Below are 72,089 nucleotides of genomic sequence, written 5' to 3'. Positions count from 1 at the left end.
TCGCGCACCCACACATGGCCCTGCGAAACATAATCTACATGTACCTTCAAACCAATTACAAAGACTTGTTTTGATGGACAAGCACCCGTCCTCTTGGCATTAAAATGGGCCTAACTTCATTTTTTGCAAGTGTAAGCAACTATGTTTGAATTGGTCTTTCACAGTCGTGTGAAGTGTATGTCATTTACAAATTTGACACCAGCATGGGACAATCCCTCAAAACCATTTTGGAATGCAAGTCATTGAACAATTCCTCATCATTATCATCTATTAATCAAATGTTTTAAAAGCACCCCATTCACTATTGGGATATAGTGTGGTGTCACACTTAGACGCACGTTTGGGGTTACATGGCGATCTCCAATTGCCCATGTTACATGCATGGCTGACAATTTCATCCACAAGAGCAGATCTAGCAGCTAACAGTAACTACAATTTCATGCAGAGTTTCTTTTTTGTTCTCGAAAGTCACAACAATGACATACTCGGCCATACTTAGTCTTAGTGAGGTCAGACCCACTCGATTTTGATGGAATTGAGGGATGCTCATAGGATTTTTATGGGAACAACTCTTAACCATCCCACAACACAATACAGACAGCACTTACTTTTCTCATATTTTGGCATAGCACTGTCAATTGCATCTAGGATGGCCCCTTTTGTGATAACCACAAGCAAATATTATCAGACAACATTTTCATGACATATACCAAGAAATCTTGAGCACAGCAACGCTACAGTCCCATATTGGAATAAGCAAAGTGAAGGACATTATGACATACTTTCTCCTTCGAAATGTATCATTCAGCAAAAAGTCATAGGAATAAGACAGACTTATCGAATCAACCCACCACCTCCATAGACTGTATTCCTCTATAATTTTTGTTCATACGTGATAAGAACACACTGCTTGATACAATTCTTGTGAAGAAAAGAAGTCTGTGCTAAGATGTGTAGAATAGCTGAAGTACTGGTAGGTGTAAAATGACACCACCAGTTGCAAGTTGCAGGTTCCTCTTCTGAGAGGTTCAACCCCGCTGAGAGGGAGCGTGAGACCATGACCGTCGGGCTCAAAGTGATGTTTGCACACCACAGGGAGAATTCGGAGCAAATTTGGATGACGTGAATCTTCATTGGACCCAACCTGTGATTACTATCAGCACTTTATGTAAGTACTTCTGTTTAACTCTAAAATTTCTGTCAGTAGTGGTGGTGTTATTGAAAAAAATACAATAAAATACAATCCATCCTGATTTAAATAGCACTTTCACAACATCTGTAGCAAAGCGCTTAACTAAACAGTTAACATAAAGTAAAATAATAAACACAACATGAAAACAACAACAAAACAAATTGAAAAGATATATAACATGATTACAAATTTGGAGGATCTGGGAACATTATTTTTTATGTCATAGAAATGCAATAGCATTCATTGTACTTAGCTTACAAAATTTAATTCTACTGTAACATGTGAGAAGTTTTCAATAAATATAACATTTGCACTATACGTTTTATATATATATGAGTCAAAAGTACATATTTTTACACAGTTACCTATGTAGAAACGCGTGTTTCAAGAAGAATTATTTTTGATGCTCCACATTTAATTTGTATTCGGTGGGAATGTACTGTCTGTACATGTTCTGTGTTTTTGACCCAGTTAGTTGTACCTCCTGCTTGATGGAGATGAATAGTTGCATACAGAACAGACTGTTCTGATGCACTGTTTATGCGAGGCTTTATCTTTCAGTCAAAGGAGCAAAGGAAGAAGTTCACTTTTCCACCGTTTTGTTCCTCTGATGTTGCATACTAAAACCCACATATGGAACAGTCATAGGCCAAAGGCCTTGACCATCGACCATCGAGTGTTGATAACAGTTTGACTCCCTGCTGGTAGATCAGAATCAGAAAGTCTTTAATCGTCCCACAATGGGGAAAGTGAACGTCAACGTAAGACTAATGCAATGTGACATAAGGCTGTTAGACAACATATTGAAAGGCTTCTCACAATTTCTTCAACCGGCTGAAATGTAAAATTTTGGTTTGCTATTGTAACCCTTTCAGTGACAGCGGTTACTACAGTGGACGGGTAATCTTGGTAGCAGGTTATAGGGTGCATGAAAGGTTTAAGACACTTTTGCCGACATATTTCACTTAATAATAATAATAATAATACATTTCATTTCTAAGCGCCTTTCAAAACTCTCAAGGACACTTTACAGTCAAGATGGTATGTAATTGCATCTCTTTCCATTGAACGGCTGGGGTGCTTTTACACAATGTATCTATAAAGGTGTGTGTCACTTGAGCTCTAAGCATGCATAGCGAAAAGTAAACGTCAACAAAATCACTCGTATGTGTATGGACATAATTCATGTGTTTGTGTGCCAGTGTTGGCTTTCCAGACATGCACTTTGAGTTTTGCTGGAGCATAAAGACTGCTAGTGTCTCAAACACAGGCCAGCCAATGACCTTTGCCATCCCTTCCCAGCACAGCCATCCTGGAGGACAAGTGCGATTTTCTCACCTGGATGTTTTGCTCGAGACAGATGTTCTCATGGCTCGCTGATCAACCAATACACCGGCATCTCTTTTGACACGACGCACCTTCCCACAAACCGCGTCTGTCCCAAGTCTGGACACTATGTTTACAAAAAGGCTCCTTTCACTAAGTTTATGCAACACAGCGCCAACCCACATCTTCACATTTTATGTTTTGCTCCTGTTCAGTTCAAATTTCTTGACACTATTCTCATGTGCATTGTTGATCCCTAATTTCGTCATGGTGGTAGTGCCGTTGAACCGCACAAATCAACCAGGTTCTTAATGACAAAATACCTGAGGCGTGTGAAATACAGTGAGACCTCAACTTACGAACTTAATTGGTTCTCAGAGTATGTAAGGCGAAAAGTGTGTATCTAAAAAAAATAAAAAATTCCCATAGGAAACCATTAAATTGGGAATAATCCGTTCCGGGGTTTCCATAAAATATACTTTTCAACCAAATAAGCCTTAAAACCACACACAACATACCTTATTCTATGTATAATATATGTGCTACTGTATTGTAATGAAAGAAATACACTGCATTGTATCATCAAGTCACTTTATTTACATCATTTATGGCTTGATGGAATGGCGTTGGAGGTCGAAGGTCAAAGGGAATTGCCGTTTGGAAAGAGAGGCACATTACATGAGGACTGTAATTAAAGAAATAAACTGTGCTGTGAAATAAAGTTTTATTTACCTTTTTGATGGTCGTTGATGGCTTATGGAAGGAGAGTCACCTTCCATAAGGACTGTTGGTAACTGAACCTCTTGTGCTGTTCGGTCGTGTGCTTCCGCCGAAGATCAGTCCGCCAGCCGTGGTAGGTGTGTATTATGAAAACAGTGCTTATTATAAGGTTTAATTTTCATAAATTTGACGTTTGTAAGACGAAAAGTTTGTAAGATAAGGTGTTTGTAAGTTGAGGTCTCACTGTAAAAGTAAAAAAAAGCAAATGTGATGCTGCTTGTATGAGTTCCAAACATTAGCATGCCAGCTATGCTTCAAATCTGATAATTCTACTTTAGATATACATCTAAAGTGATATTGAATTTTTACTTAAAAGAGAGACACGCACAGACGTGGGACCCGGATGTCCTTTGATGATCATCTGTCAACAAACGCAGAGTGTGTTTGTCCTGATTCCATGTGATTAGGAGTGAGAGTTCCCGGCAGACAGAGCTTGTCTCTGCACGGTTCAAGCTTTATGATGTAGGGTTCTCTGGGGTCATGACGAAAGAGCAATGCATTAGCACTTACATAATGGCTAACCATTGCAGCTGAAACCTTTATTCTTACGTCGTATTTCAACCAGCTGTAATAATTAATCTGTGCAATAGGTCGCAACATTAAAATTCACACATGTAAACATGGCTGGAAATGAGCAAGGCATTAAACTTTCCAAATTGTCATCATGCGCACCAGCATCAGTCAATGAACAAATAAAACGTTTCCTTCTAGGAATTGTCAAAGCAGAAGTATGGATGATGAAGTGGAACAAAGTTACCAGATGTCTGAGAGTCCTCTGAGTCAGATGACAGGGTTGGGAATGAGCTGTCTCCTCAGCCCCAAGTATCGGCATTGCGGACCTGGCCTTGCTAGTCCGCAAGAATACAACCAGTGGCTACCGTACCGTCATGATGCCAGCCTACTGCCTATGAAAGAAGACCTGTCTCTTTGGCTCAACACTATCATGGGTGAGACTAACCTTTGATCAGAGACCCGGTGAAGCCAAAGGCCAGGTCAAATATGGACCTGGACAACTATTTCTGTAATTATCATCTACACTTGACCACTTCTCACATGTGGATTCTTTTTCTGAGGTCATCATTATTTAATTGCCAATATTTCAAAGTCAAAGTCAGCTTTATTGTCAAATATCCTAATATGCATGATGACTGACTTCACAAACTGTTTTAGCATGGCTGAGAACGCAAATATAGGTGTTCTCTCAAATACCTTAATTATAATCTTATAATCTCTAAAAGGACTGAACTGTGACTGAGAATTTAGAACAAACAAACTGATAAGACAACCAGGATACCTGGAGTAGATGAAAAGGATGGACTGAGATGACTTGTCAACACAAGAAACCAGCTTGATGCGCATAGGTGGACGCACTAACTGAAAGAGTGTCATTGACAAAAAGACATCAAGTAGAAGACAAAACAAAAATTGGAATCAAAATAAAATAATATACCAGATGTCAGTGGAAAAACAGTTGAAATAAAAGGATTCTGGGAATGAAGTCCCATGGAATTATTAGAAAAATCGATCAAGAACTGACTAAGGAAAGAACCGGGAAAGTCTAAGTGTCAAAAACTACATGAGATTTCGAAAGAAAATTACATTAATTGGGTCCGCCCTCAAAGTCTGACAAATCTGAATAAATAAAAAAACATGGAGGAGTTAAATTTTGAAGGTCAGGTTGGGAAAACTAAGACAAGTCAAGGGCATGAGTGAAAGAGTCTTAGAGGAAAAGTCAGAGTGGAGTAATTGGCAGATTGAAGGCATTGGGAAGCAGATCTTCAGGTGGCACTTGATGCTTTCAAGTTAAGATCACGGAAACGAGTGAGTTTACCAATTATTGGTTTCTGGAACATGAAAGGAAACCAGAGGACCCAGAGGAGACCCACACAGGGAGAACATGCAAACTCCACATAGAGAGGTCAGACCGGGTCTTGAATTTGCGACCTCTGCACTGTGAAGTCAGCATGCTAACCACTCGACTACCGGGCCGCACTGTGGATATATTTTTTTTATATTTATGAGACATAAATTTTAAGTCTAGGATGAATAAACTATTTAGCTGATGGAGGATTGTTTCCTTTTACCGGTACATTATTATTTTTACGAGTTAATCACTTGATAAGAATACACATTTTATTGGTAAATCTTGCATTAATATTTCTGTACAGAAATAACTATAAATGTTGGGGTAAAAATAAACCCATTAATAAGGTTGTTCTCTTTATCCATTTGTTTATTTATTTATTTATTTAGTTTTTAGTCAAGTAGTTAGCACACCGGCTCCACAGTGCAGAGGTTTGCGTCCCGCTCCGGCCTCCCTGTGTGGAGTTTGAATGTTCTCCCTGGGGCGTGTGGGTTTTCTCTGGGTCTTTCTATTTCCTCCCACATTCCAAAAACATGCATGGCAGGCAGATTGAACACTCCAAATTGTCCCCAGGTGTTAGTGTGAGAGTGACTGCGATTGGATGGCACCCAATTCAGGGTGTGCCCTGCCTCGTGCCCCAAGACAGCTGAGATAGGCTCCAGCACGCCTCGCGACCTTAATGAGGAATAAGTGTTACGGAAAATGGATGGATGGATTTATGGATTTATTTAGATATTTATTTATTTATTATCTGTTTTGTGCATTTGTTTTATTTATTTATTATTTTATTTGTTTTGTTTGTATAACTATTTTGAGTTTGTGTTGTGTGTAGGTGTGGACATCACCGCTGACACTTTAATGGACAGACTGGACAATGGCGTAGTTCTTTGTCAACTGGCCCAGTTTCTCCAGGAAAAAATGAGCCACAGCAATAATGGAAAGGTGCTGAAACAGACATTATTTTTGGGGTTGGTCGCTTTTACGCCTCTTTTTTCATCAGTTGTTTACCAAACCTATCGGTAATACCAATCTACAAAAAAAAGCATGCTGTATGGGACCTAAAATGACTCAATCTATGATGCACAATTCTCTGATATACAATAATTTCCCCCCCACAATAATACAAACATTCACTCAGATATGCACACGCAAGAATGCCTGATAATGTCTACAAAACTCAAAGCGACATATCCAAAAGTTTCAAGGTGACAAAACAACAAACAGAAAATGAGTACAGCTGCAGTAAAAACTAGATGTAATCCATCGACACCAAAACTGCTTAGTTGTATGTGGGTGTTCTCCTTACGTCATTTTGTGTGTGTGCCTCGTGCAGCCCTTCACCAGAAGAGTGATCCATTGGCGAGCTGATGCAACTTCAGGATCATTTTTTGCCAGAGACAACACGGCGAACTTCCTCTACTGGTGCCGCAAGATTGGCATTGACAGGGCCCATCTTTTTGAATCTGAGGATTTAGGTGAGCTTGTGGTCTATAATAATAATAATAATAATAATAATAATAATAATAATAATAATAATAATACATTTTATTTCAAGCGCCTTTCAAAACACCCAAGGACACTTTACAATAAAAACAATAGAACACAGCACATAACAATAAGACCATAAGTAAAATGATAAATAATAAAATAGCAGAGAGAATTAGACATTGAAAGCAATTTTAAACAAATGGGTTTTGAGAAATTTGAAAATAGGGAGGGAGTCAATATTACGGATGTTGGGTGGGAGTGAATTCCAGAGTTTGGGAGCAGAGCGGCTGAAAGCTCTGCATCCCATCGTGGTGAGACGGGCAGAGGGCACATAGAGGTGAAGGGAGGATGAGGATCTGAGGGACCGAGAGGGAACAGAGATTTGAAGCAGGTCAGAAAGATAGGGAGGAGCAAGGTTATGGATGGCTTTGAAAGTAAACAGAAGTACTTTGAATTCGATACGATGTTTAACCGGTAGCCAGTGGAGTTGCTGGAGTACAGGGGTGATGTGGTGAAAGGAGGGGGTTTTAGTGATGATCCGGGCTGAAGAATTTTGGACGAGTTGGAGTTTATGGAGAAATTTCTGATTGACACCGAAGAGAAGTGCGTTGCAATAATCGATGCGGGAGGTGACAAGACTGTGGATGAGGATAGCAGCGGAGTGAGGGGTGAGCGAGGGACGGAGACGGTTAATATTACGGAGGTGGAAATAAGCAGACCGAGTAATGTTATTAATATGGGAGTGAAAGGATAGTGAGCTATCGAGGATGACACCCAGACTCTTGACCTGAGGGGAGGGGGACACGGTAGAACTGTCAATGGTGAGGGAGAAACTGTTAGTTTTGTGGAGGGTGGATTTGGTACCGACAAGAAGAAGTTCAGTTTTTTCACTGTTGAGCTTGAGAAAGTTATGGGAAAGCCAGGATTTAATTTCTGAGAGGCAACATGAGAGGGATGAAGGTGGAAGAGAAGCGTCGGGTTTGCTGGAGAGGTAGAGTTGGGTGTCATCCGCGAAGCAGTGAAAGTGAATGCCAAACTTACGGAAAATATTGCCAAGAGGAAGTAGGTAGATAATAAAGAGAAGTGGCCCCAGGACAGACCCTTGAGGCACACCAGAGGACACCGGAGAGGACCGTGAGGTGAACGAGTTGATTTGGATGAATTGTGCGCGATCAGAGAGATAGGAATGAAACCAGCGGAGTGGGGTGTGGGTGATGCCTAGGGTGGAAAGTCTGTCGAGAAGGATAGGGTGGGAAATGGTGTCAAAAGCTGAGGTCAGGTCGAGAAGAATGAGGATGGAGAGTGAACCGGCATCGGCTGCCATAAAAAGATCATTTGTGATTTTTATGAGAGCCGATTCATTACTGTGTGTGTGTACTTTGTATTTGACAAGACTTTACAATATTCCAGGTTTGATTATTGCTCTTATGCCACAAATATCCTTCAGCAAGGCATTGAATCCATGTAGTCTGCAAATAAGAAACAATTCTAAATTTGGTTAATATTTTTGGAGCTATTCATAAAATGTTATTGACACTCACTTTCAAAGTTCAAGGGTCAGAAGAAAATAATGTAACATTCATAGGAAAGGTCAGTAGTGCCGGTACGGCTCAGGGTTAACATTTCTGACTTTGGAGAACCACTGTCAAAGTTGTGCCAAACGTTTCAATGACTTGGTGTGGCAAACCCTGAGAGGGGAAAGTCGCTCATTCTTCATAAAATCACGGCGTGCAAATGAATATTATTTTCAACCAGTTATACTGATTGCCTTGCAACCAATTTCATGGTAACTCTAGCCTTGAGTGTTTGGGTAGTTTTGACAGTGCTTGTTGGATTGAAACATGCAGGGTCAAATCTTCCACCCCATGGACCAGTTGTTGTAATCTAGATAAAAATAATGTGGATTTGTTTAATGTTATGTTTTGTGCACTTCAGGATCATTTTTTGCCAGAGACAACACGGCGAACTTCCTCTACTGGTGCCGCAAGATTGGCATTGACAGGGCCCATCTTTTTGAATCTGAGGATTTAGGTGAGCTTGTGGGGTCTATAATAATAATAATAATAATAATAATAATAATAATAATAATAATAATAATAATAATAATACATTTTATTTCAAGCGCCTTTCAAAACACCCAAGGACACTTTACAATAAAAACAATAGAACACAGCACATAACAATAAGACCATAAGTAAAATGATAAATAATAAAATAGCAAAGAGAATTAGACATTGAAAGCAATTTTAAACAAATGGGTTTTGAGAAATTTGAAAATAGGGAGGGAGTCAATATTACGGATGTTGGGTGGGAGTGAATTCCAGAGTTTGGGAGCAGAGCGGCTCTGCATCCCATCGTGGTGAGACGGGCAGAGGGCACATAGAGGTGAAGGGAGGATGAGGATCTGAGGGACCGAGAGGGAACAGAGATTTGAAGCAGGTCAGAAAGATAGGGAGGAGCAAGGTTATGGATGGCTTTGAAAGTAAACAGAAGTACTTTGAATTCGATACGATGTTTAACCGGTAGCCAGTGGAGTTGCTGGAGTACAGGGGTGATGTGGTGAAAGGAGGGGGTTTTAGTGATGATCCGGGCTGAAGAATTTTGGACGAGTTGGAGTTTATGGAGAAATTTCTGATTGACACCGAAGAGAAGTGCGTTGCAATAATCGATGCGGGAGGTGACAAGACTGTGGATGAGGATAGCAGCGGAGTGAGGGGTGAGCGAGGGACGGAGACGGTTAATATTACGGAGGTGGAAATAAGCAGAGTAATGTTATTAATATGGGAGTGAAAGGATAGTGAGCTATCGAGGATGACACCCAGACTCTTGATCTGAGGGAGGGGGACACGGTAGAACTGTCAATGGTGAGGGAGAAACTGTTAGTTTTGTGGAGGGTGGATTTGGTACCGACAAGAAGAAGTTCAGTTTTTTTCACTGTTGAGCTTGAGAAAGTTATGGGAAAGCCAGGATTTAATTTCTGAGAGGCAACATGAGAGGGATGAAGGTGGAAGAGAAGCGTCGGGTTTGCTGGAGAGGTAGAGTTGGGTGTCATCCGCGAAGCAGTGAAAGTGAATGCCAAACTTACGGAAAATATTGCCAAGAAGAGGAAGGTAGATATTAATGAGAAGTGGCCCCGGGCCAGACCCCTTGAGGCACACCAGAGGACACCTGAGAGGACCACAGTGAGGTGAACGAGTTGATGTGGATAAAACAAAGTTGCGATCAGAGAGATAGAAATGAACACCAGGGGAGTGGGGTGATGGTGATGCCTAGGGTGGAAAGTCTGTCAAGAAGGATAGGGTGGGAAATGAAAAACAAAAGCTGAGGTCAGGTCGAGAAGAAATGAGGATGGTGAACCGGCAATGCCATCAAAATGAAAGATCCAACAACTCATTCGTGATTTTATATGAGAGCCGATTCAGTACTGTGTGTGTGTACTTTGTATTTGACAAGACTTTACAATTACCAACAAATTGAGGTTTATTATTCCTCACCATATCCACAAATAAGCTTCAGCAACACAATCAATCCATGTACCCTGCAAATAAGAAACAATTCTAAATTTGGTTAATATTTTTGGAGCTATTTTTTAAATGTTATTGTTATGGACCACCAAAGTTCACAAAGTTCAAGGGTCAACAGAAAATAATGTAACATTCCTTGGAAGGGTCAGTAGTGCCGGTACGGCGGGAGGGGTTAACATTTCTGACTTTGGAGAACCACTGTCAAAGTTGTGCCAAACGTTTCAATGACTTGGTGTGGCAAACCCTGAGAGGGGAAAGTCGCTCATTCTTCATAAAATCACGGCGTGCAAATGAATATTATTTTCAACCAGTTATACTGATTGCCTTGCAACCAATTTCATGGTAACTCTAGCCTTGAGTGTTTGGGTAGTTTTGACAGTGCTTGTTGGATTGAAACATGCAGGGTCAAATCTTCCACCCCATGGACCAGTTGTTGTAATCTAGATAAAAATAATGTGGATTTGTTTAATGTTATGTTTTGTGCTTATTCTTTCTACTTTATTTTAACTGTTTTGTTAAATTTACAGCTTCAGTTATTGTTAAAGCGGTATATAAATCAATATACTGTATATTGTATTGTATTTGGGAATCCCCATAATTGCTATCCGGGTGCTTTTTTTCTCTCATTTCATTTTTGCAAAGCAACATTGAAATAGATCACCCTGCTCTACATACACCACTTTGAAAATGACCAAAACTGTATGCGCCGTGCTCTAACCAGGACAACACATCAAAACGTGAATTACCAGCAATGTAAACAACAGATGAGTCAGCGAAGACAAATTACAAAACACAAAAACATAAAAAAACAACAACAAAAATATCCATTTTTATTTAGGAATGTATTTATGAACACTCATTTGAGAAACAACTAATAAAAATATACATTAAGAATTAATTTGATATTTTCCAGAACTCTTAAATTCCAAAAAAATAGTACCTAGTTTTTCTACTTCTTTCTTTCCATTACCCTTCCTTTCAAAACTTTGCTGCTGTGTTACCTCCGGGTAGAGTGAATGCTGGCGTGACTGGCTGCCGCTGCTCACCCGCACACACAAAAAAAAGTTCCTATCCCGTAACTCTAAAGTCTCCTTTAGAGTTTTGAAAGGCGCTTTGAAATTAAATGTATTATTATTGTTGTTCCATAGTTAACAATATCCCCATTTTGCTGCTGTGAGTTGGAAATTTCTCCAATGTGAGACGAATAAAGGATAACTCATGTCCTGATCAAGGAAGGTTGTTTCTTTCATGTTATTAATATAAAACCTTATTTGGTAGACTATGTCTGCTTCATTACTGTAACATGTGAAGAAATTAAGAAATCAAGTGCATAATACAAATAAACACAAAACATATACACAAAAGACTACAAATTAATGACTTGACCATTTTTGTCTGCAATTTTTCCCCTGAAGTTTGACCCAACCCAATTACTAAAAAACTTGTTATACTACTTTTAAGCAACTGGTCTCATGCACAGGGTGTAAATAACTCAGCATTGAGACACTTCCTGTTTGTATTCAGCGCTGCTATTTCACCCAATGTGGCATACTTTCTCCTCAACAATTTCTGTACATGTCTTGTGCTGCTCTCTGACTTAATTGAATGTGTTTCTTTTCTCACATTGACATGTCCATCCATTGCGGCAAGTTGGCAATGACGGCAGTGTGATCATGACCCTCCTAAAACTTTGAAAAGTGGTTAGGAAAAGTATAGTGATAAACTGAGAGGCAACACTTTGCTCACTTACTGATCCCCATTTTATCACAACTCATATGATGATTGCTTTGCCTTCACCCCTGTGTCCGATTCCTGCTCTAGATGTTCTGCTATAGTATCAAAAAAAGGTGATGCCAGGGTTTTGACCTGACACATCATTCTTTTCTTGGAACAAAGATCAATGAGATTGTTTTCGACAGTAGAATTGGTAGTGAGTAACAGGGTATTGTGGCTTCAGACGGGCACTTTGTTTGATGTGAAAATAGTATCCCGGTGGAAAGAGATGAAACATTCATGCCCTCATGCCCTCAGATGCACATTCAAAGGCCACAGGAATTCCAGGTCTGCCTCAAAGATAGAGATGAATAATAGGGACAGACAGAACACCTCCCAAAATGTCCCCTCATATATATATATATATATATATATATATATATATATATATATATTATCTGGACTAACCTGCCACTGAACATTCGACAAGCCCCCTCGCTGCCCATCTTTAAAACCCGTCTCAATACTCACTTGTACTCTTTGGCATTTGACTAAGCAAAATTCCGACTTGATCTTACTTTACCTCTTTCGAGTATCTTTGTGACTGCTTCAGCTGTTGTTAATGTTAGGGTTAAACCCAAAACATTTTCACCAATTGTGAAAGAAAAACACAAAGACGTGAGATGGACTTGCAAGGAGAGTGTTCAGAGACTGTTCCATAACATTCATCCGACCCACTCTGAAAACAATCTGTGGTCCCCTTGCTTTTATTGAAAGTTTGGGAGTTCCTGGTTACAAAGGTCTCAACCATCTAAAGGGAGGGGGAGCACACCGGTTGAGACTGGCGCAAAACACAAGCATATTTTGATAAAAGCAGAAGACTGTTCAAGGAGACATTCTGTTATTGTGTCTGCACATTCTGTTATTGAGAGTCAGCATGGCTAGAGTCAAAACAAAAAGCTATGTGCGTGTGCAAGTAACTTGGATAATACTAAGCAAACTAATTTACGAATATAATGTGACTACATGATATACAGTTTTACTCCAACAGTTAAAGTGCTATATCAATATATCCCCTCTTTTTTGTGTCTGTAAATGTGTGTAGTTCTCCATAAGCAACCCCGGGAAGTGTTTCTGTGCCTGATGACGCTGGGACGCTTGGCCGCCAGGTAACTAACTACGGCAATGACAACGATGAAAAGGTTTCTTCAGCCGTCATCTGCACTTTTTTGAAGGTGTCAGACGTTTCGCATCTTATCCAAGAAACTTCATCAGCAAACTAAAGTCTTACTGGTAGTTTCGGCCTATATATATATATATATATATATATATATATATATATATATATATATATTTATATATATATATATATATATATATATATATATATATATTATATATATATATATACCCCTACTGTGCAGACGTGGCGGTGCCGGACTCGACTATGATTGGTCCCTGCTCTCAGGTTGGGGGGAGCAGAGGATTAATTTGTGCGGCTCCACTGGTGGCTGAAGAAACCTTTTCATCGATGGACCATTCCTGTACGACTGAGAGCTTACACAGACGTACGGCAATGACATGAAGTGCTCGAGCCAAAATCGGACTTGTGCAAAGTCACATCATACGACAATGAATGAAAGAGGCAGCGTGGCCAGTGAATAAACAACGCAGGCAAACAAAAGGCCAAATCTTTTTATTTCGAAAATTGCTTTCTAGCTTCCTGTTGTAACAATTCATTCACGGTTGTTTTAATGACTATCTAAGTTTGATGACATAGCTGTAAAAAAAATCAACATCCTCTTGCTCAATCTCTAATTTCTATTTGGAATGACCTCATAATTGTGGCCATATTTTCACCTTTTCAGGTATGGCGTTGAGGCTCCAGGCCTGGTGAAGTTAGAGCATGAAATAGAGAGGGAAGAAGGAGAGAGTACCTCTCCATTGTCCACGCTGCCCTTCTCCTTTTTTCCAACCCCAGAGATTTGCTCACAATCAGATCCAAACAATTCCTCGACTCCACCCCCTCCCGCTCAACCAGTGCCCTTCACACCAAGCTCCATCTGTCTCTCTGAAGCACACATCTCACCTGCCGCGTCTGATCTTCCATCAGCCACTGCAGACCCAATACCCGCGTGTTTTCTGCAGTCTTTCCTCTCAGCTCCCAAAGTCCACACAACCACAGCTTCAACACAAACACCTTTGTGCTACGCTGACACACCTGCAGTCTCCAAAGGCCAAACGCAATTGACCATTGCGGAAAGACCGCCAACACCTGCCCGACCGCAAAACCCGAACCGTCACTCCAGCACATCCAACATCCTAAAGAGCACTGGCACCAGCAACATTTTAGATGACACTGTACGCCTCATTTGTGGAATATATTATTTGAGATTGCAAACATTGTGTACGTTGCATTAGTGCAGTGCATTAACACTCTGTCTGTTTAATCCCTATCAGGTGAGAAACATGATTGAAAATCCACCCTGCAGCTGTCCAAACAGGTTCCCTGTTGAAAAGCAACCAAGAAGCTGTTATCGTGTGGGGGAAAAAGTTCTTTACATACGGGTAAGCATTGCATGCATGATGACACTTCCATTTTTTGGGGTGGGGGCCTCTGGTTTATCTTTACCTACGTATTCGCCACTAACAAGTCAGGGTCAGTGCTGATCTAATTAGTAGTTCTTTGTGTTTCCTAATGTTCATTATATGGCATTTTGAAGATGGATATTTAATGGCTTATCCCAAAGTGTTTCTTGATACTTTGTGTGGGCATAATGTGATTGTGAAAAGATAATTAATCCGTCGCTGCGTCAGCAAGTTGAATCAACCTTTTTTTGCCATTATGTGGGATGGAGATTTTAGTGCCTTTCAGCCACCCTGAGTCATTCACCACCAGTATGTTTCAATACAAAGGCTCAAGGAAAGGCCTTCTGGGAGTCAGGGTTGCTTAGCAACGAATGGTCTGGCTAAGTCTCGGCTGACAACGATTTTATTCAGTACACAGACCTTCAACTAAGAGTTCAAATCTGAGGGGAAAACAAACGTGCCTCTTTCAGGTAGATCTGACAAAGATAAGGCTGTTGTGTGCTGTTGAAATGGCAGCTCCTTTGGGACTCGGCAGCCTTCCATGTGGGAAGCAGTCTTATTGTATACTGCATGATTTCTTTCATTCGTGTTCAGATCCATCAACCGACAAAAATATGATGGCCTCCAACCTCGCATGTAAATGACAAAGACGGGATGGGGGAGGGTGTTTTATTTTGTAAAATCCCGGTAGGAGGAAAATACATGTAGAGAGGCTGATGTTTATGCACTGCCTACATTTGTACGTGAGATACAGTAAAGTCTCGTTATATCGATATTCAAGGGAATCCGAAAAAATATCGATATAACCGGGACTATCGATATATCCGACCCTGTTTGCATGTAATTTTCTCCGTGCGTGCATAGAAATAGTATCGATATAACCGGGACTATCGATATATCCGATATCGATATAACGAGACTTTACTGTAGTTGTTTTTTCATTCTGGCCAATGTTTTACCATAGTGATTGAGTGTTTTTAATCAGATTTCAAAATTCCTGTTTTATGAAGGATGAAGGGAGGCCCAATAATTGAGTGGTTTGCATGCTGGCTACACAATGTAGAGGTTGCGAGTTCGAGTCCCGCTCCTGCCTCCCTGTATAGAGTTTGCATGTTCTCCTGGGCTTGTGTGGGTTTTCTCCGAGTCCTCTGATTTCCTTGCACAAAAACATGCATGGCAGGCTGATTTGAACACTCCAAATTGCTCCTCGGTGTGAGTTTGAATGGTTGTTTATCTCAGTGTTCCCTGTGATTGGCTGACAACCTATTCAGGGTGCGACCCTAATGAGGATAAAGCGGTCTGGAAAATGGATGGCTGGATGGATGGATGGCTGAAGGGTGAAATAGGAGATGTCTACATGCAACCCATTTTCATTAATGCATCTGTTTTATATACTGCACATCATGACATGAAACCATTTAAACTCACATTCACATCTTTGGGTAATTACCGGTTTTCAATGATGCACACATGCATATTTTTTGAAACGTGGCAGGTAGCTGTAATACATATAGAAACCTCAAGAAAGTAAGGGGACTACACGCAAACTCCACGCAGGAAGCCCAAATTAGAAGAACGGCTTTATAGTTATCGCTACATGTTTGATACCCTGCACAAGTTAATGCAACATCAAGCAAAAGTCAATCTTCATTATCACGGAAACTGAGCATCTGACTTCTTTATTATGGTTGTTTTACTAAATGTGGCGTTTGCTACCCACAATACATTGCAATCATTGATGATGTTTTCAGAATGCAAGAGAGCTTGACAAACTTGTAAAAGGCATTGAGTAACACATTAATTATCAGTTGTTGAGTGTGCGTCTGTAAATGTGTGTGTGAGGCAAAGACATGATTGGGGAAATTTCACTGATTGATGTCACCTGCGAAACGAGCTGATCATGTGATACACGGAAATTGTAAGGCGTTTTTAAGAGCATGCGCGGAATAAAATGTTTGTCGAGTTCCCAGACCAATGATTGACATGGCTGTGCGTCAGTATTCATTCGTGAGTATTTGCAATCGCTACAAAAACCTACCATTTTGGTTACTGCTAAAACGCTGGGACTGCTGCCAGAATGACTAGCGCAACAGGTTATGGGCCCAGTACCACAGGCCAAAGATGGTTTAGACTTTTGTTCGATGGAGGTGAGAAAAACTACGAGCTCTGGGAGACGAGGTTCGTGGCGCACATGGAGTTGCGAGGCCTCAGAGATGTTATTTTGGGTGTCCCGAACATTAAGGAAGACAGCGAATATGTGGAGCAACCTGAAGGTTTTCAGACTAGTTCACATACAGGAGAACGTTTGGTATGTAAGCTCAACAAACCACTATATGGCTTAAAGCAGTCAGGGCGTAACAGGAACATGTTACTAAATAATCACCTCATAAAGAATGGTTTTATACAAAATGATGCAGTCTATTGCAGAGAATCCGAAAATGAGAAAGTCATTTTGTTAGTGTGGGTGGATGACTTAATCATAGTGGCGAGTAACGATGCCCTACTCAGTGAAGTAAAAGAAATGCTAAAAATAAGGTTCAAAATGAAAGATATGGGTCCACTTAGACACTTCTTAAGTCTCGATTTTAAACAAAGTAAAGGAGAGATCAAGATAACTCAAAAGAAACACATTGAGAGAATGTTGAGAAAATTTGGAATCTCTGATTGCAAAGTAAAAAGCACTTTAACAGTGAGGGTGAAGTTGTCAACTCATCAGGGTACACAGAGATAGTGAGCAGCTTAATATACACAATGACATGTACCAGACCTGATTTAAGTTGGGTTGTTAGCAAACTCTCACAACAGCTGAACAACGAGCTGAACAAAAACAGCAGCATTGGACTGCAGTTAAAGAGCTTAATTTCAGAAAATGTGAAGAAAAATTAAAATTAAAAGGATATAGTGATGCTTATTGGGCTGCCGATATAAATGACAGGAGGAGCACAACCGGATATTGTTTTAGCCTAACTAACAGTGGTGGGCCGTCAGAGCCAGCAAGGCCTTCTCTGCTGGCCTAACATAATCAGACATCATTATCATAATTATAATAAAAGTCAATTTCATTAAAAAAGTATTTTTTCTAAATATATATATATAATTATTCTACATACTGTTTTCTTGATGTTATATTCTATCCATTTGGTTATGCTCCTTTCAGTGTTGTAGTTTTAGGTCAGAGTTTTTAATCCAATCAGAATTCAGCTAGCTTGTGTCGCCAGGCTGTATGAAATCTGCCAGACGCCTTCAGAATCAACAGTGAGGGCGGCTGTACATGAACGGGCACATGTAGTTGATATATAGTTGCGATAGCCAATCAGATCACGAGTTGGCACAGTAAGGCCAGCTAGAGGGCCTCGCGTTGAACATGACATGTACGCGTCCTGTGATTGGATACTCACTTTACCTCAGCCCTCAGCGGAGGCAGCGCTATGCAAATCAACCAAGCTACAACAGATCAGACCCGGAAAGTTTAGCAGAAAAACCAAGGATATCTACTCGCTTTTTTAACCCACAATGGCTGAAGGAGAGGACAACTCGCTGTCGCATGTAGGCCTATTCTCAAGAACAAATGAAAAAGATTTGTTTATTTTTATTTTCAACAAATAGTTCGTTTTGTGAACGTCTTGTTGTTTTTCTTATATTAAACTGACATTTTGTAATTTAGCGTAAAATCTTGTTAAAGATTGCATATTCTTGGTGGACTTCATAAAACTTTGTGGACAAATGATTTTAAATTTCCTTTTATTTTTAAGTGTTTGCAGTATCACGTATAGTGACAAGTTCTAATTGCTGATGCAGATTTATTGATGTGTAATTGCTCTGGAAAATAGCCTATGTTGTAGACGATTAAGGTGATGCCACGCCCAGTACTGCGTGCGTGTGCTTTTGTAAATGATATCTCCAGCCGTTGTGTCATAAATTATGGTATTACGAGGGATATTTGTTCAAGTCGGACTTAGTAGGACTTCACTGATGGCCTAGGTGTGAAATGCACGGACCGCCACTGCTAACTAATGAAGGTCCAACTATATCGTGGAAGAGTAGAAAACAGCCAACTGTGGCGTTATCAACCTGTGAAGCTGAGTATATGGCACTGGTGGCCACAACTCAAGAAAGCATGTACCTTGTCCAATTATTAAAAGGGATAGACAGCAGTAACCGCCACGTACCAGTAAAAATATATGAGGACAATCAGGGGGCAATAGCTCTGTCCAAAAACCCAGTGGGTAGGCAGAGAAGCAAACACATAGATATTAAATATCATTTTGTACGGTCTGCGCACACTGAAGGGAAAATATCTGTAAAATACTGTCCGACAGAAAACATGGTTACGGATGTTTTTACGAAGGCGGTGACAAAAGTGAAACTTGAAAGATTCAAGAGATATATGTTTGGAGAAATGTGAATATTTTGAAGCTTGCAGAGTGTTGCAAATATGTAGGATGTTTTTATTTTTACAACAATGTATTTCTTGTTTAAATGTTTTTCGTGTTTTTCTTTTTTTTTTTTTTTTTTTTTCTGCATGAAATTGTGAACATGTCTTTGAGTGAGAGTGTTGAGTGTGTCTGTGTAAATGTGTTTGTAGGCAAAGACATGATAGGGGAAAATTCAGTGAATGATGTCACCTGCGAAACGAGCTGATCATGTGATACCCGGAAATTGTAAAGCCTTTTTAAGAGCATGCGCAGAATAAAATGTTTGTCGAGTTCCCAGACCAATGATTGACACGGCTGTGCATCATTATTCTCTCGTGAGTATTTGCAATTGCTACGAAAACCTACCATTTTGGTTACTGTTAAAACGCTAAGACTGCTGCCATAATCTCGCGCAACATGAATTTTTAAATCAAGAAATGTTACAAAACAATGCTTAACCTTTATGAAACATATCTGAACATTATTTTTTTGGGCAGAAAAAAACCTCCATCCAAAAACCATATGGCAAATGTGTGAAACACTCATCCGGTTATCATCACATTAAAAATATAAAATTAGACATCAATAAGAATTTAAACATATGACATAAACACAGTTGGCCTTTTCGACTCACAGTGAACGCGTAGACGTAAGTGAAGTCAGTAAAGCAGAGTGTCAATCAATTACGATCATTAAATAGCACTGTCATTTGTGCATGATCACAGATAGCACAGCTTTTATTTTTATATATTTTTTTGCAATATAGTTTTTATCGTGATTTGTGGCAGTTCATGCACACGAAATATACCCATGCATATTTTTAGTGGGGCACAGTTCCACCATTTAGAATATCCATGTTTGCTGAATTAATTCAGCTGGAGTTCTGTCCTTGTCTTGTATTGCCTTCACATTTTTGTCATTTCAAAATATCCAATATTCAAAGTTGTTTAAACAATTGTTCATCAAGTAAAATGAAATATATGAGGTCTTTTGAAGTTAGTTCTTCTTTCCACTAGTCATGTACAGTCGTACCTCAACTTTGTGCCCTCAATTGCCGTTCAATCACAATTTATCAACTGTTGACTAGATTTGCACGAACTTTTCCTCATCTTTTGACAACACAAACTGAGAGGCTGGAATGCAGCGGCCCATTGACCCGACTACCATCTCTCAACCTTGTGTCACACAGCTGTCATCATTTGTGGAAAGAAACGTACCATAAACCTAAATGTCGATCCTCCATTATGACCCTGTGGGTCTGGACACACCCTAGAAACGCGCGCAAATTATTGATTTGCAAGACAACATCATTAGCAAAGTGTTTAATCAAACAGCTTGTTAATGAGCAACTGAGCATGACGGCCCCTCCTCATGTGTAAACGTTCACCCCCCCCCCCGTCTTCCCCATCCAGCCCATTTCTTTGGAGGGGACTATTCAATCATGGCGGCCATGAAGTCCTCAGCCATTCTCTGGTAATGAAAAATACGAAAGCTTGCCTTTTTTTTTGCACGCCCAATTAGGCTCTGTGTAACGAGGACACGATCAGACTGTGTCAGTGACAGGAAAGCAATGCACAAGATCATGCCACATCCATTCTTTGTTCAACATACTTGCTAATAAGATAAACCTTAGGACAGAGAAACGATTTTTGAGCTGTATCATAATATACATTTTTGCCTGAGCATAAACTATGTATACTTGAGTATCCTTTTGGCATATATATATATATATATATATATATATATATATATATATATATATATATATATATAAAGTCTCGTTATATCGATATTCAAGGGAGTCCGAAAAAATATCGATATAACCGGGACTATCGATATATCCGACCCTGTTTGCATGTAATTTTCTCCGTGCGTGCATTGAAATAGTATCGATATAACCGGGACTATCGATATATCCGATATCGATATAACGAGACTTTACTGTATATATATATAATACAAGTGTTACCATCGAGCTGACATTGAAGGAAAACTTAATCATTCTAAGTTCGTTTTCATGTGATGATTTGTCCAATTGTAATGAGATGCCCACCAATGGATCATTTCTATGACTGCAAATGTAGTTAGGGACCTCGAGTTTCCCCTTGGCCTCAAAAGCTGCGGGTTTGGCTGAAGTCTGACTCCTACTGGTAGTTGTTCAAAAATCCTATTTCTGTCACGTGAGCCCGCATTAATTTTTCAGCAGGATAAAATGAGTCAGTGGGCGAACGGGGAGGACTGGGGAATGCAGAAGATGCTTTATATGACGCAGTCGTAGGGGGAGATCTGTAGGGGGAAGGGGTTTTATTGCTGACTCACAAGTAATTCTGCCTGTCTGAAAATTCGAATGTTATACGTCCTCCCGAACTTTTTCCCCCTACATTGGTAACATATGTTAAAAAATTAGTTGAGTTAAAAAATGTCAGCATTACCGATAAGTATAGATTCAGAGGAACATTACTTGGTCACAAACATTACAAACGCAGAGCTGGCTTGCCCATGAGGCAACAGAGCCGAATGAGCATCACGACCTCTAGGGGTCGCCACATTTTCAAGGGAAAATATACAGTACTGTAACAGGGCCTCCAGATGAAGTCAAATTGTTTTAGATTATAGAGCACCTTTCGCGGACCTCGGTGGAAAACGACATCTGGTCAATGAGAAATCTGGAACAAAATAATTATAAAAAAAATGGGTTTCAGTCCTACCTCCGTAACTGATCCCCATTGTCACGATTTACAAGTTGGTGGTGGTGGACCCCAAAAAAGGTATAAGCAGGAGGGAGGAGCAGTGTGTATTTGACAAATTGTATTAAATAAAGTCAGCAGGAACACAACCTCAAACAACAAAGATATCAGAACGAAAAGGTCCAAAGTAGCCAACAAAACCATGACTAAAACATGACAAGATGAAAGAAACCTGACAGGGTGAAACAAACAATGACCCGACACTGAATTGTCGTTCCGGGAGAACTTTTAGCTGCCACAGATCAAAACGACCCACACATGTGCAGCTGCAGGCAGGGCCCTAAAGTGCCACTCGCTGGTCGCAAACCGAAACGTGACATCCACTAAGTAATGGTATTGTTGATGAAGTCTTGAGCATGAATCAACAATTAATAACCTGTACCTGGTGTATTTCAAACTCTATTTTTGAAGCTAATAATTAAAACAGCCTTTCATCGGATGTCTTGGATTATCTCAGTCAGAAAAGAGAGAAAAGGAAAGATACTCGCTTTAGAGGACAACCGACGTCTCCGGACAAGTTGTGTCCATAATTTGTAAAATGGCTTCAAATGACTTCTACTGGGCGTATTTTACAAAGATTTCACTGCATATAGCTATATTTTACGTTTTAAGACTCGTGCTGAATATTCCGGAAGTCTTGTTTTTGAGTTGGTGATGAGTCCGTACGTGACGTCACTGAAGAAACGCCCCTGACCGATAAAAAGGACACATTGTCGCAGTCCTTCCATCACGTCAATGCTCGTTTCGTCTGAAAATCTCGTGTTGCGCCAGAAGAGGGCGTCCAAGCTCCATATAAGGAATTTATCAGCCTGTGGAAACGCAATACACTGTCATGTCTACAAGAGGTCGTCATTGTCTTCTGTCTCTTTTTGGATGAGACATTTCCCCCCAATGTTGCCTCAAAATGGCACGGAATAAATTATTTAATCGATTGCAAACATGTATGCTTTCCTCTTCAGAACTATTTGAATCATATTCATAACTGGATGTGTAACAAAAAAGCATATTCTCCTAATCTGAAGCCATCGTTTTGATTCTCCAGCAATGCAAGACGTCTTGGCGTGATGTCACGAACTGGGGGCGGGACTTTCTGAAAATGCCCAATTCACTGCTCAATTTTTTTGCAGATTTTGGACACTTTAAGTATTTTTTATTGGGATTTTGCATTTGAATGAAAATATCATACTGTGTGTTTTGGGTATTTTAGATGCTATAAAACGTTTTTCTGATGTCAGTCAGGAAACAAAAATGTGACGTCGGTTGTCCTTTAAACCTGAAAGTTAAGACTTGAAATTCATTTGCGACTTGCACATTGTGACACACTTCAAATTCAGTAATTCACATGAGTTTGTTCAGATAAACAAGATTCGACAACTGCACACACAAATCACCGCCAGGGTATCCCAAATTATATCGCACAACAAAGTGGAAGTAGGCAGCCCAGTAGAGGAGTAGTTAGTAAGTCGACTTCACGGTGCAGAGGTTTTGGGTTCAATCCCTGCTCTGGACACTGTGCGGAGTGTACATGTCCTCCTCAGGCCGGTGTGGGTTTTCTGCCGCATTCCAAATACAACTGCTTGTGTTTGCTCCCACATTCCAAAAGCATGTTGATTGAACTCTAAATTGTCCCTCGTGTGAGTTTGAGTGCAAATGGTTGTTTGTTTCTGTGTGCCCTGCAATTGGCTGGCAACCGTTCCTACTTCCCAATGACGGCTGGGATAGGCTCCAGCGCCCCCCACGACCCTAGTGAGGATAATGTGGTAATGGAGAATGAATGAATGAATGAATGCATGCATGAAGTGAAAATGCTGTTCACATAAACCACTCTGGGAAACGAAAGCCAATGTAGCAAATGGCTCACTGCAACCATTGCTGTCTCATAGAAAGTCACACACATAATTGCTTTGATATTAGAGCCCCAAGAACAAAGTGGATATGTAATATGATGATGAGGCCATTCAAATTTTTAAAATGTAATATTATTTTAAATGGTTTTAATCAAAGAACACCAATATACAGTAGATGACATCCTGTGGCCGCAAGTCTTGAAAACGGTTCACAGAGAATGGCAGGCTTGACCCCTGTCAACCTTAACATTATAATCTGGAGGATGACAGATGAGATACAGCGCGTCTTGGCTTGCCTTCACGCTGCTTAAGTCTGAGCATGTGCCATTGATTTATCCCATACATTTGTCACGCGTCTCGAAACATGAGGGAAGGTAGTGTTGGGGTAGGTGGCTGCACATATCTGCTTGTTTGATCACATTCTTAATGCTTCCTTAATGAAGGGTTTATTGGCGATAAACCAAGAAGGGGGATGGACCAGTGCTGACAGGACAATAGCCCGCTTTGCGAGGCCTCTTGGGAATGTCAACGTCTCCTGGGAGTTGCGGGTTTGCAATGGATTCATCTCAATCACGCTTTAATTTTTGCCCTGGTTTCATATTATGCAATCCAACACGTAACTGCAGGGTGTAAAATGCTGGCAGGGAAAGCCTACATGGAGCGCCATAACCAGGTGGCTGGCATAGTCTACCGAAACATCTGTGCGGAGTATGGACTGGAAACCCCAAGGTCAAAATGGGAAACACCTCCCAAGGTGGTGGAGAATGACCGAGCAAAAATCCTGTGGGACTTCCAGATACAGACTGACAAGATGGTAATGGCCAACCAACCAGATATCGTGGTCATAGATAAAGAGGAAAGGAAAGCCGTTGTCGTGGATGTAGCGGTCCCGAGTGATGGGAACATCAGAAAGAAGGAACATGAGAAAATCGAGAAATACCAAGGGCTCAGAGAGGAGCTGGAGAGAGCCTGGAAGGTAAAGGTGACAGTCGTGCCTGTGGTGGTCGGAGCACTTGGGGCAGTGACCCCCAAACTCGATGAGTGGTTGCAACAGATCCCGGGAACAACATCGGATATCTCGGTCCAGAAAAGCGCAGTGCTGGGAACAGCACGGATACTGCGCAGAACCCTCAAGCTTCCTGGCCTCTGGTAGAGGACCCGAGCTGAAATGGGGACAGACACCACCCATGGTGGGTGAGACGAGGATTTTTTTTTTTTTTTTTTTTTTTTTTTATATATATATATAGTAAAGTCTCGTTATATCGATATTCAAGGGAGTCCGAAAAAATATCGATATAACCGGGACTATCGATATATCCGACCCTGTTTGCATGTAATTTTCTCCGTGCGTGCATTGAAATAGTATCGATATAACCGGGACTATCGATATATCCGATATCGATATACCGAGACTTTACTGTATATATATAATACAAGTGTTACCACCGAGCTGACATTGAAGGAAAACTTAATCATTCTAAGTTCGTTTTCATGTGATGATTTGTCCAATTGTAATGAGATGCCCACCAATGGATCATTTCTATGACTGCAAATGTAGTTAGGGACCTCGAGTTTCCCCTTGGCCTCAAAAGCTGCGGGTTTGGCTGAAGTCTGACTCCTACTGGTAGTTGTTCAAAAATCCTATTTCTGTCACGTGAGCCCGCATTATTTTTTCAGCAGGATAAAATGAGTCAGTGGGCGAACGGGGAGGACTGGGGAATGCAGAAGATGCTTTATATGACGCAGTCGTAGGGGAAGATCTGTAGGGGGAAGGGGTTTTATTGCTGACTCACAAGTAATTCTGCCTGTCTGAAAATTCGAATGTTATACGTCCTCCCGAACTTTTTCCCCCTACATTGGTAACATATGTTAAAAAATTAGTTGAGTTAAAAAATGTCAGCATTACCGATAAGTATAGATTCAGAGGAACATTACTTGGTCACAAACATTACAAACGCAGAACTGGCTTGCCCATGAGGCAACAGAGCCGAATGAGCATCACGACCTCTAGGGGTCGCCACATTTTCAAGGGAAAATATACAGTACTGTAACAGGGCCTCCAGATGAAGTCAAATTGTTTTAGATTATAGAGCACCTTTCGTGGACCTCGGTGGAAAACGACATCTGGTCAATGAGAAATCTGGAACAAAATAATTATAAAAAAAATGGGTTTCAGTCCTACCTCCGTAACTGATCCCCATTGTCACGATTTACAAGTTGGTGGTGGTGGACCCCAAAAAAGGTATAAGCAGGAGGGAGGAGCAGTGTGTATTTGACAAATTGTATTAAATAAAGTCAGCAGGAACACAACCTCAAACAACAAAGATATCAGAACGAAAAGGTCCAAAGTCGCCAACAAAACCATGACTAAAACATGACAAGATGAAAGAAACCTGACAGGGTGAAACAAACAATGACCCGACACTGAATTGTCGTTCCGGGAGAACTTTTAGCTGCCACAGATCAAAATGACCCACACATGTGCAGCTGCAGGCAGGGCCCTAAAGTGCCACTCGCTGGTCGCAAACCGAAACGTGACATCCACTAAGTAATGGTATTGTTGATGAAGTCTTGAGCATGAATCAACAATTAATAACCTGTACCTGGTGTATTTCAAACTTTATTTTTGAAGCTAATAATTAAAACAGCCTTTCATCGGATGTCTTGGATCATCACAGTCAGAAAAGAGAGAAAAGGAAAGATACTTGCTTTAGAGGACAACCGACGTCTCCGGACAAGTTGTGTCCATAATTTGTAAAATGGCTTCAAATGACTTCTACTGGGCGTATTTTACAAAGATTCCACTGCATATAGCTATATTTTACGTTTTAAGACTCGTGCTGAATATTCCGGAAGTCTTGTTTTTGAGTTGGTGATGAGTCCGTACGTGACGTCACTGAAGAAACGCCCCTGACCGATAAAAAGGACACATTGTCGCAGTCCTTCCATCACGTCAATGCTCGTTTCGTCTGAAAATCTCATGTTGCGCCAGAAGAGGGCGTCCAAGCTCCATATAAGGAATTTATCAGCCTGTGGAAACGCAATACACTGTCATGTCTACTCGAGGTCGTCATTGTCTTCTGCCTCTTTTTGGGTGAGACATTTCCCCCCAATGTTGCCTCAAAATGGCACGGAATAAATTATTTAATCGATTGCAAACATGTATGCTTTCCTCTTCAGAACTATTTGAATCATATTCATAACTGGATGTGTAACAAAAAAGCATATTCTCCGAATCTGAAGCCATCGTTTTGATTCTCCAGCAATGCAAGACGTCTTGGCGTGATGTCACGAACTGGGGGCGGGACTTTCTGAAAATGCCCAATTCACTGCTCAATTTTTTTGCAGATTTTGGACACTTTAAGTAATTTTTATTGGGATTTTGCATTTGAATGAAAATATCATACTGTGTGTTTTGGGTATTTTAGATGCTATAAAACGTTTTTCTGATGTCAGTCAGGAAACAAAAATGTGACGTCGGTTGTCCTTTAAACCTGAAAGTTAAGACTTGAAATTCATTTGCGACTTGCACATTGTGACACACTTCAAATTCAGTAATTCACATGAGTTTGTTCAGATAAACAAGATTCGACAACTGCACACACAAATCACCGCCAGGGTATCCCAAATTATATCGCACAACAAAGTGGAAGTAGGCAGCCCAGTAGAGGAGTAGTTAGTAAGTCGACTTCACGGTGCAGAGGTTTTGGGTTCAATCCCTGCTCTGGACACTGTGCGGAGTGTACATGTCCTCCTCAGGCCGGTGTGGGTTTTCTGCCGCATTCCAAATACAACTGCTTGTGTTTGCTCCCACATTCCAAAAGCATGTTGATTGAACTCTAAATTGTCCCTCGTGTGAGTTTGAGTGCAAATGGTTGTTTGTTTCTGTGTGCCCTGCAATTGGCTGGCAACCGTTCCTACTTCCCAATGACGGCTGGGATAGGCTCCAGCGCCCCCCACGACCCTAGTGAGGATAATGTGGTAATGGAGAATGAATGAATGAATGAATGCATGCATGAAGTGAAAATGCTGTTCACATAAACCACTCTGGGAAACGAAAGCCAATGTAGCAAATGGCTCACTGCAACCATTGCTGTCTCATAGAAAGTCACACACATAATTGCTTTGATATTAGAGCCCCAAGAACAAAGTGGATATGTAATATGATGATGAGGCCATTCAAATTTTTAAAATGTAATATTATTTTAAATGGTTTTAATCAAAGAACACCAATATACAGTAGATGACATCCTGTGGCCGCAAGTCTTGAAAACGGTTCACAGAGAATGGCAGGCTTGACCCCTGTCAACCTTAACATTATAATCTGGAGGATGACAGATGAGATACAGCGCGTCTTGGCTTGCCTCCACGCTGCTTAAGTCTGAGCATGTGCCATTGATTTATCCCATACATTTGTCACGCGTCTCGAAACATGAGGGAAGGTAGTGTTGGGGTAGGTGGCTGCACATATCTGCTTGTTTGATCACATTCTTAATGCTTCCTTAATGAAGGGTTTATTGGCGATAAACCAAGAAGGGGGATGGACCAGTGCTGACAGGACAATAGCCCGCTTTGCGAGGCCTCTTGGGAATGTCAACGTCTCCTGGGAGTTGCGGGTTTGCAATGGATTCATCTCAATCACGCTTTAATTTTTGCCCTGGTTTCATATTATGCCTCTGTTGCCATGGCAGCGCTTGGTTTTCATCGCGCAGGCTCCTCGCCTGTGAAGGATGTCTTGAATCCGAGACAGCGGCCTTTTCTGCAACAGCTGTTCGCGCGCATCAAGGCTGCATGCTTTTCATTGACAAGTCGTGCACGTTACATGTTTTGTGTACGGATGAAGCTTTTGTGCGTCACTGCTCCTGTGCGCACGCATGCTCATATATGGATTAGTCTGTTATGGAGGAGCTCAGCTGGTGGCACGAGGTGTTCTTTCATTTGGTTTAATGAGATTTTGACAAAGCTACCTTGGAGATCATTCGACTTTCATAGCAACAACCTCATATGCAAGGCAAGCTTGTAAATATTAGATTTGTATGTGTGTGTGCACATTATATAATTGTCAATCTGTAAACATTGATGCAAATATACGTTCCCTCTGACTTTTTTTCTGGCGCAGATGCTGAATGAGCGTCACGTGATGGTGCGTGTGGGTGGAGGCTGGGAGACTTTTTGGAGTTACCTACAGAAGCACGACCCCTGCAGAGGAAGACCAGAGAGCAGAACTGAAATGCGAGGCTCTCGGGACAAGGTCAAGCCTCTCAATTCGAACATGTCACCTGAAGGCTACATGGTGGTCAACGCCCGTTGCCGTGGAAAGAAATAAACTGTTGTACTGCTCAATTGTGCCTTTTTTTTGGCTACACGAGTTACTTTCCAAACAAATTGTCCAAGTACAAGGGTGTCAAAGTCATTTTTTAACCTTGAGGTTGTTATGAATTTGGGGAAGCCATTAGAATGTTTAACATATTAAACACATTAGTGAATAACTACTTTTCAATTTTGAATTATTTTGGTTTAAATGGGACAGTTTGAAATTTTGGTTCAGACTTTAGCAAGCATCATGGAATTTCACACATTTGATTTGCTTTCGCGGGCCGAATAAAATGATGTGGCGGGCCAAATTTGGCCCCCGGGCCTTAACTTTGACACCTGTGGTTTAGTGTATGTAAAACATATTTTAAATAGGAAAGGTGTCCTATGTAGATTACTTAGCTGCCACAAAATATAGGTGCATAGTTTAGTTTGAGCAATAGCTCATTGATAATGTTAATACAGGCTGATTGGTTGAGTCACATTTACAGTGGTTCGATTTTGTGTTTACACTGTACAGGCACGTGTATATTTGTGTACCCAGTCTTCACAATGGTAAAATAAAGCTGCTTTACTTCATCACATATTTATTTATTTATTGAGTAACGTCGTGCCCAAAAGGAAGTTCTGCCCACGTCACTCTTTTGACATTTGCCATGAATAATATGTCAACAACTGTTCGATTGTGCTATATTTCTTGTAGTTGATCACGTAAATGAGCAAACATGACAAAAATCCAAAACACATGAGTAGTTTCTCCCTCTAGATGGCACCATGTGCTCAGTGACAACGCGGGGCTCAAGAGGACAGGCACGGCGTCAAGAGAATCAAATACAGTCCAATAAAAGTACAAGATTTCTGAAATCTTTGAGCAAACCAAATAACAGAAACAACAAAGGCAGTAATTATATATTTTTTTTATTTCAGTAAAATAAATAAGGGAAATTGACAGCTCAACATTGAAATGAAGCTCAATGATATCATGCATGTTTGTTGTCTTTTCAGTCACCACAAAGCACCTGCAGGGAAATAGACTGACAAATTGTAAAAAAATAATAATAGCCGCACCGCTTTAAATAGCAGCTTTTCCGCTGAACACAGGAAGTTGAACGTTGACAGTATATGTTCTCAATTCTGAATCGTCAAACTATATCCTTTTGACTTGACTTGATTGATGATAATACTGTTAAAATTGCAAATTGTGCTGTCATTTTATATGCATCCAATGCAATAATCTCACACATGGGAGAAAAAATGTGCTTTTATCTAACGTTGGAGCACATCAGATCCAAGAAAAGAAGGAGGTCAGATCATTACCACAAAAACATATTTATTATAATACATGTGTGTAATATTGCTTCCGTTGTGTCAACATCTTCACATGACTATTTAGTCTTAATAGTAAATTAAAAAAAGTATTACATAACTGGAGACTTTGGGTGGTAATCTTCATAAAAGAAAAAAAACCAACGTCTTCTATAAGTCAGGTGACTCATGAATGGTGTCGCCACAATAAATGTTCATTGCTTATTCCTAACAATCATTCCCTTGTTAAATGCCACCCTCTTTTCACAATACGTAAATGGTTGAACGGACTTTCCATGAATACACAACTTGGTATAAATCCCAGAATGTTTGAAAAAGACACGCCATATAGGCTCCTATCCTTTTGGATGCTACATGTGACCTTGCAAACATTTGAGTTGGTAACTTTGTCTACTTTAACTTGGAACAGACAAGCAAAGTGCAAAGATATGACAAGACACTGAAGATCCACTTTTCAATCATGCTTCAGTTAACGTCAGACCTCTTGTAATGATTTGGCAACATGAAAAAAGGACTTTAACATCACATACAGTGTTGTCAACACACATCGTAATACCGTTTTGTCCCTCAAGAAAGTTAACAGACATCCATGATAACACCCCATGTGACTCCTCTCACTAAGCTTGTTTCGATGACCAGAATCTTTTCTTTTAAATGACAATCCAACACGAAATAAGCTACGAAGGATCCTTCCAACTCAAGTCAACAGTTTTTTTTCCCTGCTATTCGACCTTTAGCACGATGTTCCTGTGTGATACAAATTATTTTGTACAAGAAAACATTTCATAAAATAATTCTTGGTTTTGTGTGTTTTACCTTCAAACAAATGTTCGCAAATATTGGCTGCAGATTACTTTTGTTTGGGTCACCCTTTTTCAGTCATCAAGTAGGCACACATTTATACCTTGTCTGTATGCTGTACGTTATGTACAAATCTTCTTCTAAAAAATAGGCCGCCACATAGGGTTATGACTAAATTAACAGCATTATTTACTTTTTTTTAATGTTTAATGCTGTAATGGTTTAAATTGGAAGCCATTGCAGCAATGCATGGGGCTTTTTTTAAAAGCTGAAATACACATCTTGTGCTATCAAGGAATTAAAAGTTTGATTTAAAAAAAAAGAATGAAAAATGAAGTACAATTTTTTAATAACGGCTTCAAATGATTTTGAGAATAATTTAGATGCACTTGCATTCCTCAATAGAGAAATCTGTTTTTGTGTGTTATTGTGGTTTGGTGATTTTAGCTTGAATTATTGACTTGACTGAGTTCGATGAAAAGGTTTCTTCAGCCGTCATCTGTACTTCTTCACGATCCAAATTTGGTGGAGTGAGGTTCAATTTGGATCGTTCGTACAACAGCCTGGTTAGGCAACATAGGATTAGTAATACTGATGAGGTGATACCGGAGCAAGTGGGGCAATCAGGCCAGTCGTTAGTCAGAAGCTGCGGAGCTGCACAAATTAGTCCTCTGCTCCCCCCAACCTGAGAGCAGGGACCTATCATAGCAGAGACCGGCACCGCCACGTCTGGACAGTAGGGATATATATATATATATATATATATATATATATATATATATATATATATATATATATATATATATATATATATATATATATATATATATATATATATATATATATATATACAAAGGTTGTCTTTTCAGTCACCACAAAGCACCTGCAGGGAAATAGACTGACGAAATATATATATATATATATATATATATATATATATATATATATATATATATATATATATATATATATATATATATATATATATATATATATATATATATATAGGGCCTAATCTACCAGTAAGACTTTAGTTTGCTGACGAATTTTCTTGGATAAGAAGCGAAACGTCCGACACCTTCAAAGAAGTACAGATGACGGCTGAAGAAACCTTTTCATCGATGGACCACTCCTGTACGACTGAGAGCTTACACAGACGACTTGACTGAGTTGGTTCACGTTCGAATATCAATAAAGTGCTGAATTCAGTTTGAAATTTATGTTAAATAGCTAAATAATAATGAGTACCCCCATCCCTTCCCAGCCCTGAAAACACCTAGCGCTGACCCCACCGGAACTGAGGACCGTGGAAGTAGCCGACCTACAACCCTCTTTAAGCAATAATTAGGTGAGGGCCCTTCCGGGGCCCGCACTGGGTGTTTCCCTATTGCGGCACCAGCGAGAGTTGTGGATCGTGGAGGGTCGGGGTTCACGTCTTTAACTGGGGCCGATTGACCAGGACGGCGGAGGAGTGATGGTTGGTTTCCGAGCTGAATCCTTGGATGTGGCAGTGGAATGTATTTGTTCAATGCCACAGGAATGGTCTTTTGATAATCTTGGGGAGGTTGCAGCTCTACATCTAATCAAAATAATTTAATTTTATTTAAACAACGGAATTGGTGTCCTATGTAGATTACTTAGCTGCCACAAAATATAGGTGCATAGTTTAGTTTGAGCAATAGCTCATTGATAATGTTAATACAGGCTGATTGGTTGAGTCACATTTACAGTGGTTCGATTTTGTGTTTACACTGTACAGGCACGTGTATATTTGTGTACCCAGTCTTCACAATGGTAAAATAAAGCTGCTTTACTTCATCACATATTTATTTATTTATTGAGTAACGTCGTGCCCAAAAGGAAGTTCTGCCCACGTCACTCTTTTGACATTTGCCATGAATAATATGTCAACAACTGTTCGATTGTGCTATATTTCTTGTAGTTGATCACGTAAATGAGCAAACATGACAAAAATCCAAAACACATGAGTAGTTTCTCCCTCTAGATGGCACCATGTGCTCAGTGACAACGCGGGGCTCAAGAGGACAGGCACGGCGTCAAGAGAATCAAATACAGTCCAATAAAAGTACAAGATTTCTGAAATCTTTGAGCAAACCAAATAACAGAAACAACAAAGGCAGTAATTATATATTTTTTTTATTTCAGTAAAATAAATAAGGGAAATTGACAGCTCAACATTGAAATGAAGCTCAATGATATCATGCATGTTTGTTGTCTTTTCAGTCACCACAAAGCACCTGCAGGGAAATAGACTGACAAATTGTAAAAAAATAATAATAGCCGCACCGCTTTAAATAGCAGCTTTTCCGCTGAACACAGGAAGTTGAACGTTGACAGTATATGTTCTCAATTCTGAATCGTCAAACTATATCCTTTTGACTTGACTTGATTGATGATAATACTGTTAAAATTGCAAATTGTGCTGTCATTTTATATGCATCCAATGCAATAATCTCACACATGGGAGAAAAAATGTGCTTTTATCTAACGTTGGAGCACATCAGATCCAAGAAAAGAAGGAGGTCAGATCATTACCACAAAAACATATTTATTATAATACATGTGTGTAATATTGCTTCCGTTGTGTCAACATCTTCACATGACTATTTAGTCTTAATAGTAAATTAAAAAAAGTATTACATAACTGGAGACTTTGGGTGGTAATCTTCATAAAAGAAAAAAAACCAACGTCTTCTATAAGTCAGGTGACTCATGAATGGTGTCGCCACAATAAATGTTCATTGCTTATTCCTAACAATCATTCCCTTGTTAAATGCCACCCTCTTTTCACAATACGTAAATGGTTGAACGGACTTTCCATGAATACACAACTTGGTATAAATCCCAGAATGTTTGAAAAAGACACGCCATATAGGCTCCTATCCTTTTGGATGCTACATGTGACCTTGCAAACATTTGAGTTGGTAACTTTGTCTACTTTAACTTGGAACAGACAAGCAAAGTGCAAAGATATGACAAGACACTGAAGATCCACTTTTCAATCATGCTTCAGTTAACGTCAGACCTCTTGTAATGATTTGGCAACATGAAAAAAGGACTTTAACATCACATACAGTGTTGTCAACACACATCGTAATACCGTTTTGTCCCTCAAGAAAGTTAACAGACATCCATGATAACACCCCATGTGACTCCTCTCACTAAGCTTGTTTCGATGACCAGAATCTTTTCTTTTAAATGACAATCCAACACGAAATAAGCTACGAAGGATCCTTCCAACTCAAGTCAACAGTTTTTTTTCCCTGCTATTCGACCTTTAGCACGATGTTCCTGTGTGATACAAATTATTTTGTACAAGAAAACATTTCATAAAATAATTCTTGGTTTTGTGTGTTTTACCTTCAAACAAATGTTCGCAAATATTGGCTGCAGATTACTTTTGTTTGGGTCACCCTTTTTCAGTCATCAAGTAGGCACACATTTATACCTTGTCTGTATGCTGTACGTTATGTACAAATCTTCTTCTAAAAAATAGGCCGCCACATAGGGTTATGACTAAATTAACAGCATTATTTACTTTTTTTTAATGTTTAATGCTGTAATGGTTTAAATTGGAAGCCATTGCAGCAATGCATGGGGCTTTTTTTAAAAGCTGAAATACACATCTTGTGCTATCAAGGAATTAAAAGTTTGATTTAAAAAAAAAGAATGAAAAATGAAGTACAATTTTTTAATAACGGCTTCAAATGATTTTGAGAATAATTTAGATGCACTTGCATTCCTCAATAGAGAAATCTGTTTTTGTGTGTTATTGTGGTTTGGTGATTTTAGCTTGAATTATTGACTTGACTGAGTTCGATGAAAAGGTTTCTTCAGCCGTCATCTGTACTTCTTCACGATCCAAATTTGGTGGAGTGAGGTTCAATTTGGATCGTTCGTACAACAGCCTGGTTAGGCAACATAGGATTAGTAATACTGATGAGGTGATACCGGAGCAAGTGGGGCAATCAGGCCAGTCGTTAGTCAGAAGCTGCGGAGCTGCACAAATTAGTCCTCTGCTCCCCCCAACCTGAGAGCAGGGACCTATCATAGCAGAGACCGGCACCGCCACGTCTGGACAGTAGGGATATATATATATATATATATATATATATATATATATATATATATATATATATATATATATATATATATATATATATATATATATATATATATATATATATATATATACAAAGGTTGTCTTTTCAGTCACCACAAAGCACCTGCAGGGAAATAGACTGACGAAATATATATATATATATATATATATATATATATATATATATATATATATATATATATATATATATATATATATATATATATATATATATATATATATATATAGGGCCTAATCTACCAGTAAGACTTTAGTTTGCTGACGAATTTTCTTGGATAAGAAGCGAAACGTCCGACACCTTCAAAGAAGTACAGATGACGGCTGAAGAAACCTTTTCATCGATGGACCACTCCTGTACGACTGAGAGCTTACACAGACGACTTGACTGAGTTGGTTCACGTTCGAATATCAATAAAGTGCTGAATTCAGTTTGAAATTTATGTTAAATAGCTAAATAATAATGAGTACCCCCATCCCTTCCCAGCCCTGAAAACACCTAGCGCTGACCCCACCGGAACTGAGGACCGTGGAAGTAGCCGACCTACAACCCTCTTTAAGCAATAATTAGGTGAGGGCCCTTCCGGGGCCCGCACTGGGTGTTTCCCTATTGCGGCACCAGCGAGAGTTGTGGATCGTGGAGGGTCGGGGTTCACGTCTTTAACTGGGGCCGATTGACCAGGACGGCGGAGGAGTGATGGTTGGTTTCCGAGCTGAATCCTTGGATGTGGCAGTGGAATGTATTTGTTCAATGCCACAGGAATGGTCTTTTGATAATCTTGGGGAGGTTGCAGCTCTACATCTAATCAAAATAATTTAATTTTATTTAAACAACGGAATTGTGTTTGAATAAAGTGGTGCAACAACTCCAATGTGCCACAACACGTTGAAAAGTATTTTAGTACATATACAAAAAAATGCCGCTCGTTCCATTTCACCATTTCAGCTGCAAAGCATCATGTTTTTTTTTGTGGTAACACTAAAACTTTCCAGCGCTTGTTTTCTCATCCTCAAAACAGTACTTTAAATTGTGAGTGGAAACAACGCAGCGTCTGAATTTCACTCGGCAGTCGGTTTACTTATTTGTGCTCTGTCAAGCTCAGCAGTTATGCATTTCAGTTCCTCCTCACTCACAAAAACTTCATGTTGCTAAATCCTAAAATGGACTCATCCCTAAATCACAAATCCTGAAAACAATCCCGCTGAGCCTGCACTTCCGTAACTGTCAGGCATCATTGTTTCAACACACACAGATAGAAACAACCTTATTGAAAATCTACTTGACATAAACATTGTATCTTAGTCTACGGAGAAATGCAATTGCGCACAAACACGTACACAAATAGTTTCAGAGATTATCTAAATGATTTGCTTTTTGATGCTAATTTAAGTTTTATGTTTGTTTGTTTGTTTTTGTTTCTTCCCACATCACTTGATTCACTGGGCCGAAAACGCAGACATCTGACAGGGTCTACGATCCAACGTTTAATATCAATGTGCTATAGTATACACCAACGATCAGCTATAGGCATTCTTTGACAGATTGTCTTTCTTCCCCCCTATCCCATTGCAAATGGTACACCACATTCAATTGAAAAGAGCAAGGCTGACGAGATGTTCTGGCTTCATTTGATGTGATTTGTTCTGTTTGGATAATTTCTTCCATTATTCATCAGCAGAAAATGAGCGTGTGGAAAAGCTGGACTTTCTGTATGGGCCGGCGGGCACCCGGATGAGTGTGTGTACATGTCGCAAATGGATTAAGGAGAGAGCACCATTGTTAAACAGTCATCTTCAGATTGCCATAGAGTTGGCATGTCCAAAGAGACAACATCAAAAAAACGCGTGCTATGATAGCCATAGATGTTAGGTTGCACTCTGGGTGTCCCCGTGGAGGTCCTTGTTTTTGAAGTTTGTGGGTTCGTCGTTCCAGAAAGTGTGTGATCACAACTCAGGCTCAATGAACACTGAGAGAGACGGCGATGTTGAGTGCGCGGTGAGACGGTGATGAGACCAAAAGGGTTGTAGATGTTCATATCCATGTTTTGAAAGGAATAGTTTGTGCCCTGTCACACGGTTCCATTCTCGTGCCTGGGCTTCTGGGTCGCCGTGCGAGATGGCGTACTGAGGGAGGGGGCCAAAGTGCAGAGAAACCCGGCCAGCAGAGTAAGGCCGAGGCCGCCCCAGGCACAAAACATGGACCAGCCATAACCATGGCTAATGTCCTCCGGAAGGCCGTACATGTTGCGAGGGTAGCGGGATAACTCAAAGTTGATTCCGGCCACGCATGTGCACAAGGAGATGATGCAGCAGGTTCCTGTGGAGACACACACACACTCAGTCAGTGCACACACGAAGAACGTACATTTTTCTACTTCTCCAAAACGGTCTTGTTTGATTCACAGTTGATGGGATGGAACAAAAAACATCTTCAATACCGGTAGAGCGCAAACTCTTTCTTCTCCTTCCCAGACTGGCCTTTTCAAAGGCTGAGTATTTCATTTATTGATATTTGCAGTTTGGTGGTTTTATTGGAACGTGCAGGATGACATGAAGTCAGAATTTACTAACATTACTATTAGCCTTTTGCATTATTGAGCAGTTTGGTGTACTTGGTAGTGCACCGAGTGGTTCATGCAATGCACACTTGGGTTTTGAATTTCTTCATCAAAGCTTTGGTGTCTGTCTCAAACAATGTTTCAGTGAGAGTTTTTTTGTACAGATTCGCTGGCTGCGGCTACCAGTGGCCTTGAAATTGATTTTAAAATTGACTGTTGTGTTGCTTTGTGTAAGCGGGTTCGGTAAATGATACAACTTCTGGATAGAGTTGAGGTTCTTTATTAGGACGGCTGTGTTGATTGGAGGGAGAAGGCAATTGACATGTGTGGCTCTCATCAGACTGACTTACAGCAGCGCGCATGCTCCTTTAGTCTATAGCCAGGCATCACTAGTTGAACATGCAAATACGATTTGCTCATTATCATTACAACTGTAAACATTTTCTCTGGAGACTGACAGGAAACTTCATTCATTTTCGGAACCGCATTATACTGACTAGGATTGCGAGGATGCTGGAGCCTATCCCAGCTGTCTTCGAGAAATGGGTGGGGGACACCCTGAACTGGTTGGCAGCCAATCGCAGGGCACACAGAAACGAATAACCATTTGTGTTGAGGAAAAGGTTTCTTCAGCTATCATCTGTACTTCTTTGAGGGTGTCTGACGTTACGCTCCTCATCCGAAGAGCTTTGTCAGCGAACTAAAGTTGTGCTGCTAACCTTGGCCCTATATCCTGTATCCTGAATGGACAGCGGTGGCCGTGCCAGACCTCTGCTCTGATAGGTTACTGTGCCCATTCCCTGCTCTGATAGGTCCCGGTTCTAAGGTTGGGGGAGCAGTGGATCACTCCCTAAAGCCAATCTGATTACCTCTATTGTTCTATCCCGGCACTGGTTTCACCTCATTAGCATGACTAAGCCTACGTGGTATCGGCCTAAGAAGTCTGTTGTAAGCACGGTCTAAATTAAACCTTAAACCACATGACGATTTAGTGAAGGGTTTTGCTCTTTTATATAAATTGCTTCTTTTACTCCCGTTTCAAACTATCGATTTTCTTTTGCTAAGACTTTAACCTCACTGTCATCAAATGAGTGATCGCTAGCTTTTAGGTGTGTAACGTCACTTGAGGCTCGAGGGCTGGGCTCGAGTGACGAAAGGAAAGCGGGGAGTGTGGATCCAAAATACACGGCGAGACAGATACTCGTATACAAAAGTCTTTACTGAGGCACGCATGAAAAAAGGACAGCAGGATGAGGTGACTGAGGGAGATCGGTGACAGCTGATCTGACGGCACGGAAGTAACAGGGTGGCTTTCAGAATACTCCGACGGCGCCTGAATGGCGCGATCGGTAGATATAGTCAGAAGGCACAATCAAGGGAATGACAATCAGCTGTGGGGACCCAGGTGCGTGATGATGGGAGGGGCCGTCTCCCAGGAGCAGCGGAGGAGGTGACAGGAGGGGCGGGGCGCGCCCAGGACGGCGACGAGATGTGACAAGGTGCAGATGTACTGCAGATTGAGGCCCACTAGCATTGTCCCTGCAATGTGGATAAATGGACCTATCAGAAGAGCAGAGGTCTGGCACGGCCACCTCTGTCCATTCGGGATATAGGGCCAGGGTGACCAACACAACATTAGTACACTGACAATGCTCTTCGGATGAGGAGCGAAATGTCCGATACCTTCACAGAAGTGCAGCTGATGGCTGAAGAAACCTTTTCCTCGATGGACCACTCCTGTACGAATGTGAGACAACACAGACGAACCATCCGTGTTCACACCCACACACTTTTGCAGTGTTCAAATCAGACTGCCATGCATGTTTTTGGAATGAGGGAGAAAACACATATAGGTCCCGGGAGAAAATAGAAACTCCACACGGAGCGGGATTTGAACTCACAACCGCTGCACTGTAAAGCGAACCACTTGACTACTGCGATGCTTTCACGGTAAACGAGTTATATTAGAATGCGTAAATGCAATTCATTTCACAACAGCACATGAATCGGACATAACCCTATTCAAACAGGAGACACGGTTACTGGAGCAGACGTTCTACCTCCTGAGCCAAGATAGTTAGATACACCTCTAACAGCAGTGTTTGAAATAGCCCAGTGGCCCGGGGCGTACAACTTTTACGTCGGGCGTACAACTTTCAAAACATCTCGGCCCGGGTGGCTGACAACTTCTTCAAGAAAAAAAAAACATTTTTTTCAAATCAAACGCACCGGCACGAAACAGGCTTCTGATTGGCTGCCGGTGCCGAGTATGCAAATAACAATTGGCATACTCGTAGCCAAAAAGCCTGTTTTGTGCCGGTGCGTTTGACTACACCGTGACTGAAAAGTGTACTTGAGAGTTTTGAAAGCACCTTAGATAGAGGACTCCATGTGGTGTTGAGCAGACAATGCAACGCAAACGTTGCATTGTGCAACATGACGACAAATGACAACTGGAGCAAAATCTGCAGCAAGGGATATTTAAAATAAATTAAGCAAGGAGCATTTGTGGTAGGCACTTCCTTTATTTAAAAAAAACCTTTTTACTTCGCAACAATGGTTTTTATTTTTATTTTTTGCTGATTAGTTGTCTTACTGTGTTTCAAGTTGTGAAAAATGGGGCAGGCAACTTTATGGCCGGGCAGGCAACTTTTCAGAGTTGTCTGCCCGCGTGTCTGCTAACTTTTTGTCATGAATTTCAGACACTGCTAACAGCAATGCACAGTTTTATGCTGTGAACATACGAGTACCAGGTTTTCTTTATTCTTCGGGTGACGAACAACACTTTCCTTGAAAAATGACTATATTAATGGGATGGATGGATCGAAGCAAATACTATGCTATTGTTTGTTTATATTATAACATAGTTATACTGGCCAGTTCAGAAATAAGCAACTCTGGCCATAGGGTACACCAGTTCTGTGTGAGCCATATCCTATTCTAGATCGCTCCCTTCCCTAACACACGTGATTGATAAGGTGACAAACCATCCTAGCATTTGAAGCTCGTTTCAAAAAATGCAAACACAATTTACATTGTAGGAAAAGTAACAAAATCATACAACAAACTGTTAATCTCAGCACCTCAACCATGTGCAGGATAAGCGTTGTTCAAAATGGATGGATGGGAGGATGTTAATGTCAGTCTTGTCACGCCATATAGACATCCAAGCACCAAATTCCACCAATGTCTGCAAAATTCAGCCAATCACCAATGTCAAAACTGGTGGCCTTGAATAAATGCTGTAGCAGATCAGTTGTTGACAGACACGTTGGACTTTTGACAAACACGTAATTAAAGTGATAAACAGCCAGAATGGCTCCTAAGAAAAGGGAAACATCCTCAGGGAGTGTTATTGGAAGCAATTTTCAAAATAAGAGTAGAAGATCTGTGCTTGTCTTCTTGCCCCTTATAACCAGATTATGTCTGGGTTGTTTCTTCTGTTCTCACATACCTTTACAAGGACATATATGTTGTTGGTGTTTTGATTTTTATTAGACAGAGAAAAAGCCCTGCTGGTGATAGCATAAGTGGATTAATGGAAATTGATTCACTGCATTTCCGTTCATTACAGTGGACATCTCGGTTTATGGAAGTTCGAAATGTGCTCACGGAAACAATTATGGTTGATGTTGCATCATACAAATTGTTCTGCTAACAATGAGAGCTGAATTTGACTCAGAAAAAGCAAATGTTTTCCTTTTCATTGCCCCATAATGTTTGAGAAAAGTATCAATTGATCTTTTTTAAAGCTAGCCTGTGTTGTTCCCATCAATTCATCACATGAGATTTGGTCAGGACACAAGTGTTACCAATCAAAACAACATAGTGGAAGCGATAAATCAGTGCCAACCAGCTTGAAGCCAGATGTGTTAAAGTTTTGGGGGCTTTGAAAAACACAAAGACAGCGATCACGTCAAACTGACCACATGAATGTGAATGTCATGAGATTAGTGTTTTTTGCCACTTTATTAACAGGTGTTTTGGGAATTCCCTTGTGAATCACAGTTTATATATATCAAGTAGCATTTATCACATTTACTCGAGTAAAGGTGCATAAACAGTACTTTCTCATATTGAACCAGAACAAAGTTTAAAAAGTATACTACAGTATTCGTGTCTTTATGCTTTTTAGAAGAAGCAAAGTTTTTTTCGTCTATACAGTCTACTTATATAAAAATATCAGATTTTAAAAGTATACTTAAAGTACGTGTCAACCGGTGGTTGATCGGTCAGCACGTCAACCTGACAGAGCAGAGGTGCAGGGTTCGTTACGGCCTTCCTGTGTGGACTTTGCATGGTCTTGGAGTGGTTGCGTGAGTGTTCTCTGGGTCCTAGGGTTTAGTCCTACTCACCAAAAATGCACTGAAGACTAATGGAAAACTGCAAATTGGTCCTCGGTGTGATTGTGAGTGTGAAGGGGCACTTGTCTGAGAGTGCCCTGTGATTGGATGGCAACCAGTTCAGGGTGATCCCCGCCTGCTGCCCAAAGACACCCAGTGACCATTGGGAGGATAAAGTGGATAAAATGCCCCCAAAGTTGCGTTCTGTAATGTCGCTATGGGGTAGCTGCCCCTTTTAAGAAACTCTCACCAACATTACATTCAACTTTTTATCATTTTTGAATAGTTGCTGAAAAAGTGGCTCATGCAGAGTAAACATCGACAATTGAAATTCATAATTTTACTCATTGTGTAGTTGGAAGTTGAAGCTTAACAAGGCCATTATTTCGTAGACAAACATTATTTGCCATTAAAAAACGTTCAAAAAGTCGGAACACATTTGTTCCAGCAGCTTAGCCAAGAAATGATGTTGCTCCACCATGGTTTCAACAAAATGCCAAGATTGGCCATCCAATCATCATCCGCCCATCAGCTCACTCACTTATTTTTTCTGTGCGTATATACTCCCGATGTACTACATACAATGACATTGTTCAGCTATACAGTATCATGTGAGAGATTAGTATAATATTTTGGTCATGTAAATTAGTTATTGAAAAGCGGAGAAAGGAGAGAGCTTTTTTGTAAAATACAGTTCAATTGCATGTTACAATAGTTGAAAACAAATCTAGGTAGATATATTTCACTGGCGGTGTCAATTAAATGTGTAAATTAGCATCTTTGTAAAAGCAGCTTGTTTTATACAGCCCCCCATTGGATAATATGACACAAAGAAAGTGGCCAAAGTGTTGTGGCTGGTCGGTGTGTTTGTGTACCGTTAATAGTGCGCAAATGTACCTGTTGTGTAAATGTAAATTACCTCCCATGAGAAAGAGTAGCCCAGCTACATATTGCATGAGGTCATGCTGTTGGCAGCAACCCAGGACTCCAATTATCCAGCCAAAAAATATGATGGCGACGGCCATACCAACAAAGCCGGCCGTCATTCTTCTTAGATCTGCAATAAGAGATGACAAGGTTAGAGACTGATTCATGTGAAAAACAGTCATCACTACAATTATTGTCATATCAGGTCATGTAAGGACATTTTTGCTACAGATCAACACAAAGTGTGTTACTTAAATGTTTTATTCACCCCCCCCCCCCCTGAAAAAATAGAAATCACCTTTTTTTAGGGGGGCCTTCCAAAGAGAGTCGCGTGTGAGCATGTGTTCAACTCAGTAGACTACGGGTGTTATTGGGTGAGATATGAACATCGGGTGAGATATGAACATCTTTTTCAAAATGTTTTAATTTTTGACTTTTGGCTCCGCATGGATGTTTATAGAGGTATTCGCATGGCAACTTTTACTCTGTCCTTTTGAGTTGGCCTCAAGTGATGTGAAGACAATGTACAGTAAAGTCTCGTTATATCGACATTCTCGGGAGTCCGAAAAATATCGATATAACCGGGACTATCGATATATCCGACCCTGCACGCGTGTAATTTTCTCCTTGCGTGCATAGAAATAGTATCGATATAACCGGGACTATCGATATATCCGATATCGATATAACGAGACTTTACTGTATTGAGTTGAATCAGTGAATGAGTAGCAGAACTCCTGTGCTCATAGTTTCTTTTTTCGGGTCAAAAAATTATGATCACTCCGACATTGTAAGGACAAAGAAACAATGGTATTTTGTTTGATTGATGTGAATTTAATGTGTGTAAATGTCAGGGCTGAATCTACAAGGGCCCAATTTGATTCACAATTCTCTTTATTTCATTTTTGATTCGGTTCGGAAAGCTGCAAATAGTCAAAATTTCATGTTCCAACTTGGTGCATTTGTAAAATATGAACAATTACATTCAGAATTGAGCCCAATTCAATGAACATAACCTAATCAAAACAAAACAATAGTGTAAATAATGTGAAGAAAGTCCAAGAAACAAGACAGACTGTGTAAATAATACGGCCAAAAAGATTCGCCACAGCAAATCAGTGTCCTCCATCTAGTCCGGTTTTGTGCATCCCCTTCTCTCACACCAGCTACCTACATATCCTCTTTGACAACATCCATAAACCTCCTTTTAGGTATTCCTTTCGGTCTTCTGCCGTGCAGTTCATGGCTCATAATCCTTCTGCTGATATAGTCACTCTCTCTCCTCTGGACATGTCCAAACCATCTCAGTCTGGCCTTTCTGACTTTTTCTCCAAAGCCTCTAATTATTCATCTCATATTAGATCTAATATGAGATATGTCCCTCTAATATACTCATTCCTGATTCTATCCAACGTGGTCACTACCAAAGAAAAAAAAATGAAACGCGCAAATTGTACAAATCAAAACACGCCTGAAACTGTATCAAACTGTGTTTAGCTTCTTGTCACTTACTGAGGGATAGTGAGGGAGTGGTCCAACCCACTGCACCAAAAAACATAACAAAACAAAACTGGATCTGTCTTGAAAAAAAAGCTGCCAAAACAGCAACTATCATTACAGTGGAGTGGCAGCCTTTTTTTCTTAATCTACCCCAATTTTCACAAAAGACCAGCATTATGGCCACCGACACATAAGACATGGCAGGAAGCAGAGCTGTTGGTAGCAGAGATGAAGATGTTGATGATTTCTTTGGGAGTGATCAGGTTGGACAGGGTCAGGAAGGAGTATATCAGAGGGACAACTCATATCAGAGGCTTTGGAGAGAAAGTCAGAGAGGCCAGACTGAGATGGTTTGGACATGTCCAGAGGAGAGAAAGTGAATTTATTGGCCAGAAGAATTCTGAGCCTTGAACTGCGAGGCAGGAGACCAAAAGGAAGGCCTAAGAAGAGGTTTATGGATGTTGTCAAAGAGGACATGAAGGTAGCTGGTTTGAGAGAAGAGGATGCACAAAACAGGGTTAGATGAAGGGAGGACACTGATTCGCTGTGGCGACCTTGAAGGGAAAAGCCGAAAAAAAAAGCAGACACAATAGACGTGGCTGGACAAAACATCTCTTTTTTCGCTGTCGATGAGGAATAACATTGACAGACAGAAAATATCTCCATAAATTAAGAGAAACAACAGAATTATGTTTCCGTTAAAGGAAAGCACGGGTCATCCATAACATTTTGTAGTATGTGCTTAAAGACAAAAGGCAGAATGGTGGATTTCAAAAGTCAAGAAATGAAAAAAAAAACATAAGGGAAAACTACTTTATCGAAAATACAAAATATTTAATTTAAAGCAGATTCTTTACTTACAGACAGTGTAGGTGTTCAAATACATGTCATGTCAGGTATTTGAACACCTACACTGTCTGTAAGTAAAGATTCTGCTTTAAGTTAGATATCAAGTAGACAGGATGAACTTAGTACAACGAATACAAAATATTGTTACTCACGAAGTGCATGCCATTCATCCTGCCGTATGGTCTTCGTGATGTTGACGGGTAAATTTCGTGGAAGAATGGAGGACGTGTAGTGATACTTGACTGGGGTACATCTTTGAATTATTCCTGGTGACACAAAGAAAAAGTGAAACATTGCACATAGATATATCCTGAATTCATTGAAATAAAAAGTTCATTTCTCCGTCAACTTTTGCCAATTTTACAGATTGTTGTTCTCAAAACGGTACCCCGGAGTTCCAGCGGTTAGCGCATGGACTTCAAGTGCAGATGTCGTGGGTTTGATCCCGACTCTCCAGCCTCTCTATGTAGAGTTTACCTGTTTTCCTTGGGCTTGTGTGGGTTTTCCTGTGGTGCTCCAGTTTCCTCCCACATTCCAAATGCATGCATGGCAGGCTGATTGAACACTCCAAATTGTCCCTCGGTGTGAGCGCGAGTGCGGCTCGACAAACACATATTCACAGTCAGACTTGAACCTCGGGACAACTTCAAGTGTTTAATTAACCGGCCATGCATGTTTTTAGAACGCGGAAGGAATTCCGAGTACCCAGAGAAAACCCACGCAGGCATGGAGAGAACATACAAACTACACAAATCAAATATTAAACAAACAAATGCAACAAAGATGGTGCAGAAAGTATTTAAGATTGATTGATTGTCTGTGTCTTTTGTGTTGTGTCACAGTATTTCTTATTTTGTTTGTTTGTTTTTTACTTCAAGATGGTGCTGCGAGAGTGGCTTCCTTTACAGCAGCTCCTGTATTTTGTTTTTGCTGCTGTGAAATGTAAATGTCTCCACTCTGAGACAAATAAAGGCTCATTTAAATTAATATAATCTAATGTAATCTAATTAAATATGGTCACTAGTCAGCATTGTTCTGAAAAACAGCGTAGGTGTACTCCAACGGTTTGGTGAGAGAAGACGGTATCAGCGCTTGGCCAAAAAATAATTGAAAACAAATCTCCATATGTTAGCCTGCTTGGTCGCGACTGAAGAAACACCATCTTCAAAAATATATTATTATCAACTATTATTATCAACTATTATCAACCTTGTGAGTGTTTCAGAAACATCAAACTGTCACAATATCAAATTCTAAAGCTATCAGAAAGTACCATTTGCAATGAGCACTCCAGTCAACACACTTTTCTTTGACATTGCATTAGTTCCACAGACAACGTGCCTCATTTCTCCCCGAGTCCCCCTCTCAAATGTTACAGTTGTCTCATCTCATCTCATTTTCCATACCGCTTATTGTGTTTTTTATTATTTTCAGAAGCAGTAAGAAGTGTTGTATAATGCGTTGGCATAGCAACCCTATGACCACAAAGCCTCTGAGAATCTTGTTCTTTGAACTTCAACAATCTTGCGCTTGAGGGAAGATATATTAAAATTTCATGTCACCCAATAATGATTAGTCATTATGTCCAAATTCCACATTTGCATCTGTGTATAATTCTGGTATTCATCCAAGTAAAAATAATGGGTGCAACAAAAGATTACTTGATCATGCTAAGTGACTTACTTTGACATAAGAACTTTTAGCCTGTATGAGTCATGTGAGTCGAAAAAACAGCTTTGCCATTGTCTTGTTCAACTATGTCTTTGTGTGCCATTGACTTTTGACTTGACACAGCAAGGTGTGGTTTGAGAAATGGACTAGCAAAGTATATTACTGTCATCCATTGATGTTTGTATTGTCATGTAAGGCGAAAATAGCTTTTATAACATCCACGAATGGGGAAAGTTATGTAAATATAATAACTGAATTTCCAACCAAATACATTGTAACATCCCTCATCAAAATTTCCTGTTAAAAGGTATTGGGGCTGCTAATGCATTGTTAGATGATGAAAAGATCCGATTCTAGAAAAAGCATTGATTAATTAGTTAACAGGTATAAAATGTGTGTTGATGATTTGCATGCCATCAAAGGAGGCGTCATCAACATTTGTGAAACTGACGGCTACTTCTCGGGTATTGATGAATGCGATGGGATAACAGTTTGATTCCTCATTACAATTGGAAAACAGATAAATATCAATATATGCAACAATGTGCATTTCTTGAAAATTGCCCTTGGGTTTGCGTGTCAACCTAACCGTGCAGAGGTTGTGAGTTCAAATCCTGGTGGAGTTTGCATATTCTCCCCGGGCCCACGTGGGTTTTCTCTGGGTCCTCCGGTTTCCTCCCACATTCAAAAAAAAACATGGGTGGAAGGTGATTGCAACCCTCTAAATCAGCGGTCACAAAAGCACGGCCCACGGGCCGTATGCGACCCATCAGCACATTTGGCCCGGCCCCCTGAACAATACCAGAGATGCTATCAGATTTTTTTCCTATTTGGCCTCCAGAAAAATAAAAAATCCTTTTACAAGTCAAAGGTCGGTTTTCGATCATTATCTGGTCCTATTTTAATCAATGTATGTTGCTTATAATCGTGATTGAACAATACAAAATACGCCTGCTCACAAAAGAACGCTAAAGGAGTCGGTCACAATGCGACGCGACACAAGAAAGTGACGTATGAGGAAGTGGAGGGGAGTCTGGTGGTATATTCAGGTGCGCTCAGTTTGGCGCTCTATTTGGTCTCAGACCTGTTTTCTCTTGTAAACCTTCCTCTCAAAGAGTGAACGGAATAATGGCGAAAAGGTTAGGTAAGAGAAAAATTGATTCAGAATGCAGGGTATTTAACCTGCAGTGGACAAATGATTATTTTTATGTTCAATGCAAAGAAAAGGCTGTTTGTCTCAGCTGTCAACAGGCGGTGGCGGTATTCAAAGAATACAATCTTCGCCGACACTATGAATCCTGTCACAAAGACAAGTACGATAGCCTGCAAGGCCAAATATAAGGAGACAAACTCTCAAAGCGAAAAGTGGACTATATTATTATTATGTCTCAGCAGAATACATTTGAACGCAAAGCTCAGCTGAAGAAGGCATCCGTTGGGGCCAGCTTTCGGTTTGCTAAACGGCAGCGGTAAGCCTTTCACGGACGGAGAGTTTGTTAAGAAATGTATGGATGCTGTCGCGGAGGAGTTGTGTCCCGAGAAGAAGGATGCATATAATGCCGTAGGTTTGTCGGCGAGTACAATCACCAGACGCGGTTAAGAAATCGGGATGAATGTATATGCCCAGCTGCAGCAGAAGACAAAAGAATTTGATTTTTTTTTTCATTAGCACTGGATGAGAGCACGCACGTGCAAGACAGAGCGCAACTGCTCATTTTTATTTGTGGAGTTAGCACAAACTTTGAACCTCCAAAAGGATTATAAGGAAGGAACACAAGAACGTTAAGAGACTGCTCATATGTGTCAGAGAGATTCTGCTCTGACAACTGAGCTGAACTTTTATCTGTTAAGATTGTGCATGGCACAACACAAAGTTAATGTTCCATGGCTTTTTTTTCTATGAAGAACACAGAGAGTTATTTAGTTATTTATTTCATAAATAGTGTTATTTATTTACTGATTTTTTTTCTGTGAGGAACTCAGAGAGGGTTATTTAGTTATTATTTATTTCATTAATAGTGTTATTTGTTTCCTGACTTTTTTCTGTAAAGAACCTGGAATGTGTGGCTTTCTGGAAAACCTATTTTTTTAAGCTCCCTTACGATCGTCACACTTTTTCTGTTACAAACTGACACCGGCCCCCCATCACAGAAGGGTAAAGTTATGTGGCCCTCACAGGAAAAAGTTTGGGGACCCCTGCTCTAAATTATCCCTAGGTGTGAGCGAGTAGATCGTTGTTGGTCCATCTGTGCCTTGTGAAGGCTGGCAACCAGTTCAGGGTGTACCTCGCCAATCGCCCGAAGACAGCTGGGATAGCATGTCCTGAGTCAGACATGTCCTAAAATCCTTGTCAAGATAAGCAGGTCAAAAATGATTGGATGGAAATTTCCAATTTGAAACAATATTTCTGAAACAAAGGTGTCCATCACAATTGAGCGTTTTGTAGAACCTGCAGGCACCATGTGGATGACCTCTGTTATCGAGGTTAGCCTGAAAGTAATTTGATGAATATGTGCTCAATATCCGATGAATGTTTTTTTAGAAAAGGCAAGAAATACATGTATTAGTCTCTTTTAAAAGGTGTAAAGAGGTGCGTAACTATGTCTGGCCATGTTCGGTAGTCTTACTAAAATGGTTTCCATATGTTTTGTGATAACTCTTTAGCAAACATCGGGACACAGCTCACTTAGCATGCCACCTGCATCATGATTGATTATTGTCAGGTTACAGTAAAAACACATTGGTCTGGGCCATATAAGCTCAAGATTTGTTGTTGTTTGTCTTTCCTTTGGGTCCTGAAAAAAAGTGCACCTTTCAATTGAACACATTTTGTTGTTTCTAAGCTGGGATCCAAACAAGATGGCCAATAACGTTTTTGGCAAAGACATGCATACTGGATGCTCAAGATGAGACGTTCCCCATTCAGTATAATTGACAACCAAATGAGGTTTTCAAAATAGCCTGCAGACTGCAGAGCCACGCCGTTTTTGTGCCGTCAAGCTATAGGTGTGAGTGCGCTCAATGTGCTCTTCTAGCCGAGCATCGTGGCCTGCTCCTGCCCGCCGGGACGCCGCTCTTGTTTACCTTTGTAAATAAGGTCTTCGGTTTCAAGGTCGAATCCCTCCCGGTGACATTTCCTCCAAAGGCCAGAGACGGTTGAATTGAACTGCCGGCTGCAGTGGGACTCCATCGCGGAGGCTGCGGCCACAAAGTGTCGCTTCCCTCTGAAGAGAGGAGCAGCCTCCGGGCCGCCTCCCCTCATCTTCGGAGGCATCTGGAGGGGGAGGTTGTGGTTTGAGATGTAGATGTAGCCTGGGTCGTTGCGCTTGTTGGCGTAGTTTTTACACCTCTCTCGGTGCCTCCTCGCGTCCGTCTCGTACCAGTAGTCGGTGCAAATTGCCATAGCGAGCAGCCCCATGGCGCAGAACGCCAAGAAGAGCCCTCCGCTGGTTAATATTTTCATAGCGGCCATCTTCCCCACTCGACGGAGGCGGACGAGAAGCTTCCTCTGGTGGCCGTGGTGCAGCCCGTACTGCTCGGTGCCTCTGCTGCCTGCCGCGTGAAGTCAAAGCCTCACGCGGTCCTGCCCTCTGAGCATGCTGACAAACGGTCCGTATTCTCTGGGCGGGATGCTGCGGTCTGTAATTGTGCTCCCCGCTTGATGCAATGTTGTTGTCACCATCTGTTGTGGTACTGGAGGAGCGGATGGATGGCGACCAGCGCTGTGATGAGGAGGCTGGGCCACGGGGTGTAGTACCGCACTCTCTCCACCAGGCTGTCGGACAAAGCGAGAAGAGTCAGACAGCAATTTGCAGGGCACGACAGAAAAGAACGTAGAAAACCAGACATGCGTAGTCAACTTGCATCAACAGGAAGTTTTTTTTTTGTTTCGTAATCATTTAAAAGCGTTCTCTCTGAAGTGACACAGAGACAAAATGGTAGCAAAAATACTGTGTGACAAAAACAACCAGAGTGCAGATAAAATAAGCTGAACTAAGATACAATAAACTAAGCTGACGGGTCTCGGTCTCACAATCACAGCAGCAAAGTTATAAAAGCAAGTACAGTGAGACCTCAACTTACAAACACCTTATCTTACAAACATTTTGTCTTACAAACGTCAAATTTATGAAAATTAAACCTTATAATAAGCTTTATTTTCATAATACACACCCACCACGGCTGGCGGAGTAATCTTCGGCGGAAGCACACGACCGAACAGCACCAGAGGTTAAGTTACCAACAGTCCTTATGGAAGGTGACTCTCCTTCCATAAGCCATCAACGACCATCAAAAAGGTAAATAAAACTTTATTTTACAGCACAGTTTATTTCTTTAATTACAGTCCTCATGTAATGCGCCTCTTTCCAAACAACAATTCCCTTTGACCTTCGACCTCCAACGCCATTCCATCAAGCCATAAATGTAAATAAAGTGACTTTATGATACAATGCCGTGTATTTCTTTCATTACAATACAATATCACATTTATTATACATAGAATAAGGTATGTTATGTGTAGTTTTAAGGCTTCTCATCTCATCTCATCTCATTTTCCGTACCGCTTATTCCTCATTAGGGTCGCGGGGGTTGCTGGAGCCTATCTCAGCTGTCTTCGGGCACGAGGCGGGGGACACCCTGGTTGCCAGCCAATCGCAGGGCACACAAAGACATACAACAGTCACTCTCACACTCACACCTAGGGACAATTTGGAGTGGTCAATCTGCCTGCCATGCATGTTTTTGGAGTGTGGGAGGAAACCGGAGGACCCGGAGAAAACCCACGCGATTCCGGGGAGAACATGCAAACTCCACACAGGGAGGCCGGACCGGGACGCGAACCGGCGACCTCTGCACTGTGAAGCCGTTGTGCTAACCACTCGACTACCGGGCCGCCGTTTTAAGGCTTATTTAGTTTAAAAGTACAGTAAAGTCTCGTTATATCGATATTCAAGGGAGTCCGAAAAAATATCGATATAACCGGGACTATCGATATATCCGACCCTGTTTGCATGTAATTTTCTCCGTGCGTGCATAGAAATAGTATCGATATAACCGGGACTATCGATATATCCGATATCGATATAACGAGACTTTACTGTATATTTTATGGAAACCCGGGAACGGATTATTCCCATTTTAATGGTTACCTATGGGAATTTTTTTTTGAGATACACACTTTTCACCTTACACACTGTCTGGGAAGCAAATAAGTTCGTAAGTTGAGGTCTCACTGTATAAAATCAAACTATAGGACCTGCTGTAAAGACAGCCAGTCTCGCGGCACCATCTTGAAGTCAAATAACAAAATAATATGACACAACAAACCTTTTTTACCTTCTTTGTTGTATGAAGCAGTTATTGTCACGGTTCGCAAGGTGGTGATGGCGTTTGCGGATCCCAAAAAGCAGGCAGGAGGGAGCGGGAGGTTGTGTTTGACAAATTGTATTAAAATAAAGTCAGCAGGAACAAAATCTAAAACATCAAAATCATCTGAACAGAAAAAAATACAAAGTATCAAAAGAAAACCAAGAGTAAAAGTCCGCAAAGGTGAAACAAACACATGCACAGCATAAAACGCATACACAATGCACAATACATACAATTGCATACACAATGCATACAATGACCCGACAACGAATGGTCGTGCCGGGAGTCCTTTTGACTGCCACTGATTGTAACGACCAGCACCTGCGAGGCTGCAGGCAGCGCTGACAGCGCTACCCGTTGGTCGCCAATACGAACATGGCAGGCTGCCACTGATCGGGACGACAGCACCTGTGCAGGTGCAGGCGGGGCCGACAGCGCCACCCGTTGGTCGCCAACCAGATCATGACAGTTATAGATGAAAGAGGAGAGGATCACAGTGTCCTTTTTTCAGCACGGAAATATAAACTCATGATTAAATTCACTCATTCACTGTCAGACTACGTACAAAAATGTGTCCACTCCAGTGCTAGGGTTTTTGTCATTTTCACTCAAATGGCAGGACCCGAAGAATTCAGTTTGAGTACATAAACATTCAATGTGTAAGTGTAAGAAACCTTAGTCTCTTCTTTTATCAGAAAAAAAGTGTTAATTGCTAAATTATATGGGTCTGGAGTTATCTGACCTTTACATGGGGACGGCTGTACAAAAAGCATATGCTGCCCCCTTGTGGGAGGTAAAATATTGCTAGAGGTCTGACCAGCACTCTATCCCCCTCCCCCTCTCCACAAGAAAAAAACAACCCGACTAAATTCGGGAATGGCAGGGAATGAGTTAAAACTTTTTTTCAATTAATTATTCAAGTTAATGGTATTTAGTGTATCACTGGTATGATTGTGAACACTCTTCTGAGAGGTTTCGGGCAGGTTTTGTTTTCAATTGCCCTTGATTATCTCCTACGCAACAATTCGAGCGCAGAACATGCGTATGCAGATTTGACCCAAAACGTGTGTTTCGTCAATGACTTCATTCTTAACATTGTGTGCTTTCTGCAAGCGAATCTAAAACAGCCTAGCGCAACGTCAACACACAAATAATCTGTCTGACCTTTTTTAAATTTCTGTTCTCCCTTGTTGACTCGGACAACCTCCCTCCACCTCTGTGTCCCCCTGATCTTATCGGCACGATGGGGAACTCAACAACTCACTTCTACCCAACATCCAAAACATTGATTCTCCATCCACATTCAAATCCCATCTCAAACCACACCAATTTACAATCGTATAGACTTTTTTAATTATTCTTTTGTATTATTATTTATAATTTTGTCTGTGATGTTATCACTGTTTTCCATTGTGACATGTCCTTGAGTATTTTCAAAGGTATTTATCAGTAAAATGTATTATTATTATTATTATTATTATTATTATTATTATCAGAATCATCTTTATTGCCAAGTATGTAGAACACACAAGGAATTTGTTTCCGGTAGAACACGCTGCACTGGTATCGTTGTCAAAAAAACTTCTAAGTGGCACTATACAGTTCCATTTTGGCTACTGTTGAAAGAGTTCAAAGAGTTCAAAGAGTTAATGGCTTGGGGGAAGAAGCTGTTTAAATGTCTGCTGGATTTGGTGCGCATGGATCGGTAGCGCCTGCCTGAGGGGAGTAGCTGGAAAAGGTGGTGGGCAGGGTGCGGAGGGTCCAGTAAGATTTTCCGCGCCCTAGTTTGGATTCTTGCAGTGTGCAAGTCCTCGAGAGTGGGTAGAGCGGTGCCAATGATTTTTTCCGCCGTCCTAACTGTCCGTTGAAGTCGGATTTTGTCTATTTTTGTGGCGGCCCCGAACCAAACGGTGATGAAAGAACACAGGATGGATTTGATGACAGTCGTGTAGAAATGTTGCAGCACCGCCTGTGGTAGGCCATGCTTCTTTAGCAGCCTCAGGAAGTACATTCTCTGTTGGGCCTTTCTCAAGACAGAGTTGGTGTTGTACTCCCACTTCATGTCCTGGGAGACTGCGATTCCCAGGAACTTGAAGGTCTCAACGGTTGACACAAGGCAGTTGGATAGTGTGAGAGGTAGCTGTGGTGATGGATGTTTCCTGAAGTCCACGATCATCTCAACTGTCTTGAGCGTGTTCAGCTCCAGGTTGTGACGGCTGCACCAGAGCTCCAGCTGCTCCACTTGTTGTCGGTACGCAGACTCGTCGCCGTCTTTGATGAGACCGATGACCGTGGTGTCGTCTGCGAACTTTTGAAGCAGGATGGGACTTCACACTGCTCCAGGGATCTGTTGAAGATTTGTGTGAAGACCGGAGCCAGTTGGTCAGCGCAGACTTTCAGGCAGGAGGGGGACACTCTGTCAGTTCCCCCAGCTTTCTTGATCTTCTTCTGCTTGAAGAGCCGTTTAACGTCCAGTTCGTGGATCTGTAGGGCAGAGGGCGGAGATACGGTAGTTTCTGGTAATGGTGGGCAGACCAGGGAAATGGGGGTGTCTTTTTCAAATCGGCAAAAGTATGTATTTAACTCATCAGCCATACCATTGTTGTACACTGCTTGGGGGCATGGTAAACGATAATTTGTTATTGCTTTCAGGCCATTCCACACCGATGCAGTCGTTTGCGGAGAACTGTTTTCTTTGCAATGTTAATTTCCTTCGTCAGCCTGTTTCGGGCGAGTTTGTAAACTGCTCGATCGCCACTTTTAAATGCGGACTCTTTCTCTTTCCTAAGCTGCCTGAGTTTGGGAGTGAACCATGGCTTGTTGTTGTTGAATGAGGGGAAGGACTTTGTTGGTACACACATGTCCTCACAGAAACTGATGCATGATGTTACAGTGTCTGTGTATTCATCCAATGTGCCTGTTGAAGTTTCAAAGTAAAATGTATTATTATTGTTTTTATTATTATTAATTATTATTCTTATTATTATTATTATTATTATTATTATTATTATTATTATTATTATTATTATGTGAATGAGAAGCATCCAAGTACAAGAGTGATGCTACAGGAGAAGAGATAAAGAAGGTGGAGGGTTTTAAGTACATGGGGTCAGCCTTCCAGAGCAACGGAGAGTGTGGAAAAGAGGTGAGGAAGTGTGTGCAGGCAGGCTGGAACGGCTGGAGAAAAAATGTCAGGTGTGGTGTGTGATGGAAGGGTTTCAGCTAAGATAAAAGGAAAGGTGTGTAAAACAGTGGTGAAACCAGCCATGATGTTTGGACTGGTGACAGTACCACTGAAGAAAACACATGAAGCAGAGCTGGATGTAGCAGAGCTGAAGATGTTGAGGTTTTCTATGGGAGTGACCAGGTTGGATAGGATCAGGAAGGAGTATATCAGAGGGACAACTCATATTAGAGGCTTTGGAGAGAAAGTCAGAGATGCCAGAATGAGATGATTTGGACATGTCCAGAGGAGAGTGACTATATCGGGAGAAGGATGCTGAGCCTTGAACTGCCAGGCAGGAGACCGAGAGGAAGACCAAAGAGGAGGTTTATGAATGTTGTCAAAGAGGACATGAAGGTAGCTGGTGTGAGAGAAGAGGATGCATAAAACCGGGTTAGATGGAGGACACTGATTCGCTGTGGCGACCACTGAAGGGAAAAGCTGAAAGGAAAAGAAGAAGAGCCGCGAGAGTGGCTGCCTTTCCAGCAGCTCTGTATTTTTTTTATCAGAATCAGAATCAGAATCATCTTTATTGCCAAGTATGTAGAACACACAAGGAATTTGTTTCCGGTAGAACACGCTGCACTAGTATCGTTGTCAAAAAAACTGCTAAGTGGCACTATACAGTTCCATTTTGGCTACTGTTGAAAGTGTTCAAAGAGTTAATGGCTTGGGGGAAGAAGCTGTTTAAATGTCTGCTTATTTTTCAACTCCTCCATTTCCTTTACTTTTCTTTTCATAACATTGCTGCTGTGAAATGTAAATTTCACCACTGCGAGTCTAATAGGTAAATCCAATGCAATATATTTGATACTGAAGTCCCTTTTGCTTATGCATCATCAGTAGGTAAAGGAGGAACCAGTGTGAACCCCTTTTTAGTATCCGATGAAAAAAAAAATGCGAAATAAGCGACAATTATACTCTCATTAATATTATCATTGATTCATCACACAACCTTCCTACCTACAGTGCAAAACATAGAACCCAGTATTTTTAATGTGACAGCTGATTTTTAAGATACATAGCTCAGAAAAAGTAAATCACAAACCTTTATGAATAATAGTGTAATTTGCGATGATGCAAAATGTAAATCATGCAGAGCGGTGAATCATTCATCCATCCATAATCAGAGCCCCTTAAAAAGGTCATGGTTGAACATACAATAAATTACAGTTTAATTAAAACGCTACTATAGGATCCCCAGTCTGAAAAGTGGGATCTCCAAGGTTTCTCCAATATTAATGTGAATATTAGTGTACAAACGTCTCCATGATTTTGCCTTTATACATACCACAACACAATGCATGTGGAGGTTTGGTTTCATCGACATAAAAGGTCTGGTTGCGCTTCATATCGTCAGCAGTAACAGAATCTTTTATTGTATGACATCATGCAGTTGCCATTGAAGAATATATTCGATGCCATCAAACAGATTTAAATTGCTTTACATATGATAAAAGAATGCTTTCTTCAATGGAAAAAAACGTTCCAAAACAATTTTACACCGGAGAATGTGGGCATTATCATTATTGTAACAGTGCAGTGATGCCTGAAATACAGTACAAAGGGTTTTCAATCACCACAAAAACCAGCTGGACCATACCAATGCAGACAAAATTGAAGGGAGCAAATCCCACCAACGAGCAGCAAAGGCAGCTGTTGAGAAAAAAAAAAAAAATATATATATATATATATATATATATATATATATATATATATATATATATATATATATATATTAATAAAAAAAATGTCAAAACCTCACATGTCATGAAAATTAGACATGATTTTCACCTTAGTATTAAAAATAATTCTCTTTAGAATTGATCTACTTTTACACCCCTGAGAATGGAGGCACTTAATGAGCTTGACATGAATATAAAACCAATGTCTCTGTATCTGGTTAAAGCCACACAGTTGGAAAAGGTCCAGGGCATCCTGTTTTATTGCAAATAAATTGTAGTGGTTGATAAAGGCACAAGAATAGACTGAACACAAACATGTACGGTCTAAATTCAATTTGAACTGCCAGAAACCACCTTAATAGAATGTGGTTGTAACTGTGAACTTTTCAGCTGGGCTACTACCCAGGGAATTAAAAAAATAGTTACATCTAAGTTTCATAAAGAAAGTCCATTTGAACTAGTGTTCACAAATTTACACCGCAATTTCTTAAACAACTCTCAGTAAAACAAATGCAAAACAAAGATTTGGGACAATCATGCACAATCGTACAGATAAGGTAGAAACAAAATATTCTGGCATTAATTGGTGAGAAAATATTTGAGGAGCCCATGTCGGCAACAGAGCAGCTTGTCATTGTTTATCACTGCTTCTAGAATGTATGCAAATGTGGCACCGCATTCTATTCAAACGTTGAGTGTTTGTTTGTTGTCCTCATGTTCCGTAAATGAAAAGACTCCGACAGACAACGCGCACCTCATGGGCCGATGGATGACTAAAGTAGACAACCTGCGGCAGAGTCGTTATGGCAACACACGCTTGTGCCGAAACAAGCTGCAGAAAAGTTAGCGGAGTGGATGTCAGGTCCCTTCGTTTCCACTTGGATTTCAGCAGCATTGACACACGGAAAGGATTGAAGGGTGAAACTTGGTATCAGGTTCTCTTAAATAGGGTCATATCCTCGTGGTCTTCAAGCTGTGATTGCCAGTGTGGTATTTGGTCAACACAGAATGTGGTGTTATGTAAGTAGTGACCCACCCTTCCAAAGATGTGTGAAATTAAGAGTTCATTTCCTGTCAGATGGGTTGTTTGGAGCAAGGATTGTTCCATTCATACATTTCTACAGTACTTTTCCTCACCAGGCTCATGGGTGGTCTTTGGTTGACAGGGGGGATGGAACGAGCACTGACTGCCAGACAATCTCGGGGCACATTTAAAGCAAAGCAGAATTTGCACCAAAGCATTTTTGCGGAAGGAGGGAAACGGTTGGATTCAACACACGCAACCTCATAACTGTGTGAAAAAACAAACACCAACAAAAGAAATATTCCTGTTTGGTTTATAAATACGCTATTCGGGAGGCATTCACAAAAGGAGCAATTATAGTTTTTGTGTTATGAGATGATGAAGGCGTGTAGACAGATAAAAACACTAAGAACATGTTGCCAGTACATTTGTGCACTGATATTACATATGCTGCGTTTCTCTCTCCATTTAAAAAATAAATAAATAAGCAGCAGCAATAATAACTCTTATAGTTTATATAACTCTTGTAGTTTGGATTGGCTGTAGCACCATAACCCCTTGTGCAAACCAATATAGTCTGATAAAGATGTACATTTTAAGACAACTTGGTAACATAAATCCATACAAATCATTCTCTCCCTTGATATTTAGAGACTGCACAATGTCCAAGGTCAAATAAAAACGTCCCGTCTCAAGATTGATTGAAGAACCGGTTTCCGATATAGCAAGTAGTGGCAATGCCTTGCTTGTTTTTGGATGCTGTCTTTCTGTTTGGCACAATGGCATGAAGAGCAACCCAGAATCTTCAAATGGAGACGGTTGACAGGAAAGCCATGACTGCCACACCGCAGAAAATGAGAAGGGTCTGCAGTAGGGAGTGCCTACAAAAAAAAAGAAAAACCGTGAACACGCAGATTCAGAGAAATTACATAACATGTGTGTGCATGGTCAAGGTGGTCTGTATCATACCTCAAACTGGATTCTTCCAGCAGGTCAGGAACTACATTCACCAAGGCTATGTAGAGGAAGCCACCAGAGGTGAAGGGAAGGATCCAGGAAGTAGCATTTTCTGGAAATAGTCGCTCCATGCTGTAGTTCACGTTGGATCTGACGGAAATGTATTCATACATCCGAAAAATATCCTACCTGTGCCTTTTGGTGACTGAGAACATAAAGCAAAGCAAGCCCCCAGGACGCCAACAAGTGCGGTGGACAGCTGCAAACGGGCAGCACTCCACCGGTCAAAGCCGGCTCGGAGCAGAATGGCAAAGTCACCCACCTACGGAAAAGAGAGTGGATAAAACTTCAATGACTTCATATCGCACTTGCATTCAGTTTGCCTTTGAAACTGAAGGCAAATGTGAGTTCACTCAAATCAAGACATTTATTTGTCCAATATATTCAGGAATTAGCATCTCACCTCGTGTGGGATTTCATGGAGCAAGATGGCAAAGGTGGTAAGAAAGCCAACCTGCAAAGCAATGTACTGTATTATGAGTGACATTCCTTTGATTCGTCTGGATATATTGGAAGCAAGACGATGGAAAATCAACTCTTGCATTCCTGTTATGTGTCATATGCCAATATTTTGCAAAGACTACCAGTGTGCGTGTGTGCGCGTGTGTGGGTGTTTGAGGCATCTAGCTAACTTCCTCTCTGGCACATACTGTATATGCAAACCTCCCGCTGGCAGCCTTATGTCACACCAGCTGGGCTCGTCACCTACAATGCTGTATATGTTCATGCACTCAAAAGATGACAGACCGTGTTTCTGTTGCTCGCCCATTTTGTCATTTAAGGATTATATCACAAGATATCAACCTAAACATTTATAACATATTTTCATATACAGTGAGACCTCAACTTACAAACTTTTTGTCTTACAAACGTCAAATTTATGAAGATTAAACCTTATAATAAGCACTATTTTCATAATACACACCCACGACGGCTGGCGGAGTGATCTTCGGCGGAAGGTGACTCTCCTTCCATAAGCTATCAACGACCATCAAAAAGGTAAATGAAACTTTATTTTACAGCACAGTTTATTTCTTTAATTACATTCGTCATGTAATGCACCTCTCTTTCCAAACAGCAATTCCCTTTGACCTTTGACCTCCAACGCCATTCCATCAAGCCATAAATCACAAATGTAAATAAAGTGACTTTATGATGCAGTGTTATTTATTTCATTACAATACAATAGCACATTTATTATACATAGAATAAGGTATGTTGTGTGTAGTTTTAAGGCTTATTTAGTTGAAAAGTATATTTTATGGAAACCCGGGAACGGATTATTCTCATTTTAATGGTTTCCTATGGGAATTTTTTTTTTTTAGATACACTTTTCGCCTTACACACTCTGTCTGGGAACCAATTAAGTTCGTGAGTTGAGGTCTCACTGTACCTAGAGAACACTTGGGTACAAAAAAGGAACTATTTTCTTTTTCTTAAAAATAGTGATGAAATCAATGCCGGAAGTAACAAACATGTAGATTTACATTAATCAATTGATTATTCTGTCAATCAAAAGTTTTCATTGGCATCCTTTTATTCAAAGAAACACCATTGTTTAAAAATGGACAGTGGAAAAAAAACACAAACTGTGTGAATTACAAATGACGATTCAGTTACTGGTTTGGTTGATAACTGAAAACAGGCCTTCCGTGTTGATTATTTTTTTCCAAAATAAAAGCAGGTTTGTTTGTAAGGAGATTATACTTTAACTATATGAAGCACTTCATGAATCCTACCTGTGAAAATTGTTGTACTTGTGTGTCCAACATGCACTTAGAGTAGTTACATTGAATGATGTAGTATATGAAAGTATATGAAATTTATGAAACAAAGAGGGTACAGAAAGTGCTTAAGAATGAATGACTGTCTTTGAGTTGCTATATTATTTGTTATTTAGTTTTAGTTTTTGTTCATTTTACTTCCAGATTGCACCGTGAGAGTGGCTGCCTTTCCAGAAGCTGCTGTAATTTGTTTTTCTACTTCTTTCTTTCCTTTCCTCTTCCTTTCATAACTTTGCTGCTGTGAAATGTAAATGTCTCCACTGCGGGACGAATAAAGCTAAATCCAATCCAATCCAATATGTCTCTGAGATGTCCAAAGAATACAGTGCAAGCGATTAACATCTATATTGTTAGATAACAGGTACACAGTTGCTCACCTTTTTGCTTACAAGGAAGCTCCCTGCAACAGCCAGTCCATGTGTAAAGTTGTCAATGCAGTTGGCCAGTAGGTTAAGGTAGCCACTTGTCTGAAATACAGTTGTTCAGGTCAAACATCTGGATTTGTTCCAAGTTTTAAGACACAAATGTCTCTCTAAATGGGAAATGACCTCCTGAAAGTTAGCTTTTAGCTGTTGTGGTGGTAAATCCATGTATCCTTTATATTAACTTAAAATATGACCAAGTGTATTTTTGCTTAAAGAACACATATTTTGATGTTTGAACATCAGTTCATTTTTGGTCAAGATTAGCTAAACACACTGGGCCTTATGGTAATTAGCTAGGAAAAGCCATCATTTAACCTTCAACGGTCACAGGGCACACACTTCATCACATTCCAAAAACATTAAGTGTAAAATAGTGGCTCTATAATCTTCCAGCCGCAGGTGGAATTTCTGGTTGCGCTGTATAGTGTAGTAGACCTGAAGCCATAGATTAAAGTAGAATGGCCAGTTTTCATCAAGTTAATTAGGGGTGATAGCCTAATTCAAAAGCATCAAGAAATATATTACAACAGCCTGAAAAGGGAATTAGAAATATAAAATGACTTAAAATGTTTTGTATGCTGAAAAAAAGCACTTTGAAGTTATATGGTGATATTGCTACCTGGATATTGCACTGGAAAAAAACATCCTTTGGCTCCAGATATAAATCAGACATTGGTTGCACATTACTAAACCTACCGAGTCAACTAACGTACAGTAAATAATCTGAATATTTTGGAGGAAAAATCCCATTGGATGGCCATATTTTAATTACCGCATTTTCCGATGTACAAGGCGCACCCAAAAGCCTTCATTTTCTTCAAAGGATGAACCTGTGCCTTATATGCCGGTGCGCCTTACATGTGAAGTTATATTGAGCCACAACAGGTCTCGCAAGAACTAACAGCAGCGACCGTCTCCATTTTCCACGGTAGAAGAAGTAGTTCGTAAACCCAGTCTCTACTGTATTGCCTTATAATGTGATGCGCCTTTGATCTGGAAAAAGTTTGAAAATACACCATTCATTTGGAGTGTGCCTTATACTCCGGTGCGCTTTATACACCGGATAATGCGGTAAATATAATCGATAGTTCTGTATATTTTATTTTCCAGTGTAGAGTGGATGGAATGGGTGGAGTCAATGAGTAATTGCCAGTATAGGAAGACCTTACAGAAAACATATATGAGCTAGTAGTTCAAAAAAGCTTTTTAAATTATGAACTATGAAGTGAACTGGTTCATTTTAAAATGAATGAGATGAACCAGTTTACGTACAAAATGCGCATTTTGAAGCAAATGTGTGTACTCTGGTTAATGGGATCCAAAAGTGAAATAACAAAATTGAGTTAATGGTAAACACCTCCCGGAATATTATGTAAATTACAAATCCATCCATCCGTTATCCAAACCGCATATCGTCACAAGGGGTGTGGGTGTGCCGGAGCCAATGCCAGATGTCTGTGGGCAGTAGGCGGGTGTACACCCTGATGTGGTTTCCAGCCAATCGCAGCACACACATAGACGAACAACCAGTCATACTCGCAATCATACTTAAGGATAATTCAGAGTGATTGATTAACCGAACGTTTTTTGGAAGGTGGGAGGAAACTGCGGCCGAACTAAAAATCATGACCTTCAAATAGCAACACACAACCAACATGAGGAGTGTGCCGCCGACAATGTCACCACACCTTATTTAATGATCAGCACAACCAGAGGCACAACCACGAGCACACAGGTGCATATTTAAAATGCTTCCAAAGACAGAAACGACAGCTGTGCGAGACATGAAAGAGCCGCCATTCTGTGCTTTATAAGCTATGCCCCCTGAACATTTAGCATTTTCTTGGCACTTGGCCTTCTTTATTGACAACACAGAAGCTGGATGATTTGAAATGTAGGGACAGTGGTGTCATAAACTGTAACTTTATTTGTCTAATGGTGTCTTAATTTAGCCCATACCTTTTCTAAAATATATTTCATCTGACATGTATAGCTCGAGTGCCAAGACTACACCTTCAACCAATCACCATCAAAAGTGGGATATGCAGGAGCGCTTTATACACACTTTTTAATCACACTTTTTCAAATTTCTTAACTCACATAAAACATAGCTATGACACATGACTGCATGTGAGACGTCAGCATTATGGTAGTAAATTTCTGCTCACCAATCGAAAAAGAAAAGAGTGTTCTTTGCATGTTCCAACACTTATTCAATTGGACCAACCTCCTAAAACATGCAAGGACCGTATTTTCCAGTGTATAAGGCACACCAAAGTATAAGGCGCACCACCAATGAACGGTGTATTTTCAAACCTTTTCCATATACAGTGATACCTCGGCTTATGAACGCTTTAGCTCACGAACTTTTCGCCTTACAAACATTAAATTCGCGAGAATATAATCTTGGCTGACGAACTAGTTTTTGGCGGACGAACCAAACCACACAGCGCTACGGTGGATGGCGGGCTAGTTTTCAGCGCATGAACACCAAACCACAGAGTCGAACAGCGCCACGGTGGCTGGCGGACTAGTTTTCCACACCCCTTTCGAGTACAGACGTGGTTTGCTATAGAGCGGAGTACTTTTGCTATTATGGGACCGAAAAAGACCCCACCACAGGCTAGTGTTAAGCCGAAGAGAACACAAAAGAAAATTACGGTCGAGCAGAAGAAGGAGATCATCGAAAAACACAAACGAGGTGTGCGTTTATGTGTATCCAAAAATACAGATACATTGGAGACCGTTGTCCCAGCACAGATTGTGTTAGACCTTCCATCAATGATGACCGTAATTAATGACAATTTATTAACTTGAAGCATTTGTTCCCTGACAGCACATTTAAATGAGAGGCTTCACCTTCATCATGATCATTTGTTGCTTTGATGTTCACTAAAAACGTTTAGCACTCATCGGCGTGCATACCTTGACTTTTTCAGATGCTTCATGCAGACTCTGATGCTTGGAATATTCCTGTGACTCAGCATGAGACCCATTTCCGTGTAACACACCAGCCTTTCCACTGCAAACTGAACTTGACTGCGTAAGAGAAGGGGAAGGGGGAAGAAGGACACACTGATCATACCAGTCCTTGGTCAAACATCCACCATTGTCACAGACAGGTGGGGAAAAACATCTTTTCCAATGATTAAATGTCAATTTTTCATTTCATTGAAAATTTGAACTCAAACCGTTTCATGGAAAACCTAAACCATGAAAGTACGACTACAGGACCACAGACTGCAACAATCGGCGCAGTACTAGACGATGAGTAATTGGGAGGGGAGGTGTGATCATCATTGTTGAAAGCTTTCTTTTGTGAACAGACTTGACATTTCAAAAGGCTACCAGTGAGGTGGATAAAACATGATCAATACATCCAGATTATTAACTTGGAGCATTTCCTTTAAAGATGTTACAATATACAATATTTACAGTGATACCTCAGCTTACGAACTTAATTGGTTCCCAGAAAGTTGTGTAAGGCAAAAAGTCCGTCTGCCAAACATTTATTTCCCAGAAGAAACCATTAAAATGAGAATAATTCATTCCCAGGTCATCATAAAATATAATTTCCTACTAAATAAGCCTTAAAACCACACAAAATTGACCGTATTTTATGCATAATAAATGTGCTATTGTATTGTAATTAAAGAAATAAACTACTGCATAATAAAGTCATTTTATTTACCTTTGTAATGGTCCTTGATGTAGTTGCCTCTTGATGATATCCAAGTGAAGTTGCTGTGCTTTCTCGGCGATAATACCCTCACTCACAGTGTCCCCTGATAACTGCTTGTTGTTAATCCAAATTAACAGAAGTTTATCAACCTCTTCTATTGCCTGAGACTGTTGCTTAAACAACACAGAAACACTCTTAGCCACACGTAGCAATGGTCGACTTAGCGTACTGGTACTGGGACGCCAAGTCACACAAATGCACACCTCATTCGTGTTTTTCAATGATCTCCTTCTGCTCTACTGTAATTTTTTTTTATCCTCTTCGGTTTAACACTAGCCTGGAGTGGGGTCTTTTTTTGGTCCCATAATAGTAAAAATATTCCACTCGATAACAAACCACGTCTGCACTCAAAGAAAGGGGTAAGAAAAACTAGTCCGCCAGCCACCGTGGCGCTGTTCGACCGTGTGGTTTGGTGTTAATCCGCCAAAAACTAGTCCGCCAGCCGTGGTTTGGTTCGCCCGCCGAAAACTAGTTCATCAGCCAAGACTATATGCTCGCGAATTTAATGTTCGTGAGCTATAGGGTACGTAAACTGAGGTATCACTGTATATACAATATAGTAAGTGGGGGTTAGAGTTGGGGATGACATACATTGAGAAATATTGATGTGCAAAGCATTGAAGCATGAGCATCAGAACTTACAGTCGAGTTAAAATTCAGGTCTGAATGTGATGGTGAATCTTTGTGCCCATCTTGGTCTGAGAACATCTTCTCGAGGAGAAGGAATGCCAGAATACCCGTGATTACCCACAAGCCCTGTGTCATATAGTGTTTTTCTCTGGCAGCTGGGGAAAAAGAAGGCAAATGTGATTTGTAATAACAGCGTGGCACTACGACAAGCATGCTAACAACTGAAATAATGCAGGAACTGATTCATTTGCCATTGTTGTACAAATTTACTCATGGATGAGAAGGTTTCTTCAGCCGTCATCTGTACAATTTTGAAGGTTTCGGACGTTTCACCTCCTATCCAGGAGGCTTCGTCAGCGAACTAAAGTCTGACTGGTCGTATCGGCCCTATTTATATATCCCTAATGTCCAGGCATGGCGGCGCCGGACACAGCTATGATAGGTCACTACTCTCAGGTTGGGGGGAGCAGAGGACCCCTCCCTGTTACCCCACTGATTGTTCCTACATTCCTGACTAACGACTGGCCTATTTCCCCCCCTCCCACCGGTATCACCTCATCAGCATAACGAATGTTGCCTAACCTGTTTTGCCTAAGCAGGCTATTGTATGAACGATCCAAATTGAACCTCACCCCACCAGACCGGTTTAAAGAAGGATTTTGTTGTTTTATAAGAATTGCTTCTTTTACCCCCCTTTCAAACCATCTATGTTCTTTCGCTAAGATTTTAACCTCATTGTCGTCAAATGAGTGGTTGCTAGCTTTTAGGTGCAAATGTACTGCCGATTGAGGCCCACTTGTATTATCCCTGCGATGTTGATAAAGTCTTTTTTTGAGAATTTGTTGAGTCTCCCCAATGTACTGCTCTTTACAATTTTCATTCTTACAATGTATGGAATAAACTACATTACTTTGTTTTTCATTTGGTACCCTATCTTTTGGATGCACTAATTTTTGCCTTAACGTGTTTATCGGTTTGAAATAAGTTGGAATTTTATGTTGCCAAAGGACTCTTTGTAATTTTTCAGAAACTCCTGCAATGTAAGGTACTGCTACTCCTCTCCTTTTTGTATCTTGAGAATTATTGGTTTCATTCCCTATTCTTTCTTTCTGACATTTGTTAAATGACCACTGAGGGTACCCACAGTTAGTGAGTGCGCTCCTGATATATTTAGACTCCTTTTCTCTACCTTCAATGCTAGTTGGTATTAGTTTAGCCCTATGCTGGAGGGTTCTGATAACTCCTAGTTTGTGTTGTAAAGGATGGTTAGAGTCAAAAAGTAAGTATTGGTCAGTGTGCGTAGCCTTCCTAAAGACTTCTGTTTTTAGCGCTCTGTCCTCTTTTATAATTACTTTACAATCCAAGAAGGCGAGTTGGTTCTCTTTACTGTCCTCACGAGTAAATTTAATTGGATTGGATTGGATTGGATTTGCCTTTATTAGTCTCGCAGTGGAGAAATTTACATTTCACAGCTGCAAAGTTAATACTTTACCCAAGTAGTAATGTTGATGTCTACAGAGTTGAGGTGATCTGTGAAGTATTGAATTTCTTGTTTTTTAATTATGACAAACGTATCGTCCACATATCTAAACCAGTATCTAGGTTTTGTCCCCGGGAAGGATGTGAGGGTCTGTTTCTCCATCTCTTCCATGTAAAGATTAGCCACTATGGGTGAAACGTCCGAAACCTTCAAAATTGTACAGATGACGGCTGAAGAAACCTTCTCATCGATGGACCACTCCTGTACGACTGAGAGCTTGCACAGACAAATTTGCTCATGGTCAAAATTTGAATTCAGAAAGTCGAATGATGACAAAAATCAGACTCACCATTAGCTATGATAGAATCGGAGTGACAGGGAAATAAATACATTTAGTTAGCCATTTTAATTCAGTGGAACTTTATGAAATGTGATCTGAAGATGCTGCACTTATTGTCAGAGCATTGTCATCAAATGGTGAGTATAGTTTTTGCTTTTTTGAATGTTGCTGTGCCGATTACCATTTTATGTTTGGGCGCCTTTTACTGAGCGAGTTGCTTGTTCTGTAGCCAATCAGTCTCACTTTCACCAATAGTATTTAAAAAAAAAGCCGTTTTCGCTTTTTTTAATGTTGCTGTGCCGATTACCATTTTGTGCTTGGGACCCTTTTACTGAGCGAGTTGCTTGTTCTGTCGCCACAAAGGGACATATGTCTTCTTGTGCCGGTCCCAAGCCCGGATAAATACAGAGGGTTGTGTCAGGAAGGGCATCCAACGTAAAAGCTTGGCCAAAACAAACATGCGGATCAAACCTCTAAAGATGGAGGACACTGATTTGCTGTGGCGACCCCTGAAGGGAAAAGCCGAAAGGAAAAGAAGAAGCTATGGGAAGCTGACCCACCTGAAGAACCAGAGAGCGCCCATGCTTCAGGGAGGAGGTGAAGGAATACATCACCAAGAAGACCTCCGATAGCAAAGCTCAAAAGCCTCTTTAGCTTCTGGTGTCCAGCTGAGAAGAACAATAGTGTGACATTAATGATCAAGCAAAATCTAAAATGAATATCATTTCATTTGATTATTTTTATGAAGCATATCAGGTTTTCATAATAATGATCATCATCACTTGTAATGTAGTCATATATTCAGTCAATAAATAATTTCAAATAGTTCCAAATGTCAAACTGAAAAACAAAAACAAAACAAAGTGAAAATATGTCAAAATTCTGAAGCACTAGGATTACAAATCTAAGGCAATCAAAAAAGTGTTTTTTGTTCATTTCTCAATGGGTTACATGTAGACAACCGAAGGTGTAATGGTGAAAACGTTTGAGGATCGCACGACATATTTTGCATATATAAAATCTGATAAGTAATTCATCTAGCATCACCTACCTTCAGTTTTCAGCGCTGCTCCAGCTTCGATTGGAATGATGAGCAATGGGAAAATCCCACTAAGGCCAACAACAACTGAGCCCACAAGGGACAAGACCCAAACATGAGCATGTTCACTCGCTAAGAAGTCTGCTAGAGCTTGGAGGCCATGAAGGTCATCAGTGAAGTTAGGACCTGATCTTGCAGCCGTAGCTGTTGCATGAGCCATGGTTGTTTGAGTAATTTTCTGACCTGGCGCAACCTCAGAGGGCAGCATCAGCAGAGTGACTATGATTAATAGAGCAGATACAGCCCAGGTGGGCCTCCGACTGCGTTCAACTCTCATCCGCCCGATGGGCCAAAGAACCCGTGCAACTGGTAATTCTGTAACGACAGCAATATATATAATGTTAAGCAGATTCTTTACTTACAGACAGTGTATTGTAGGTGTTCAAATACCTGACATGTTTCGGCGACTACTTCCGCCTTCGTCAGAGTGTCACGGATGTCACGGACTCTGACGAAGGTGGAAGTAGTCAAGCAATATATATATATATATATATATATATATATATGCAGTAGTTTAGCACAATATATATAAATGCAATTCTCAATCCTTTATTTTGAGAAAGAGTTCAGATCGAAAAGAATATTGCAGTATAACAAGGTTCAGAAAATCAGTCACTGGGAAAAAGCAAGAGAAAAAAGGGAATACTCTGTCATAACGTAGTTAATAGGATGCAATTTCCTTGTGAGCATATAACATGTTCTGATGCATTGTATTCTATTGTTTTATATGTAGTTGTCAGGGCCAGAATACTATTGTGCTTCATTTCCCTAAACTGCCTATATTGGAAAAATGAATAGGTGAACAGGTTATGTATGATCGCTACATCCAGTTTAAAAAAATCAGTTAACAGTTTGAAAAGACAATTGGACGGCTCACTGATATCTCAGCAAGTTGGGGAGACATTTCGACTTGAAAAACCTGAGAGAAGCAAGCTTTTTTTCCAATTACAGATAGGTATTTCTTTAAATATCATATTTACTTGGGGGAACATATAACAAATAATTTTTAATTTTTAAATACCATATTTCCTTGTTTATTGTATCGATCAGTCACATTTGCACACACTAAGAGAAAAACATTTCAAAAGATGTCAGCCTTGATGACATTCAGGCCAAAAATTAAATATTTATATCTGTGATGACATTTGCACTTTTATGAATACATTTAGGGACAGTGTTTTTCATGTGTTAAAGTGATTTCATGACATGAAAAAAAGTGGACAGAACTTGAAAATGCTAAATTTATGGAATAAATATGCTGCTCTCTGATCGTATCAAACACAATTGTTTACTTTTCACATTGAGAAGCCCATAGAGAAATACTTCCATTGTCATTGTTGCACTTTAACACTCACTCTTCGCTGTGAAATAATTCAATAAATACCGAGATTTGAAGATCAGGCAATATGGCCATAGGCCAAATGTATTTTTCCCTAAACTATTACACAGTTGCATATTTATGTATGCATAATTAGAGAGCATTTGTTTTGATCTTCTTTTCCTTTCGGCTTTTTCCTCCCTGGGATCGCCACAGCGAATCAGTGTCCTCCATCTTCAGAGGTTTGATTCGCATGTTTGTTTTGGCCAAGCTTTTACATTGGATGCCCTTCCTAACACAACCCTCTGTATTTATCCGGGCTTGTGGCCGCCACAATAAGACCTTGGCTTGTGACCCTTGTGGCTACAAAACAATCAACTTGATGCACTAAATAAAGATGGAAGATGCTCAGGAAAAGGCTCTCAAAAACTAAATGGTCATCGGCACAGCATTTCACCATTTGATTGTAGGATGTAATTTCCTATCATGTTTGTAAAAACTGAAGTTAACACATCGATGAAAATGGTTCTTCGGCCGGCATCTGTACTGTAAGAAGTACAGACGACGGCCGAAGAAGCCTTTTCATCAACGGACCACTCCTTACGACTGAGCGCTTACACAGATGAAGTTAACACAAGTGTTCAGGGCTTTGAATGGATGACTGATAGGACGTTCGCGAGCTCATGTTGAATTTTTCCACTTTACTGCGTTTCCACATCATACGTTTTTCAGGTCGACGGGACGTACAAATAAACAGTTTGATTACCGAATTTGCAATCGGAATCGTTTTTCGCAGTTTACTTTTACGGCGAATTATCTATGAAAGCAATAGGAGTTTGCCATTTGTTCCGCTTGACTTTTTGATTGAAGAACATTTCGTCAAAACTTTTAGAAAATACTTGTGAAGAAAATAATTGAATTTGATCGGTCCTACATTTAATGAAGATGCCAAGAAAATCAACTTGACTGGTCTCATCACTGTCTGACGTTGTATCGACCGCAAATGACTTTCCATTGAAATATTACATAACGAAACGCAGATAGGTATTTCATCAAATACGTAACAACTAAAACTAAACATATTTAACCAAGTATCCACTGCGCCAAATGAGCGTTACCTTAATGTTATGAATCAACATCCGTCTAAACTATATCGACCGAGGCACTTAAATTAGCAAGCTAACGTTAGCACAATAATAACATTTGCACGCCAAAGTCACGAGCAGCGACACGTTCAATCAGAGCGCGGTACTGCCACATGCATCACTCGCAAGTTAGTGACGTGGCACCCAGTCGGTTTTATATTTACAGTACCTTATGGTTGAAGCAGTTTTTGCGCCAGAGTCTCTCTGCCATCCAGGCCAATTTAATGCTGCCTTGCCCCGTACGCCATACAGGATTCCCGCGGGCAACTAAAGGCAGGAATGGACGGTCTGGCCGCAGCTGCTTTGTAGGAGCAGATTTTTTCCTCCTCTTTTCCTCCAGCAGCCACGTATGAGGTAGCTGTGGAGGAAAAAGTGGCACGCGAGAAAGGAAGTCGGAGAAGAGGATAATCACGCCCTACAGAAACTGTTTTACATACGCTTTCATTCCTTTCATCACTTTGCTGCTGTGAAATGTAAATTTCTCCACTGTGAGACTAATAAAGGCATATCCAATCCAATCCAAATCCAATCCAAAGTTATTGCATTGATCTCATGGCCCCAAGTTTAATCACAAAGTTGGCACGTTCACAAAACGAGCAAGTCGGGATTCAGTTAAACTAACATCAACAGTTACAAAGCCGTATAAGCTTTATCAACAAGAAGAAGAAAGAAAAAGTACAGTATTTACACTGTTCTGTGGGAGTACTGGGTCCTTTAAGAAAACGCTCAGAAATGCATGTACAAATGTCCTATTTTTTCCAGACCCATTTGGATGACAAATAGTAGAAATGTGACAAACAATAGTTCCTTTATTAACTTTTTGTCCCTGTATTACAGTGCTCCCCAAAACTTCTTCCTATGAGGGACACATAACATTTTGCTTCTCTAATAGG

General features: G+C 40.5%; 3 protein-coding genes across 5 annotated transcripts; 1 reads left to right on the top strand and 2 right to left on the bottom strand.

Moving 5' to 3' along the window:
• Nucleotides 1-1,043: 1,043 nt before the first annotated feature.
• gas2b (growth arrest specific 2b) lies at nt 1,044-29,469 on the top strand. The gene is made up of 8 exons (XM_088993228.1): nt 1,044-1,168; nt 4,010-4,245; nt 5,995-6,104; nt 6,496-6,637; nt 12,993-13,056; nt 13,756-14,248; nt 14,348-14,455; nt 28,605-29,469. Coding segments are annotated over exons 1-8 (1,362 nt in total). The 5' UTR covers nt 1,044-1,166; the 3' UTR covers nt 28,812-29,469.
• Nucleotides 29,470-35,286: 5,817 nt separating this feature from the next.
• Nucleotides 35,287-50,764, bottom strand: tmem276b (transmembrane protein 276b). 2 transcript variants are annotated; one of them, XM_088993226.1, is made up of 4 exons: nt 49,999-50,756; nt 45,396-45,509; nt 42,887-43,024; nt 35,287-37,383 (listed from the first exon to the last, which is right to left on the bottom strand). In XM_088993226.1, exons 1-4 carry the CDS (start codon nt 50,384-50,386, stop codon nt 37,136-37,138), a joined length of 888 nt encoding a protein of 295 aa, XP_088849352.1. In that variant the 5' UTR covers nt 50,387-50,756; the 3' UTR covers nt 35,287-37,135. The 2 variants fall into 2 exon arrangements, with proteins under 2 accessions (XP_088849352.1, XP_088849353.1); XM_088993227.1 differs by having other exon boundaries at nt 37,194-37,383; nt 42,865-43,024; nt 49,999-50,764.
• Nucleotides 50,765-57,434: 6,670 nt separating this feature from the next.
• On the bottom strand, nt 57,435-71,592 carry slc39a13 (solute carrier family 39 member 13). 2 transcript variants are annotated; one of them, XM_088991974.1, is made up of 10 exons: nt 71,366-71,592; nt 68,686-69,048; nt 68,195-68,302; nt 65,827-65,969; nt 64,368-64,481; nt 61,395-61,484; nt 59,637-59,687; nt 59,363-59,495; nt 59,186-59,285; nt 57,435-59,097 (listed from the first exon to the last, which is right to left on the bottom strand). In XM_088991974.1, exons 2-10 carry the CDS (start codon nt 69,008-69,010, stop codon nt 59,022-59,024), a joined length of 1,140 nt encoding a protein of 379 aa, XP_088848100.1. In that variant the 5' UTR covers nt 69,011-69,048; nt 71,366-71,592; the 3' UTR covers nt 57,435-59,021. The 2 variants fall into 2 exon arrangements, with proteins under 2 accessions (XP_088848100.1, XP_088848102.1); XM_088991976.1 differs by lacking the exon at nt 71,366-71,592 and adding an exon at nt 71,170-71,322.
• Nucleotides 71,593-72,089: the final 497 nt, after the last annotated feature.

This window comes from Hippocampus bargibanti, linkage group LG03 (genome assembly GCF_051943395.1).
Source record: "Hippocampus bargibanti isolate YZ-2025 linkage group LG03, ASM5194339v1, whole genome shotgun sequence".
Lineage (NCBI taxonomy): Eukaryota > Metazoa > Chordata > Actinopteri > Syngnathiformes > Syngnathidae > Hippocampus > Hippocampus bargibanti.
This window is presented reverse-complemented; position numbering and strand designations above follow the sequence as displayed.

Coding starts and splice junctions, on each gene's coding strand:
- tmem276b (XM_088993226.1), bottom strand. CDS start 50,386: ATGGCCGCTATGAAAATATTAACCAGCGGAGGGCTCTTCTTGGCGTTC. Junction 43,025..45,395: donor GGATGAATGGCATGCACTTC/GTGAGTAACAAT, acceptor CTCTTATTGCAG/ATCTAAGAAGAATGACGGCC. Junction 37,384..42,886: donor GCTACTCTTTCTCATGGGAG/GTAATTTACATT, acceptor GTGTCTCCACAG/GAACCTGCTGCATCATCTCC.
- slc39a13 (XM_088991974.1), bottom strand. CDS start 69,010: ATGAGAGTTGAACGCAGTCGGAGGCCCACCTGGGCTGTATCTGCTCTA. Junction 64,482..65,826: donor ACCTGAATTTTAACTCGACT/GTAAGTTCTGAT, acceptor TCTCTTACGCAG/TCAAGTTCAGTTTGCAGTGG. Junction 59,688..61,394: donor GCTTCCTTGTAAGCAAAAAG/GTGAGCAACTGT, acceptor ATTGCTTTGCAG/GTTGGCTTTCTTACCACCTT.
- gas2b (XM_088993228.1), top strand. Junction 6,105..6,495: donor GCCACAGCAATAATGGAAAG/GTGCTGAAACAG, acceptor TGCCTCGTGCAG/CCCTTCACCAGAAGAGTGAT. Junction 13,057..13,755: donor CTGGGACGCTTGGCCGCCAG/GTAACTAACTAC, acceptor TCACCTTTTCAG/GTATGGCGTTGAGGCTCCAG.